The 72,089-nt window shown below is 37.5% G+C and overlaps 3 protein-coding genes and 1 pseudogene across 4 annotated transcripts; 2 read left to right on the top strand and 2 right to left on the bottom strand.

The window, feature by feature from the left end:
- Positions 1 to 22,653: 22,653 nt before the first annotated feature.
- On the top strand, positions 22,654 to 24,717 carry LOC143638750 (spindlin-2-like). The gene is given in 3 exon segments (XM_077106563.1): positions 22,654 to 22,960; positions 23,640 to 23,740; positions 23,742 to 24,717. Coding segments are annotated over 2 exon segments (777 nt in total). The 5' UTR covers positions 22,654 to 22,960; positions 23,640 to 23,641; the 3' UTR covers positions 24,420 to 24,717.
- Positions 24,718 to 40,688: 15,971 nt separating this feature from the next.
- LOC143639561 (U6 spliceosomal RNA) lies at positions 40,689 to 40,772 on the bottom strand (annotated as a pseudogene).
- A 6,070-nt stretch (positions 40,773 to 46,842) lies between these two features.
- On the bottom strand, positions 46,843 to 48,285 carry LOC143638517 (endogenous retrovirus group K member 7 Gag polyprotein-like). Its single transcript, XM_077106434.1, has one exon. The coding sequence runs from the start codon at positions 48,283 to 48,285 to the stop codon at positions 46,843 to 46,845; it is 1,443 nt and encodes a 480-aa protein (XP_076962549.1).
- Positions 48,286 to 54,217: 5,932 nt separating this feature from the next.
- On the top strand, positions 54,218 to 56,260 carry Spin2b (spindlin family member 2B). 2 transcript variants are annotated; one of them, XM_077106419.1, is made up of 2 exons: positions 54,218 to 54,512; positions 55,184 to 56,260. In XM_077106419.1, the coding sequence occupies exon 2, from the start codon at positions 55,186 to 55,188 to the stop codon at positions 55,960 to 55,962; it is 777 nt and encodes a 258-aa protein (XP_076962534.1). In that variant the 5' UTR covers positions 54,218 to 54,512; positions 55,184 to 55,185; the 3' UTR covers positions 55,963 to 56,260. The 2 variants fall into 2 exon arrangements, with proteins under 2 accessions (XP_076962534.1, XP_076962533.1); XM_077106418.1 differs by having other exon boundaries at positions 54,218 to 54,524.
- Positions 56,261 to 72,089: the final 15,829 nt, after the last annotated feature.

Here is a 72,089-nt window from a genome sequence, read left to right as displayed (position 1 = left end):
ACACATAAACAGACCCCCGATTCCAGGCAATCACTGGGTCAGGACCTTAGTTAATCTCTCTGGGATCCAAATCGGCTGTTGTTCTCCCTGTGGAAACACACAAACAGACCCCCGACTCCAGACAATTACTGGGTCAGGACCTTTCCATTGTCCTGTTAGAATATCCTTCCAAAGTACCTTGGGCTTATATACATTTTTTGGACACATATGCCTTTCCGCAGCACTAAGCCCTGATGAATCCAAATTTAAAAAGTTTAGAGTAAAAAGGGTTATTTTAAGTTTATCTTTGGGGAATATATACCCCTTCCCAATTCCTTCTTTTTGCTTTAATAAGTACATTTTAATAGTTTGATGAGCTCTTTCAACTATGCCTTGTCCCTGTGGATTGTATGGGATTCCTGTTATATGAGTAATGCCAAATGATGAGCAAAATTGTTTAAAAGAGTTAGAAGTATAACCAGGGGCATTATCTGTTTTTAACTGTTTTGGAACGCCCACAGTGGCAAAATTTTGTAAGCAATGAGCTATAACATCTTTAGTTTTTTCTCCGGCATGAAGGGAGCCCATCAAAAATCCAGAAGAAGTATCAACTGTAACATGCAAATATTTCAATTTTCCAAATTCTGGCAAGTGTGTGACTTCCATCTGCCAAATATGGTTAGGTATCAATCCTCTAGGATTGACTCCAAGATTAACTTGTGGTAAAAAGGTCACACAATTTTGACATTGTTTTATTATTTGTCTAGCTTGTTCCTTAGTTATTTTAAAACGCTTTTGTAAAGTATTAGCATTGACATGGAACATTTTATGAAAATTTATAGCTTCTTCTAGTGTAGAGAAAATATGTATGTCATGTGTAGTTTTATCTGCTAAATCATTGCCCAAACTAAGGGCTCCAGGCAATCCTGTATGTGCTCTGATATGTCCTATAAAGAACGGATCTTTTCTGTCCCAGATTAGACTTTGTATAGTGGAAAGCAAAAAGAAAATAGTAGAGGAAGGGGAAATCCTACCAGCATCTTCAAGGGATACTACAGCATTAACTATATACTGACTATCGGAAAATAAATTAAATACAGAATTTTTAAACATCACAAAAGCCTGTAATACTGCCTTAAGCTCTACCTTTTGAGCTGATTGTTTGGGTACTAAAAATGTAAAAGTTTGATCAGGTATAACTATTGCTGCTGTACCATTATTTGATCCATCAGTGAATATATTTGGAGCATTCCCGATAGGTGTTTTTCTTGTCATTTTTGGAAAAATTACAGGATGCGATTGTAGTAAGCCATTGTTGTAAATTGTGGCCGCCATTAGAAGATGGCGCCGGCTTCCACTGTGGCCTGTGATAAACAAATTCCTTTGTGGAGAGTTGGCACGCTATCTCTTGCCACCCTATAAGAAAGATCCACGCGGCGGTTTAAGATTGGTACGTGGGAGGCTTTATTAGGCTGTGCTTGGGCCCTCGAGAGAGAGAAGAAGAAGAAAGAAAGGGAGTCACTAAAAGATACTTAAATCAAGGCCTGAATAAACTGCTGAAAGAAGATTCCTGAGTTGCGTCGTCCTTGCGGGCAAGGGGTCGCGACATGCGATGACCAAAAAGACAATAAAGGATTAGATGGTAAGTGGTTATCAAATGAAACATTAGATTTGCACATGATTATTGCCCAAGTATTTAACTCATTAGCTAACTCATCAATTTGATTCATAGTATATGGAGTAATAATTTTATTGGGAGAAATTCCAAACACTCCTTTTGCTGCTTTTATTCCTTTGAGTATTAATTGTCCTACAGCCTCAGGATACCTAGTAAGAATAGTGTTAGGAGAATAAGATAAATGTATCCATAATAATGGGCCTTCTTGCCAAAATACTCCTGTAGGAATATTTTTTGTTGGTAGTACAATAAATAATAAAGGCGAACTTATATCAATTCTATCCAAACGCATATTTTCCATATATGTTTCAATGATTTTTAATGCCTTTCTTGCTTCAGGCGTTAACATTCGGGGTGAATTTGGATCTGATGGACCTTTTAGGATATCAAATAAAGGTCCCAACTCTCCTGTTGGTATACCTAGATAAGGCCTTATCCAATTTATGTCTCCTAATAACTTTTGAAAGTCATTAAGTGATTTGAGTTGATCTACTCGTATTTGAATTTTTGGTGGACGGACCATGGTTGAGGATAATAGAACTCCTAAATAATTAATTGGAAAATTTAATTGTACTTTATCTATTGCTATCTCTAGATTATAATTTTTTAATAAGTTTGTAAGTGTGGCATAACAGTCTAGCAATGTGTTTTTAGCTTTGTGTGCTAATAATACATCATCCATATAGTGAAATATTTGTAGTTCAGGATTTTGATTTCTAAGTGGCTGGATTGCTTTGTTAACATAAATTTGACACATAGTTGGGCTGTTAGCCATCCCTTGAGGGAGTACTTTCCATTCATATCTCTGATCAGGACCTTCATGATTCAGTGCAGGGATAGTAAATGCAAAACGTGGACTATCCTCAGGATGAATTGGAATTGAAAAAAAACAATCTTTAATATCTATAACTAAAACATACCAAGTTTTTGGCAAAGCAGACAATTGAGGAATCCCCGATTGAGCAGGTCCCATAATAACCATCTCATTATTAATGGCTCTTAAATCTTGCAATAATCTCCATTTACCAGATTTCTTTTTGATGACAAAAATGGGAGTATTATGGGGAGATACAGAAGGTTGTATATGTCCTTCTGCTAATTGTTGTTTGACCAGATCATGGGCTGCTAGTATCTTTTCTTTAGTCAGGGGCCACTGAGGAACCCATACTGGTCTTTCTGATTTCCAAGTAATTTTTATTGTCTCAGTGGCTCTTTCTGAAAATCCAACCCATGTCTGTCTGTTCCTTGATCTATTTGTATTGGTGCTGCTATACCTTGTTCTTGTTTTCCTAATCTTTTTCCTTTCCTAAAACCTTGTCTAGTCATAATAGTGGGTGCACTTTGGTTGATGTTATTTGTTAATGTCAAACCTAATTGATCTAGGACATCTCGTCCCCATAAACTTATAGGAAGATGATCCAATACATATGGCTGTATAGTTCCTTCACATCCTTCAGGATCCTTCCAATCTAATACCATTGCACTTCTATGGGGATTAGTCGCCACTCCTAGGCCTCGAAGTGTTTGAGTGGCTTGTTGTAATGGCCAATGTTTTGGCCATTCTTGACGAGAGATGATGCTAAGGTCTGCACCTGTATCCAGTAGCCCATTAAATTCATGTCCTTGAATATTTAGTTTTAGCATGGGGCGAGAATCTAAATTTAAAGACAGCATAGCCCAATCTACACCTGTGGAGCCTAATCCCTTGGAACCTCTTTCTATAGCACGACTGGAAAATTTATCATGTAGGCTTGGTATTATTAGTAACTGTGCTATTCTATCTCCTGGTGAAATTACTGATATACCATTTGGAGAACTGGCTATAATTTTTATTTCACCTTCATAATCGGGATCAATTACCCCAGGACTTATCATAAGTCCTTTTAGAGTAGAAGAGCTGCGTCCCAATAATAAGCCTACTGTTCCTTTGGGAAGAGGTCCTTTCACCCCTGTGGGAATGATTTGAATTCCCATCTCTGGAGTTAGTACTGATCTGGCGGAGGCGCAGATGTCCAACCCTGCGCTCCCTCTGGTTTGTCTGATGAGGGATCTGATGGACAATGTGTCCTGGGCACTACCCTGATGGGGTTGCTGGGTTCCTCCAGTGCTCCGTATATTTGTGGTTTTGGGCCCCGGAGCATTGGGCCCCCCTGTCCATTTTTTGGCAATGGAGCCCAATGCCTTTCTCCACGATATCGTGGATAAACACTTGATCCTTGTTCGTTTTTTGATAATGGAGTACCCTCTATGGTGGTTTGAGAACGGCATTCATTAGCCCAATGTCTCCCTCTATGGCATCGTGGGCAAATACCCGGTATTCTACTCCTTTGATACCTAGTTTTGTTAAACCCTCCTCCTATGGGGCAATTCCTTTTAAAATGTCCTGCTTGTTCACAATTATAGCATGTTCTTGGCCTGGAATCTAAAGCCTGTTTTACTGCAGCTGCCACAATTTGCCCTTGTTCATTAATGTCTCTGGCATCTAAAGCCTGTTTTACTGCAGCTGCCACAATTTTCCCTTGTTCATTAATGTCTCTGGCATCTAAAGCCTGTTTTACTGCAGCTGCCATGACTTGCTCTTGTTCATTAATGTCTCTACATAATTTAATATATGTGTTTAAATCTTCATGTTTCCATGGTCTAATGATATCTCTGCACCAACGATTCGCTTGGTCATAAGCCAGTTGTTTTATTAATGGCATTGCTTGTTCTGTATTCCCAAAAACTCTGGTAGCTGTTTGAATAAGCCTATCTACAAATTCAGCATAAGATTCATTAGTTCCTTGTATTATCTTAGATAATTGACCTTGTAAACCTCCATGTCCTTGTAAAGTCTTCCATGCCTTAACTGCATCTACAGCAATTTGTAAATATACACCAGGATCATATGCAATTTGTTGCTGCTGATCCTCATAAGGTCCCTTTCCTAACAACATATCTAGATTTCTCTGAGGATAACCAGCTGCTGCATTTCGCCTAGCCGTCTCCTTGCAAAATTCCTCATTGGCAACCTTCCATAACAGGTATTGTCCTCCATTTAGCACAGCTTTACACATATTAGCCCAATCTGCTGGCGTCATGTTCAAGTTGGTAATGGATTCGACCAAGCTTACAGTGAAGGGTGCTTGAGGACCATAGGTTGTTACAGCCTCTTTTAGCTGCTTCACTGTTTTGAAATTTAAAGTATGGTAAATTCGCTGCCCTCCTACCTCAAATACAGGGCATGTTAATACTTGAGATCCTGTCTCAGGATCTGAACTATCCACTGCGGGGGTTGGGGGCCTCTCAGCATATGAAGGTGGCCTTGTCAGTTGGACACTTACGTCCTCTGGTGATAGAAAGGTGTTAGTAGCAGTCTCCTGTAGAGGTGGTGCTGTTGGTTGGACACTTAAGCCCTCTGGTGATAGAAAGGTGTTAGTAGCAGTCTCCTGTAGAGGTGGTGCTGTTGGTTGGACACTTAAGCCCTCTGGTGATAGAAAGGTTTTAGTAGCAGTCTCCTTTTGTAACTTTCCCCCTGATGGCTTTTTCTGCTCTAAACTTTCTTTCTCTGTCTGATTAGCTCGAAAGACCTTCTCTTTTACTTGAATCTTTTCCTCTTTCTGACTAACTTGAGAGACCTCCTCATTTACTTGAATCAATATGTCTTCTCCTTCCTCTACCTTTGTCTGAATTGAAGGTTTTGGACTAAGAAAACCAGATACCAACGCCCACAATGCCAATGTGCCAGCTGGCAGAGTTCCTGGGCTGTTCTTCTCTATTCTTTTTAAATCTTCACCATGATGGTTCCATTGTGATATATTTAATAACTCCTCCTTAAAAAGCCATGGGCTACATTTTTGCATTGTATCAACGTATGCCCTGACTGTTCTTGATTTTACTGAGATGCCTTCTTCCTCTAACAATTTACTTAACACTCTTTCAGTTTGTTTTTTACTAGTTTCTGATCCCGTATTTCTACTATAATACAACCCAACAAGATGACGCCAAAAAAAACCGAGACAGAATGAAATAAAAATGGAACAACAAAAATTCATTATAGCCTTTCTATCCTCCTTACATGTGCATCTGTCCTTTCTCCCTATCTGTTCCTCAGACGTAAATAGTTTTTCCTCAGAAGTGAGCGGTTTTTCTTCCGTCTCACTCATCTCCAGGGACAGGCAACTTAAAACAAAAATGAAGCAAAACAAAAGAGGAATCTTAAAAGGGCTCCCCATCCTCTCACCCTGCCCTCAGGGGCAAGCGGTTTACTTACCCTCAGTCGCTCCCCGTGTGAGCCACCAAATGCCACAGTCTGGCTGGGCACAATTCAGGAGCCACTTATCAAAAGAAACTAACTTTATTTTTAGAACCACACAAGATAAACAAAACAGCTCCTCAGGAAAAAACCCTCAGAGCCCAACTGCCACCACCGGCTTCCCACAAGCCACACACCCCAACAACCTCTTCCTCCCACAATCCTCCTGCTCTTGAGGCCGATTGGCTGGGTCGCATGGGGGGGAGCCAAAAAAGTCCCCCAATGAGCAGCTCCGTGGTCTGAAAGGGCAGGGAAACAGCCCAATGAGCATCACCGCAGAGGAGCCAATCAGCTAGATGTTGCTAGATGTTGCTGGGGCTGCTGTGAGCCAATCATCAGCTGGTAGTCTGAAAGGGCAGGGAAACAGCTCAATGAGCATCTCCACAGAGGAGCCAATCAGCTAGGTGTTGCTGGGGCCGCTGTGAGCCAATCATCAGCTGGCAGTCTGAAAGTTTGCTGGAGCCCCTTCGGCTGTGGCTCTCAACAATGTATGAGTGTACCTTTTTCCCCACACCCTCGCTAACACTTATTGTTTGTTTTCATAATAGCTGCCATTCTGACTGGAGTGAGATGATATCTTAGAGTGGTTTTGATTTGCATTTCTCTGATTGCTAGAGATGATGAGCATTTTTTCATATATTTGTTGATTGATTGTATATCCTCTTCTGAGAAGTGTCTGTTCAGGTCCTTGGCCCATTTATTGACTGGGTTATTTGTTTTTTCAGTGTTTAGCTTTTTGAGTTCTTTATATACCCTAAAGATTAGTGCTCTATCTAATGTATGAGAGGTAAAAATTTGTTCCTAGGATGTAGGCACGCTGTTGACCTCACAGATTGTTTCTTTTGCTGAAAAAAAAAACTTTTTAGTTTGATTCCATCCCATTTATTGATTCTTGGTTTTAATTCTTGTGCTATAGGAGTCTTATTAAGGAAGTTGGGGCCTAATACTACATGATGAAGATTAGGGCCTACTTTTTCTTCTATTAGACACAGAGTCTCTGGTTTGATTCCTAGGTCCTTCATCCATCTTGAGTTAAATTTTGTACACGGTGAGAGATAGGTGTTTAATTTCATTTTGTTGCATATGGATTTCCAGTTTTCCCAGAACCATTAGTTGAAGATGCTAACACAGTGCATGTTTTTGGCAACTGTGTCTAATATAAGATAATTGTAATTTTGTGGGTTAGCCTCTGTGTACTCTATTCTGTACCATTGGTATACCAGCCTGTTTTGGTGCTAATACCATGCTGTTTTTGTTACTATTGCTCTGTAGTATAGTTTAAGGTCTGGTATAGCGATACCACCTGCTTCACTCTTCCTGCTTAGGATTGCTTTAGCTATTCTGGGTCTCTCATCTTTCCAGATGAATTTCATGATTCCTTTTACCTATTTCTATGAGGAATGCCATTGGGATTTTTATTGGAATTGCATTAAGTCTGTATAGTACTTTTGGTAATATGGTCATTTTGATAATATCAATTCTGCCTATTCAAAAGCAAGATATATCCTTCCATCTTCTAAGGTCTTTTTTGATTTTTTTCTTTAGAGTTCTGTAGTTTTTATTATATAGATTTTTTACCTCTTTTATTAAGTTGGTTCCCAAGTATCTTTTTTTTTTTTGAGGATATTGAGAATAAAGTAGTTTTCCTCATTTCCTTCTCAGAGGATTTGTCACTGATATACAGAAATGCCTTTGACATATGGGTGTTGATTTTATATCCTGCTACTTTGCTGAATTCATTTACTAGTTCTAGAAGTTTTATGGTGGAGTTTTTGGGGTCTTTTAGGTATAGAATCATATCGTCAGCAAATAGAGCTAATTTAGGTTCTTCTTTTCCTATACATATCCTTTTAATTTTTTTAGACTGTCTAATTGCTCTGGCCAGTGTTTCAAGAACTATGTTGAATAGAAGTGGTAAAAGAGTGCATTCCTGTCTTGTTCCAGTTTTTAGGGGGGATGCCTTCAATTTTTCTCCATTTAGAATGATGTTGGCTTGAGGCTTAGCGTAGATAGCCTTTATGATGTTGAGATATGTTCCTGTTATCCCTAGTTTTTCTAGTGTTTTGAAAAAGGGGTGCTGTATTTTGTCAAATGTTTTTTCTGTGTCAATCAAGATGATAATTTGTTCTTATCTTTAAATCTATTGATGTGATGAATTACATTTTTGATTTCTGTATGTTGAACCAACCTTGCATCCCTGGGATGAATCCCACTTGATCATGGTGCACAATATTTTTGATATGTTTTTGTATTCGATTTGCCAGAATTTTATTGAGAATTTTTGCATCTATGTTCATTTGAGATATTAGTTTGAAGTTTTCTTTCTCCCAGTACATTAATAATAGATGATTTCAATGAACCTCTTCACCATGAAAGACATTGAACATACATAAACTCACTAATGCCTATATGAGCCGGAAAGATATTATGAATCAAAAGGACTTAATAGACATCTATAAAATAATTCATCCAACAATATATGAATATATTTTCTTCTCTGCATTTCATGGAATATTCTCCAAAATAGGCCATATTTTAGGTTATAAATGAACTCTTAGCAAATACAAAAAAGAAGTTTATATAATTTCATGCATCCTATATAATAATGGAATAAAATTATAAATCAACACAACAAAACACTACAGAAACTATATAAACACAAGGAGAATGAATAATAAACATTTTATTTATTCATTTTAGATATACATGACAGAATAATGTATTTTGACATATTCTAAAAGCATGGAGTATAACCTATTTTAATGAGGATACCATTCTTATGCTTAAACATGATGTGGAGTTACATTGGTTGTGTTCATATATAAACATGGTAAAGCTATGCCTGATTCATTCTACTGTCTTTCCTATTTTCATTCTCTTTCCTCCCCTTCATTTCCATTTGTATATCCAATGAACTCCTATTCTTCCATACCCAACCTTATTTTGTTTTAGCATCCACATATCAGAGAGAACATTCAACCTTTGATTTGGGGGGACTGGCTTATTTCACTTAGCATGATAGTCTCCAATTCCATCCATTTATTGGCAGATGCCATAATTTCATTTTCCTTTATGGATGACTAATATTCCATTGTGTATATATAGAACATTTTCTTTATCCATTCATCTGTTGAAGGGCACCTAGGTTGGTTCCATAGCTTATCTATTGTTAATTGAGCTGCTATAAATATTGATGTGGCTGTGTCACTATACTATGCTTATTTTAAGTCCTTTGGTTATGTATCAAGGAGTGGGATAACTGGGTTAAAGATGATTCCATTCCAAGTTTTCTAAGGAATCTCAATACTGCTTTTCAGAGTGGTTGCACCAATTTGCAGTCCCACCAGCAATGTTTCAGTGTACCTTTTCCCCTACATCCTCACCAACATTTATGTTTACTTGTATTCTTGATAATTGCCATTCTGTCTGGAGTGAGAAGGAATCTCAGTGTGGTTTTAATTTGCATTTCTCTAATTGCTAGACAGGTTGAACATTTTTTCATACATTTGTTGACCATTCATATTTATTCTGTGAAGTGCTGTTCACTTCCTTTGTCCATATATTGATCAAGCTATTTTCTTTTGTGGTGTTGAGGTTTTTGAGTTCTTTATATATTGCTGGGAGCCATCAGCCAAGTAGGTATGACAAATTCCTTGCCAGCTTACTCCCATGCTGTCTAGTGGAAGGACTTCTGAAAGGTGACCTTGCTCAAGGACCAGGGCAGGATCCGTGTTTAGGGTGTTCCCCCTTTAGAATAGGGCAGTTTAGCATAATAGGAGATTAGGGTGTTCCCCCTTTAGAATAGGGCAGTTTAGCATAATAGGAGATTAGGGTGTTCCCCCTTTAGAATAGGGCGTATCCTGCTGCTGAGTTCCTCTTGAGTGCTTAGGGTCAGACAGTATATTTTGGGAGACAGAAGCCCATGCGGAGTGGATTTGGGCAGAGTAGTGGATTTGGGAGAAGTGGATTTGGGCAGAGAACGTGGATTCCCCCAGAACGTGTTTGTAGACGGCCGGTGTGAGTTCGGGAATAAAGAATTGCTGTTTGAATCTACAAGCTGTGTGGAGACTTGTGATTTGTGCCCAGCCAGAGACTGCGGCAATATATCCTGGAGATCAATGCTCTGTTTGAGGTTCAGGTGTCAAAGATTTTCTCTCATTCTGTAGGCCCTCTCTTCATGCTCTTGATTGTTTCCTTTACTGTTAAATAGCTTTTGGGTTTAATACTATCACATTTATTGATTCTTCATTTTACTTCTTGTGCTTTAGGAGTCTTATTAAGGAAGTTGGTTCCTAAACCAACATGTTGGAGAGTTGGGCCTACTTTTTCTTCTAGTAGGTGCAGGGTCTCTGTTCTAATGTCTAGTTCCTTGATTTACTTTGAGCTGTTTTGTGCAGAGTGAGTGATGGGGAATCAATTTCATCCTACTACATATGGATTTCCAGTTTTCACAGCACCCATTTATTGAAGAGGCTATCTTTTCTCTAATTCATGTTTATCGCACCTTTGTCTAGTTTGAGATAACTATATTTTAGTGGGTTTGTCACTTTTGTCTTCTATTATGTAACATTGGTCTACATGTCTCTGGTGGAGTTTTGGGAGTCTTCTAAATACAGAATCATGTCATCAGCAAATAGGATAGTTTGAGCTCTTCTTTTCCTATTAATATACCTTTAATTTCTTTCTTTTGCCTAATTATTCTGGTTAGAGTTTCAAGGACCATGCTGATGAGAAGTGGTGAAAGAGGGCACACTTGTCTTAAACAATTCAACTCTTGAATGGGTTAAAGAAGAAATCAGGGGAGAAACTTATATTCTTAGACCCAAAAGAGAATAGTTCAGGATACCAGAACCTCTGGTATATTACTAAAGCAGTTGCAAGAGGAAAGTTTGTAGCTATGAGTGCCTACATAAGAAAATCAGAAACATCCCAAATAAACTAACTAATGTTACATTTCAATGTTCTTGAAAAAGAAGAAACCAATTCCAAAAGCAGTAGAAGGGAGGCAATAATAGTGAACTAAGCCAAAATCAATGAAATTAAGACTAAAAAATCAATTAAAAGGACCAATAAAACAAAGAGTTAGTTCCTTGAAAAGTTAAAGAAAATTTTAAAAAGAATCCCTTAATCAAACTAACCAAAACAAAAGAGAAAACATCCAAATTGATAATGTTAATGAAGAAAAAGGAGAAATTACCACAGAGAGCCCAGTCTTTAGGGACTATTTTGAAAACTTATACTCCAATCGATTGGAAAACAAAACAATGGCTACATTTCTTGATATATACACTATGAAAAAAATGAATTAATAGGACATAGAAGACCTAAATAAATCAATAACTTGTAATGAGAAGTGGTAATGAAAAGGAAGAGTCCAAGACTAGAGGCATTAAGAGATGAATTCTACCAGACTAACAAAAAGTAATGTCAATACTCCTCAAATTATTCCTTAATATATAAAGGGATGGAGCACTTCTAAATTCATTATATGAAGCCAGTATTGCACTCATAGAAAAACTAGATAAGGACATATCAAGGAAAGAAAACTACAGACCAATTTCCCTTATGAAAGTAGATGCAAAAAAATCTTTTAAAGAATTAGCAAATCATGTTTAACAGCACATTAAGATGACCAAGTTGGTTTTATCCCAGAGACGCAAGGGGATGTTTTAACATAAACAAATCAATAACTTTAATTAATCAGAAATAAAATTAAAAACAAAAATCACTTAATCATTTCAATAGTCCTCAACACAGGACTTGAGCAAAATTCAGCACCCATTCATGATATTTAAAAAAAAAACTGAAGAAACTAGGGCTAGAAGAAAACTATCTCAATATCATAAAGTCAAATTATGAAAAGTGCAAAAGCAACCACATGGTAAATGGGAAAAACTGAAAACATTTTTTTCAAAATCTGAAATAAGACAAGGATGCCCCGTCTTACTACTCCTATTTAATATAGTTATAGAAAGTGTAGGCAAAGCAATTAGGCAAAAGAAGAAAATAAAATAGGCAAAAACAGAAAAAAAGAAGTCAAATTATCACTGTTTGGAGATGATATAGTCCTATTTAGAAGATGAAAAAAAAAAAACTCCACCAAAAGACTGTGAAAGCTAATAAACAAATTCAACAAAGTATCTGATTATAAAGTCAACATACAAAAATCAATAGTTTTCCTATATACCATCAATGAATCTGCTGAAAGGAAAACCAGGAAAATAATTTCATTCACAATAGCCTTATAAAAATTAAAATACTTAGGAATATATTTAACCAAAAGATAAAAGGCAGCTACAAGGAAACATATAGCACATTGAAGAAGATCTCTGAAGATTGAAAGATCTCCATGTTAACAAATAGGTAGAATTAATATTGTTAAAATGGCCATACTACTAAAAGCAATTTACAGATTCAATGCAATCACCATCAAAATACCAATGCCATTCTTCACAGAACTAGAATAAACAGTCATAAAATTCATTTGGAACAATAGAAGACCTAGACTAGCCAAAAATCAACACTGGAGGCATCACAATACCTTACTTCAAGCTGTTAATACAGAATTATAGCAACAAAAACCGCATGGTACTGGCATAAAACAAACACACAGATAAATGGTACAGAAGAAAAGACACAATGACCAATTCACATACCTATAGCTATATACTCCTTGACAAAGGTACTGAAAACATACATTGGAGAGAAATCAGACTTCTAACAAATGATCCTGGGAAAACTGGATATACATAAGTAGAAGAATGAAACTAGACCCTATTTCTCACCCTGCACAAAACTCAACCCAAAATGGATCAAAGACCTGGGAATTAGACCAGAACCTATGCAACTACTAAAAGAAAACATAGGGTCAACATTCCAGTATATAGACACAGGCAACAACTTTCTCAATAGGAACCCTAAAATTCAGAAAATAATGCCAAGGGTTAATAAATGAGGTGGCATCAAATTAGAAAGCTTCTGCATAGCAAAATAAACAATTAATAATGTGAAGAGAGAATCTAAGAATGAGAGAAAATATTTGCTACCCTCTCTTCTGACAAAGGAATTAATATCTGGAGTATATAAGGAACTCAAAAAACAGCACAAAAATTAAAAAACTCAATTGAAAAACAGGCAAATTAATTATACAGATAACTTCTCAAAAGAAGAAATACAAATGGCTATCAAATATTTAAAAACTGTTCAGCATCATTATCAATTGAAGAAATGCATTCATAACTACACTGAGATTTCGTCTTGCGCAAGTCAGAATGACAGTCATCAAAAATAGAAACAATAATAAATACTGGCTTTCCTTTAAAGACAGGAACAAGAAAAGGATGCCCACTTTTGCCACTCCTATTCAAGATAGTACTTAAAACTGTAGCCAGAGCAATTAAACAAGAGAAGAAAATTAAAGGGATACAAAGTAGTGAAGGTGTTCCTGCCCTCGCTATCTGACAGGGTCACAACATGGGGAATGTTGTGGCAGGGCCAGCACATCTGGAAACCAAAACCATGGGGTGCTATGGCTGTTCTGATCCTGGGAATATTAATGTGGTTAACAGGAAGCATGTCAATCCAAACTAAAAACATATGTTGCTACAATGTATGGGAAATTTCCCAGAATGAGATTAAGAATATGACAAAAAAAGTCCTGAGATTTGTTTCAAGACTAACAATACCAAGAACATAAGTAAAAGTGAATACATAGTCCCAGACCAGGATTTCTGGGAAAAACCTAGATTATAAGAACTCTTTGCTCCACAATTGACATTTTCTACTAGGTCTCCTGATCCAAAAGTGCAACCTGTGCATAAGACTAATTACAAGAAAAGAATTGCTGTGACAACAGTGCAAGGCCTACCATTTATAGCTTATTTAATTAAAGGAAGACTGTGGTACCCTCCTAGGGTTAGGGAAGCTAATAAGAATATGTTCCCCTCACCGACAAACCCTCTCTTGCCATTTACAGAGATATATGATGAAAATGGAAGACATAGAGTTAATGGAAATGGAAAATGGACTGACATGCAGAATCTGCCCTTTAGTCAGAGGTTACAAAGGTTCAAAAACTGGTATACCTTGACCAAGGAACAAAGAAACTCTTTAGCAGTTTAAAAGGTTAATCAGGAACTGGGGTTGTGGCTCAGAGACAGAATGCTCGCCTACCATGCGTGAGGCACCGGTTCGAGCCTCAGTACCATATAAAAATAAAGATATTTTGTCCACCTATAACTAAATAATAAATATTTAATGAAAAAAAGGTTAATCATAGCTTAGTAAAAGATCAAAAGGGAAAGCAAAAATAGAAGCATGGTCTATGTTCCATGTAAAAGTAGAATGCATGCTAAAAGGTTGTGTAACTCATAAGGAAAATATGTAAATCCCGAAAATCAGGCCATAAGGCCACCTGTTAACCATCTGAAAAAGTGTATTTAAGAATAAAAGGCTCCAGAGGGAGCAGCAGATCTTTCTGAAGACTGCTTGAAGTTGCAACCAGGTGTTTTTGTCTTGCTTATTTGGCCAACACCACTCTTCCTTCAGGACTCCTTGAATCTTGCTGGGGCAGGATGCTGGCAACAAAGAAGAAAAGAAGAGTTCAAATTATCTCTGTTGCAGGTAACATGATGTTATACTTAGAATACCAAAAAAACCACCACCAGAAGACTTTTAAAGCTGATAAATGAATTCAGCAAAGGATAGAAGATCAACACTCATAAATCAGTCATGTTCCTATACTCCAATAATGAATCAGCTAAAGAAAGAAATAGAAAAACTATCCCATTCAGATTCCCTTTCATAAAATTACTGGGAAATCAGTCTAACTAAAGTAGTGAAGGACTTCTACAATGCAAACTTCAGAACACTAAAGAAAGAAATTGAAAAAAAGACCTTAGAAGATAGAAAGATCTCACATGTTCTTGGATAAGAATTAATACTGTCAAAATGGTCAGACTACCCAAAGTGCTATACAAATTCAACACAGTCCCAATCAACATACCAATGACATTCTTTACAGAACTAGAAAATGCAGTGCTGAAATTCATTTGGAAAAAGAAGAAAACCCGAATATACAAAAAAAAAAAAAAAAAAAAAAAAGTTCTTAAGATCAAAACTAAAGTCATCACAGTACCAGACCTTAAAATACACTATAGAGCTATAGTAACAAAAACAGCCTGATACTGGCACCAGACATGAAAACCAGTGGAATAGAATCGAAGATACAGAGACAACCCTACATAAATACAGTAATCTCATACTAGATAAAGGTACCAAAAACTCACATTGGAGAAAAGATAACCGTTTTAACAAATGGTGATGGGAAAACTGGAAATCCACATGTTAGAAGAATGAAATTTGACCCCTATCTCTCAATCTGCACAAAAGTCAACTCAAAGTGGTTCAAAGAACAAGGAATTTAACAAGAAACTCTGCCAGCGCTAGAAGAAAATGTGGGCCCAATACTCCAGCATATTGGCACAGGAACTAACTTCTTTAACAAGATTCCTAAAGCAAAAAATGAACAGTGTAATGATTCTGAGCAAAATTTCATATATACATACATAAATATAGCACAGTAAAACCCAACATCGAGTATATATACAAGTCATTAATTTTTAAAAAAACTATAAATAAATTGCTGAATGAGCAGTATACTAAAGGGAGGAGAGCAGGGGGAGGGAAGGGGAGGAAGTACTGAGGATTGAATTAAAGCAAATTATATTTCATCCTTTTGTGATTGCATCAAAATATATCCCAAGGTTTTATGTAACTAAAAATAATCAATAAAAATGAAAAATAATAATAAATACTGATGAGAATGTGGAGAAAAAGGAACAATTTTACTCTGTTGCTGGGATTATAAATTATTACAACCATATGGAAATAAGTATGGAGGTTCTTCAAAAGACTAGGAATGGATCTACCATATGACCCAGCTATAACACCACTCTGTATTTATCCTAAAGAATTAAAATCATCTTACTATAGTGATACATACATAGCTATGTTTACAGCACCACAATTCATAATAGCCAACTATGGAACCAGGCTAGCTGTCAATCAATGCATGGATAAATAAAAATAATATGATATATATGTACAAAGGAGTTTTATTCAGTCGTAAAGAAAAGTGAAAATGTCACTTGCAGGAAAATGGATGGAACTTGATAGTTATACTAAGTAAAATAGGCCAAACTCAAAAAGTCAAGATTTATATGTTTTCTCTCACATATGGAAGTCATATAAGAAAAAGATAAATAAGGGTGAGGGTGCGGAATCTCCTAAAAATCAAAAGGAGATTAATAGAGGAAAGGGACCAGAGGGTGGGGAGAGGGGAGGGGGTCAAGTGCTGGGAAGTGATACTGGCCAAAATATGTTGTTGTGTTGTGTGCATATATGTATATATAACAACTCCCTTTAGTATATACAACTATAATACTCCAATAAAAATATAAAAGTTTAAAATTTGAACTATATATGAGAAATCCAACTTCTATGTTTGTATCCAAAGGAAATGAAATGCATAAGCTGAAGAGCCATGTGCAGTCACATGTTTATTTCAGCTCTGTTCATAATATCGAAGACATGGAAACAACCTATGTTCATCAACTGATAAGTACATAGAAAATGTGGTATGTATGAACAAAGGATTGCTATTTATCCTTTAAAAGGATGGAATTGTGTCATTCACAATATCTTGAATGAAACTGGAAGACATTATATTAAGAGAAGTAAGCAAGACACTGAGAGACAAATACTGCATGATTTTACTCCTATGAGGAATCTGAAAAATACATTCTCAGAGAAACTAAAAGTAAACTAGTCATTACCATAGGCTGGAGTGAATATAGGAGAGGGAGGATGAGAAAAGATAGTTCAATTAGTACAATATTGATTAAAGAGGAAAAAATAAGACCGGGTGTTCTATTGAACAATAAAGGAGCTATAGTTAACAATAATTTATTGTATACAGTCATGTACAGCATAATATTTTGGGTCAACAATGAACTACATATACAACAACACTGCCATAAAATTAAGATGGAGCTGAAAAATTCCTATCCTCTAGTGACATCATAGTTGTTGTGAAGCTTCAATGCATTGCCTTACATGTTTTGGTGAGTGATACAAGAATTTTAAAAAACCTACTATGATACTAGTTGTAGAAGATTATGTATCAACAAATAATTAGGTACACAACATAAAACATTATATATACATATAATAAATGACTGTTTACTAATGTATGTATTTACTACACTATACTATTATTTTTACTTTAGAGTTTCATCCTACATAATAAAAAAGTTAACTATGAAAAATCCTCAGGAAAGTCCTTCTGGAGGTATTCCAGATGGAAGTGCTAAGAGATGACAACTCTGCATTTTATTGGCTTTGAAGACCGTCCAGTGGGACCAGATGTGGAGGTATAAGATAGGTATATTGATGATCGTGACTCTGTGTAGGCTTAGGCTAATATAGGTATCTGTGTCCTAGTTTTTAAACAAAAATTTAAACTTCAAGATATCAAAAATTTAAAACTAAAAAAGCTTATAGAATAAGGATATCAACAATATTTTGTATAGTTGTACAATATGATTGCATTTTAAGCTATTTATAAAAGTTAAAATTTTTTAAAGTTTTTAAACTAAAAAAGTTACAATACGATGATTTGTAATTAATTTAAAAATTTTATTAATTTAGTGTAGCCTAAGTGTACAGTGTTTATATAGTTTACAGTAGTCCTGGGTCTTTACCTTAACTCACCACTAGCTGTTTCACACAGAGTAATTGCCAGTTCTATAAACTCCATTCATGGTAAGCAACCTAAACAGGTGTACTATTTTTTATGCTTTATTGTTTTGTTTTGTTTTGTTTTGTTTTGTTTTTGAGGTAATGTCTCACTATATTGCCAGGCTAATGTCAAACTCCTGGGCTCAAGTGATCATCCTGTCTTAGCCTCCCATGTACTTGGGACTATAGGCTTACATCAGTGTAACTGGCTCCCACTAGTAATTTTTATACCATAGTACTGTTTCAATTTTTTATATACAGATACTAGCCATTTTGTTATAATTATCTATGATATGCAGCACAATAACATACTGCACAATTTGAATCCTAGGAGTAATAAACTATACTGTATACCCTACATGTAGTAGGCTATACCATCTATATTTATGTAAGCATACTCTGTTATGATTACCTAATGATGTTTTTCTCAATATAAACCTCCAATGTTAAGTAACACAAGACTTTATTTCACAATTGCTAGAGAAAGACTGGTGTGGTGGCACACATCTATAATCCCAGCAGCTCCAGAGGATGAGGTAGGAAGATCTTGAGTACAAAGCCAGCCTCAACAACTTATGAAGGTCCTAAGCAACTAGTGAGACCCTGTCTCTAAATAAAATATATAAAAGGATTGGGGATGTGGCTCAGTGGTTAAGCACCCTTTGGTTCAATCCCCAGTACCCCCACCCCAAAAATAGCTAGGAAAAAAAGGATATAAGTGTTATCACCACAAAAAAAATAAAAAAATATTTAAGTTGATGGATATAATAAATACCCTGATTAGATCATAATACAATGATTAGAGCATGATACATGTATATGCCTATTGAAACATCACAGTGTACTCCATAGGTGCAATTATTATGTGTCAATCAAAAATAAAGTAAAAGCAATATAACCATTTTATTTTAAATTTTGAGTATTAAGTACAAAAGAAATTTTACAATTTGTATTACAAATTTTACAATTTGTAATATTTTGAAGCCAATCACAAAATGTGCAAGGGATAATTGTTCCATGTTCATATGTCAAGGTTGCAATACATTTCCCACTACACACTCCTATGGTCCTATATAAATTAGAATGGGAACAGGTGATAGATGCAGCTAGGAAAAGGGGGCCTGTCAACTATTTTGTTCTTACATTATAGTTCGAGAAGTGTTGCCAAAAGGAGACAACATTTTCCCCATTTTTAAAACTAGAGACATTGGAAATCAAAGTTTAGAATGCCCTGATTTTTGTGGTCCTTTGATAATTCTACATGATTGGGTCACTGATTCCAACAAAATGCTGTGGCATCGTAGCTGTGACTTATGTAGTGCCTGCCACATGCATAAATATAAAAGATTAAATACATACTGACATGGAGAGTCCGGCACATAAGTTTCATGGTAAGAACTTACTTTTTAAGGAACATACACATGAATCTTCAAAACGCATGTCAATTGGTTATACTGTCCACCAGTTGGGCATCTGAATTAACTTCATGTTTTTTTAACCACTCCCAGGCCAGTGATCCCAGCTCAAGTTTAGACAGACAATTCCACCAGGGTTCAGTCATGGTAAGAAGCTGCTCTTATTTTGAAGTACAGTAAACAAAGGAAAGTAAGGAATTCAGTATGGAGTGATAGGTCAATGATAACTATAGTTATGACTAACTCCCCTTTCTTTAAAATCACTGAAGATATATCCCCTAATAACCTGTTCTGGGGAAGGGGGTTTCTAATCCAATGATCAAGGAAACCGATGTGAAATACTTCCATGCATACTTGCAGATTGAGATTGTACCACAACTCCACACAATGCCATCAGACATGCTCACCCTGAGAAACTTAATTGGAATTCATCAACAAATGTACTGTCAAGTTAACAAATGAGAAATGAAGCAAATACTGTAGAATTCGGGGGATTTCTGAGTGAATCTGAGATGCATTAACTGTTTTAAAGGAGAACAGGAAACATGTAATTATGGGCAATGAGAGCTCAAAGGACAGTAATGGCAAGATTCAGTTTGAGAAAGAGATAAATAAAGCCCAGAGAAAAGAACATAAAAACAAAAATCTGCCCTTAGATTTATATGGTTTGGAAAGCAACAAGGTAGAAAAAATGAAAAGAGTTGTGAAACATAGAACCTCAGTGGTCAGTGTCCCAGAGGCCAACCCTGGGTACTGAATAGTTTCTAGCTGTCGTGGGAAATAAAAGAAATAAAATGCTTTCTAACTTAAAAATCAGCTGGTGCAATGGCACATGCCTGTAATTCCAGCGGCTCTGGAGACTGAGGCAGGACAATCAAGAGTTCAAAGCCAGCCTCAGCAAAAGCGAGTTCCTAAGCATCTTAATGAGACCCTGTCTATAAATAAAATACATAATAGGGCTGAGGATGTGGCTCAGTGGTAAAGTGTCCCTGAGTTCAATCCCTTGTACCAAAAAATAAAATAAAATCAAAGACCTTCCCATAGGCGCCCAATGGAACTATTATCAAAAACTCTGCATTACCTTATTTGCCAAAAAAGTATTCATTAGTTATTCCAGATTCTGTTTGAAGATGGTGACGTTAACAAAAAGAGATCAGAAAACTGTTTAAGTAGAGAAGATAGCTATGAGTTTCTAGATATGAATTGAGTTTCAAAGTCATGAACAGTTAATGTGCTAATTTAACTCTAGTGGTTATGCATATGGAGTCAGACATTTCAAAATTATGAATATTAAAGGATAACTGAAAAAGGAATTGATCCAATACTCTGGAGAAGACATTTTAAGTGAACCTCAAAGACAGGACATGTCACGGGAAATGGTATAAATACAATAATAAGTTAAAACATTAGAAATAAAAACTTAAAAAGTTAATTATTATAACCTAGTCAAAAATATGAACAAATATGCAATTGACAATGGTGTAACTGGGAATAGTATCAAAGAAACAAATTTTGTAAGAATAACAAAAACTTTTATTATTTTCAAAATAATAACTTTGAATTGCTGTGAACATTATTGGTTATTAGACAACATGTATATCTTCCCTGATGGTATAGTACCCATATCATTTTGGTGGAATTGACCTTATCTACAAATTTATTATGGGCCTTTATTATAATAAACATATTAGCCAAATGGACTGGCTGTGTTAATGTGGTTGGTTCTGAGTTGAGTGTATAAAGTGGATCTAAAATAATTGGGCACAACATTTTCTTCGGCCATAGTATGAGGAAAGGGAAAAATAACCTATGATGCAATCAGAACAAAACAAAACAATTTTGATCAAAATTTGCATAAAGTGATTGCCACATATAAGAATAAGAAAGCATTTGCCTCCCAAACTTGTTAAGCATCATATTGCAATATAAATGTTAGGATAAAACTGACAATAGAAATAGAAGACAGAATAAAACTAGGTTTTTAGTGACATCACTCAGTGTATTTGTTTACTAGGGCTGCCATAACAAAGTAGTACAAAATAAGGGGATTAAATAAAACATTTATGTTTTTTGTATTTCTGAAGGCTTCAGTCCAAATCATGGTATCAGCAGCGGTGACATTTTTTATTGTTTTTAGTTGTAGATGGACACAATACCTTATTTTATTTATTTATTTTTTATGTGGTGTTGAGGATTGAACACAGGGCCTCACACATGCTAGTCAAGTGCTCTCCCACTGAGGCACAGCCCCAGCCCCAGCAGTTGTCATTTTTAACTAAATCATCTAACCTTGGCTAGTAAATGCCCATCTCCCCCTTCTGATTCACTTGCTTCTCCCCATCTGTTTATTTAACCTAAATTCCTCTGAAAAAAAAAAAAAACACACTTCTATCAATTAAGACATAAACATGCCACCATTAAATTACCTTAATTTCTTCTTAAAGGCCCTATTATCATAAACTATCACATTTTGAGGTAGTATAGCTAGAAATTTCAACATATTAATTTTGGAAAATTTAATTCAGTCCACAATATTAACGATCTGAATAAAGACTAATACATTAGCCAATAAATGGCTTTCGCTGTAAATCAATTTTAGTTTGCTTCCTTTTTAAAAATATATATTATTAATTTATATTTATATATATAAATTAATTATATATTAATTATAGATGGACACAATATCTTTATTTTGCTTATTTTTATGTGATGCCAGGATCGAACCCAGTGCCTCATGCATTCTTGGCAAGTGCTCTACCCCTGAGCCACAACCTTAGCCCAGTTTGCTTTCTCATTATATGTAACTGGAAACATTTTAAAGTATAAAACTTTCTAAAATTATTTTCAAAATTATAAACTACTGTGCGAACATTATTTTAAAAACAGAAAAGGATACATAAAGGATTCAAAATACCAATTTGTGAAAAATTAAACTTTTGTAGAAATTGGAATCATACTCAAGAAGTTCTTAAGCATAAGCTACTACTGCAAAAGTAGATCTTTAAAACTTGCACTGAAGAAAATACTAAAGTGAAATCAGTAAGTATTTAAATAAAGAAAACTGTGTCTGGGAATGATGGATATGGTGGAAGTGTATCTTTAAGACATATCTTTGTAATCACTATCTATAAAACAGAATGTATATCAACAAATATGTGTGCAGAAATGTATGAAAAGAAAAGATTTAAGTCTCAATATAAGTGTGAATATTTTATTTCTGGGTAAATTCGTATGTGTGCAAAAAATGTGAAGAATGTTAGAAAGATAGAAAGCAGATGGAGCAAGAGAGCTGAGGGGTGGAGCTAAACAGCTTAGGGGGTCCAGTAAGAGAGCCTTAAAGAAGGAAAGGGCCACCTACAGGTCCAACTATTCTGAATTTGGGGGCCAAAAGGAGCCCAAGGGATTAAATATTTACCAAGACAGTGGGCGAAAATATTGACAGGAAAATAAGATAAATATTCTATAAAGAAAGAGGGAGGAGACTGCGGCGGCGGCAGCAGCTGGTGGAAGCCCAAGGTGGCAGAGGGGCCGCCACCACCAAGGGGAAGGCAGAGGGCCCACGAACCCAGCACCAGCAACGCCGCCGCCGCCCTCTTCGCCTGCCCCGCCGCCCTCGTAATACTCTCTTCGCCTGCGGATCCTCCCCTCGCAGCTCTGGCAAGCACTCACTCGACTGGTCGCCCGCGGATCCTCCTTCTCCACGGGCTCTTAGCAGAGGCAGCAGCGAGGTGTCCGATTTGGGCACGTGAGGCCCGCGATCTCCGGCGGTGGACGCCAGGCAGGGCAAGGCCATTGGTGGGCGCCAGAAAGGAGGGAGGGGGATGGGATGGAATCTTGCAGGAGATAAGGGTAGAGGTGGGCGCCAGGCTGGCGTAGGGGAGTGTGCGGCGGGCAACAGGAAAAAGGGGGTGGGTGCCTTAAGAGCCAAGCAAGGGTTTGGAAGTGAGCACGGGAAAGCAAGGAAGGTGGATACAAGGGAAGCGGTTAGGATAGGCAGGGGGGCGTGTGGCCAGCAGTCTGGGGCGCTCAGTGCAGGCGGGCACCGGGTGCCAGACAAGGTAGTGGAAAGACAGACGCTTTGCAGGGGATCTGGAGTGGGCACCAGTGGCAGGTGGGGGCGGGGGAACTGGACGCTGAACCAGGAGGAGGTAGCCCTTTCCCTTCTGCAGAGTTCCTAATCCCAGGCAGCACTCCAGCCACTCCAGCCCTTCCCCTCAGCCTAAAGGAACCTCAGAGAGAGAGAGGAAGAGGGAGAGAGAGAAAGAGAGAGAGAGAGAGAGAGAGAGAGAGAGAGAGAGAGAGAGAGAGAGAGAGAGAAGCACTGCAGGCACGCAGCCAGGATTCCCAGCATTGCTGCCAGGCTCCTGGGGAAATTTTAGGCGCCTGTGCAGGGTACATAGAGACATCGCTATGGGAGAAGTTCACCTTATGGCATATTGGGTATCTGTCTCTATTCTCTGTCCTTTCCCTGCAGGCATGAAGACTCCCAATGTACAGGAGGCCGAAGGGCAACAAACCAGGGCAGCTGCAGGAAGGGCCACTGGGTCTGCAAACGTGTCCAAGAAGAAAGCTTCCCCAGAAGAAGCACAGGGGCAGACCCTCATCCCAGCCCCGCAGGAACATCGTGGGCTGCAGAATTTCCCATGGATGGAAGGAAGGCGATGAGCCCATCACCCAGTGGAAGGGAACTGTTCTGGATCAGGTGCCTATAAACCCCTCTCTTTATCTGGTGAAATATGATGGAATTGACTGTGTCTATGGCCTGGAACTTCACAGAGATGAAAGAGTTTTGTCTCTTAAAATTCTTTCCGACAGGGTGGCATCATCCCAAGTTAGTGATGCCAACCTTGCAAATACCATAATTGGCAAAGCAGTGGAACACATGTTTGAGGGTGAGCATGGTTCTAAGGATGAATGGAGGGGGATGGTCCTAGCCCAAGCACCTATCATGAAAGCCTGGTTTTATATTACCTATGAGAAAGATCCTGTCCTGTACATGTACCAGCTTCTAGATGATTATAAAGAAGGTGACCTCCGTATCATGCCAGAGTCCAGTGAGTCTCCTCCAGCAGAGAGGGAGCCTGGAGGAGTTGTAGATGGCCTGATAGGTAAACATGTGGAATATACCAAAGAAGATGGCTCCAAAAGAATCGGAATGGTCATTCACCAAGTGGAAGCCAAACCCTCTGTGTATTTCATCAAGTTTGATGATGATTTCCACATCTATGTCTATGATTTGGTGAAAAAGTCCTAACTCTTAGGGTAAAATGTGCCACAGCTTTGGAAATAAACGTATAATTTGTAGACACTCTAAAAAAATGCTGCTTTTCAGTGTATTGAAAGTTTAAGGGTCCCTGAAAACCCAACGTCTTTGCCAGCATAACTGTTGTTTTGTGCTGAAAAATACAAGTTTATGTGGACATGACATGCTGTGTGTAAGCACTTTGTCTTGTTGAAAAGATTGAGTGTGTTTGGTGGATGGGGCACGAAAGGAAGGAACAGCTGTCAATTCAGGCTGTGAATAAGTGCAGCTAGTATCATAATCACTCATCTAAAAATGGAACAAGACTTAGCTGGTCTGATCTGGTGGGGAGGGGAAAGGACTAATGATGGGCTGTGGGGGATGGGAGAGGAGGAGTTGTCTGCTTAGGAAGAGGTACAGAGGGGCCAAAACATTGGGAAGCTCCCTGCGGGAGGGATAGGCTACTGGAAGGGAGTGAAGGATGTCCAAGAGTGAGATCTTGGGGCTTAGAGTAGATCACTCAAAGTAAATTGTGTAGAGAGGGACCCAAAGAAGCTTAGAAGTAGTCCAGAGTAAGGCAGATCGGAGGAGGCCAAAGGACACACAAAAGGAGGGTCTCTGCATGGGTTGCATGACCAAAAATGGAGGGGACATTGAGGAAGGAGCAATGCGAAGAGGAAAGAATGACTGAGGAAATGAAAATTGGCGGGTGGGGGGCATGAGCAGGTCCTATGAGGGATGGAAAAGGCCAGGAAATGTTAGATCCCTGGCTATATCCATTTTGCCCTCCCTGGCTCTCTGCACAAAGAAAGTGGCAACTGTCAAAGAAAGCAGATGCATTGGAGATTCCCTAGAAGGGCATTATGACAGGGATGGATGACTCAGACAACTTAAGGGGAGCCAAGTTTATAACTATAAAGCTTTTCTTGTTTCAGGGAGTTTGTGCCACAAATGTCCAGCAGAACCTCAGCCCTCAGCCTAGACACACTAACATGGTGCTCCATAAACCTGGGCAGTGAGAAAGTATTTTATCCAGAAAAATGGAACCTTGCTGAAGCCAGGTACAGCAGTCCCACCACTGTTCTTCCTCCTACAGGAATGTTCCTTGCCTCCCTAGAGAGGAGGAGCATCAGAGGATTGAACCTAATGTCTCTCCAGGGCATGGCGAGTACTTCACTATCCATGCTTCTTTCAACAGCTGTCTGAAACCACACAGGTGGCAGCAGCCCATGCTCCACCCAAGGGAGGCCCTCTTCCCCTAGGAGCCCCATTCTGGCTATACTCCACACAAAGCCTGTGGCTACTGACACTACATTGGTGCTTCCTGGCCATCTTGTCCCCTTTAAACTCATGGGGAGCTGTGATGGAAGTGTATGCAGCTCTCCTTTTGTTTCCAGGTGATATTGATGCCATGGTTGGTTGGGCTGGAAGTTGTGATTTTGTACAACTAATTGCTTGGACTGTATAATGCCGCATGGAAGGGTTGTGGTTGGTGGAGGAAAAAAAGGAGTGACAACCGCAATAAAATCCCTCACAACTGTGGTGTCCAGCTCATGGGTCTGTGTCCTTTTCTTCTTCTTTGTCTTGTCTTTACCTAGTCCTCCTGAAGTCCCCCTCAAAAGTCTTTCTTTGGCTTCTGCACTCCTGCCCCTCACTGGAGTGTATGGTGTCCCTCAAGAAAGAGTGATGGTCTATCACTGCTACCCAGGCTTTCTTAACTCCATGCATCCTGGGGTGGAGTGGAGCTTCCAGGAGTTGAAAGAAGGTGGCAAACCCAGCTCATTCTCCACCCAAAATTGACCTGAAGCTGAGTGCCTCAAGAATTGCACAAGGCAAGCCCACCTCGCCTTAGCAGGGATGAGCTTTCTTTCATACAGTTTCATCCAGCCAACACCAGCAGGCTGCCCAGGGAACAATGTCAGCCTGCTGTCTCATTTCGCTTGATCTTTGTGTTTGTATTATTTTCTTCTCCTTTAAATCACATACTTTGGACATTTGAGGACTTTGCATAATGTAAAGCTATTTCTGGCCTCTCCTGAAAACCCAGACAAACAAACAAAAAATAACTTATTGGGGTCTACATTCCAACAAGGATACTAGGAGCCAGGTGTGAGGTAGCACTCAACCCGTTTTAAGCTCAGAGTCCCTCTCCTGATGACCATCCCACACTGGCCTGTGTCTCTCTAGCAAAATGCTCAGGGGACACCTGGAGACATTTTCATTTATGATGGGGCTTGACCCGTTGAGGCTAGACCCAGGGAAATCTATCCTTTTTTTTTTTTTTTTTTTAAATTTGTTTTGCTCCCATTTGCTTTTTAATTCTCTGCCAGGCCCTCTTCTATGCACAGATACTGATACAATAGAAGCAAATAAAAACTCTTACTCTCACAGAGTTTTCATTTTAGTCTAGGAGGGAGGCAGTCGCCAAGATAAATTAGTGTAAATATAAAACATTTTCATAGTTACCAGTGCAAAGAAGGAAATATATAGCAGGGAACAGGAAAATGAAATTGAAGGCAGGAGGCTGAGTTTACAGACTCCCTGACAGCTTGACTTTCTTTAAAAAAATATTATTTTTTAGTTGTAGTTGAACACAATGCCTTTATTTTATTAATTTTTATATGGTGCTGAGAATGAAACTGAGCGCCCCCAAACATGCTAGGCAAGCACTGTACTGCTGAGCCACAACCGCAGCCCTGGAGCTTGAATTTTAAATGAAGATCTGGAGGTAATTGGAGAACTATCCCTTAGATATCTGGGGGAAGTACCATTTCAGGTTGATGGACAGCAAATGTTATGGTGCTATAGTAGTAGAAGGCCTGGTTATTTGATGGCATCTGTTTTAGTCTGCTACATATCACTGTAACAAAAAATTCAACAGGAACTTCTTAGAGGGGGAAATTTTTATTTTGATTTACACTTTTGGTGTTTCAGTACATTTTGCCTGACTCCATTACTCTGGGCCCAATGTAAGGCAAAACATCATGCTGCAGAAAAGCAATTCAGGATATGATACCTAGGAATTAGAGAGATCTCTCCACTCACCAAGGACAAAACATAAACCCCCAAAGTCACACCCCAATGATCAATTCTTGCAGCTATAGCCTACCTGCCTACAGTTAATACCCAGTTAATCCAATCAGTGGTTTAATCTACTCATTATATTACACCTCTGAAAATTCTTGCATTGTCTCACATGTGAGCTTTTCAGAGATACCTCATATCTAAATCGTCATAGTATCATAGCTGTAGCTAATTGAGCAAGGTAGAGAATAGTAGAAAGCAAATTCAGAGAGGTTATGGATAGCAGTAGTCAGACTATCAGCTATTTTTATCATAAGAGTGACATAATTTGTTTTATATTTTAAAATGAGATCATGCTGGCAGTTCTAGAGTGGTCAGTATTATGTGAGTTTGAAAACATGGAGGTTAATTAAGCATGCTCTTTCATTTATGTAAGTTGCTGATAATGATAGTGTGTATCAGTTTTTCTAGTGCTTTTGTAAAAATTGGTTGAATTCTTGCTATATTCTGAAAGTATTTCATCCCAGTTCTCTATTATTGTGTTCAATGTAAGAGAAATACAATTGGACTCAAGACAACACCATGTTTTCTGGCCTTCTTTCAGGTTTCCTTAAGACAGATAAAGTCCCAAGGAAAAACATGTATAATACATGTGGGGCCCTGATTGGTTATATAATGCTGATGAAGTGACCTCTAGACAAAGAGAAACTAACCCAAAGTAATCTTAAAAAATTGTTGTTAGCCAAGTGCAATGGTGCATGACGGTAATGCCAACAATTCGGGAGGCTGAGGCAGTAGGATCACAAGTTCAAGGCCAGGCTCAACAAATTAGTAAGGCTTTAAGCAACTTAGTAAAACTCTATCTCTAAATAAAATACAAAAAGTGGGCTTGGGATGTAGTTCAGTGGTTAAGCAGCCCTGGGTTCAATCCCTGGTAAAAAAAAATAAATAAAGTTTTTATCAGCTTCATCCCCTTGGAATCCTCCATGAACCTTTATGTTATAATCTTTTGATAACTAATACATGCTGTTTTGGTAATGTGCCAGCAGAGAGCCCATAGTTTCTCATGACGTTAAATACAATTGATTGTCCAAAAGGTGGTAGGAATTAAATGAGATTTGCACTAGTACCCTATCTGATTAAGGGACAGATGTCTATACTAAAGAATTGTTTAGAGTGTATTACCTAGATCACATCCCACTCTTCATTATCCAAGCCCAAGTAATATTCTAATTTTAATATGATTTGAAATGAAAAATAGTGTTGTATTAATGACTATTGATAGGATCACATTATCTATCTTACTTTATACATTCATTTCTGTTAAAGATATATATGCTCAGAATCGCCTAACTCTTTCCCTATGTCACTACTAAAAGAGATGCAAGTTGTTACTGTGGAATGTCAAATTTTCTCTTCCTTCTTAGAGATCACAGTGTATCCTCTAAGAACCAATGTCTTATATTTACCTTAGAGAAACAGTGTGAGGCCCAGGCATACCTGTTAATGGTTATAATAGTGAAAGCTCAGTCCTTGTCCCCAAGACTGATCCAATAATAAGAACAAAGTGATGAGGAAAATAATAGTTTTATTGCTTTGCTTAGCAAAAGAGAAATGCAACAGACTCATGTCACAGAGGCTGCCCTTCTGATTGTTAGGGGGAATAGAGGACTTTAAAAAGAGAAATACAAGGTTGTTTTCCAGATATTACCAGTAGATGCCAATTAATATTCTACTATATCCTTAAAAGAGCTAGTTTCTTATTTTCATGTCCAGAGTTTCTTTATTCAGGTGGGTAGAAAACAGAAGGAAAAATAACTTGGCTCAGCAAAAGAATAATGGTAATAAATGGGAAAAAGTGTCAGTTTTTTAAAAAGCCACCTGTGATCAAGCAGCAAGGTTTATGTTCAAATCATAAAGTGGATCCCTGTCACATGAAAGAGACCCCTGTTACATTTTCCCCACTGTCAATTTCTACCTTCCATTTCTACGGAAAAAAAATGGGTAACAATATTTCCAAGCTGCTTCCTACTGAGAGTAGGAGACAAAAAAGCTCACTAGAATTGAAGGGTTTTACCTGTTATTTTCATTTTTTCTATCTGGACTTTTACTAGAAGGAATGGCAAGATGATTGCAACCTTTGTGGGGACCTAGAATGGACATGCACAGCAGTTAATATTTGACTGATTTGTTGTATGTACATATTGGTTTATGTTGTTGTTATTGTTTTGTTTTGGGTACCAGGGATTGAACTCAGGGGTGCTCAACCACTGAGCCAAGTCTCCAGCCCCTTTTTGTATTTTATTTAGAGACAGGGTATCACTGAGTTGCTTATAACCTCACTAAGGTGCTGAGACTGGCTTTGAACTCACAGTCCTCTGCCTCAGCCTCCTAAGTTGCTGGAATTACAGGCATGTACCACCACATCGAGCTGTATTGTTTTACTCTAGATTTTTTCTCTTATAGCCACATTTTCTCCCTCTCCCCCAGAGTACCAGAACAGTTTCCCATATACTATTTAATAAGGGCTCAATTCAAACCCACTTATGGGTTCACTGGCATCCAGAGAGCAATTGGCCATGCCTTATCCCATTGTAGGTGGGTTTCTTGGCAGAATTTAGCCACTGATTTTTTAAGGTACTATTTATTTTATTCCATTTTCCCTATAGGTTGGGTTCTCCAGGATGCATGTAACATCTGTTGGATATTCAACACTTCGCTCACTTGTTGGGAGCATGTATCTTGGGATTAGCTTCTTTAAGAGGACTTAAGTTGTTTCCAAAGTGTTTTCTCTTCTAATGGGATAAGCTTCAACACACCCTGAGAAGCTATCTACTAATACAAGAAAAATTCTGAAGTTTTCCGTGACTGAGGGCATCTGGATAAAATCTATTCTTCAATCATCAAAAACTACATTCCTACTTATTATGTTTCTTCTATAATTGACTGTCTTTCAGTCTTCAGATTATTTGGGGTGCATATTACACAGTTCTGAGTCACCAAATGAATAGCCTGTTGGAAGCAAGGCCCTTGTAAGTGGGGATTGATGAAATTTATCAAGGCAGCCCTCCTATAGTGAGTACTCTCATGCAGGGTCAGACCAATGCTTCATGCAGGAAGATGAACCCATGGGAATTTCATCTCCACTTTGCAGAGCTATTCCAGGAGTCAAAACTTTACTTTAGGCCCTATTTTTCACCATTCTCAGTACAAAGAGGTTTGTATTCGCCTAATTCAAGCTGAGATATAAGGGCCCTAATAAACACTTTGTTGTTCATGGCCCTTTTGGCTGCCCTACCAGAGGCCTGATTTTCCCTGGCCACATAAGTGTCAGTCTTCTAATGACTGAACAGTGCATGATTGTTTCAGTCACAGCCTTTATTAATGTCAGGATTTCAATGGTATGTTTAATAACCTTCTTTTCATTGGTGAGGAGCCCTCTTTTTTTCTATGTTTACGTACTACCATGGAAGGATATTTTGAGCCAGTGTAAATATTTACCTTTTTTCCTTTGGACAGTCTGAGAGCTTTTGTCATAGCAATTAGCTCGGCTTTCTGGGCTGATGTTCCCAGTGGCAAAGCCTCAGCTTCCAGTAGCTGTTGCTTTGTGACCATATGTACCCAGCTATCTACTTGCACATTGTCCATGAAACTAGTGAAAAGGTTCCAGTCTGGACTCTTTCATAGTCTAATCAAACAAATCCAACCTGGTGGAGAAAACAGTCTCCAAGATCTCTAAGCAATCATGTCGTATTGGCCCATTATCATCTGCTGGCAACAGGATTGTTGGACTTAAGGCAGACATGGTTTTAAGATTGACATTTGGGTTGTAAAGTAGAATGGCATGTATCTCCCCACCTTTTCAGCAGTCAAACAGTAGTTACCTTTCTTTTTTAGTAGGACCAGGACTTAGTGGGGAACAGCAATGGGTTATTCTAGAATAAACTTCTCAGCCTCTTATAGTAAATCACAAGTGACAGTCATTGCCTAAAGGCAGGGTAAGGGCCATTCTTTTGCTGTGTGGTCAAGATATTTTTACAAATAAGTTACAGGTCAAAATATGTTTTTCAGTGTCTGTAAGAGAACTCCAAAGGCTGTAACTTGCTTCTCATGTATATGTACTCTGAACTCCTTTTGTAAAACAGGCAGTCCTGGAGTAGGGGGCTGCTATGAGGCTTTGTTTTAATCTCTCAAAGGCAGTTTGGCACTCTGGGATCCAAAGCAAAGACTCAATTTCTGTTTCTATTAAGATCTCATACAAGGGTTTAACTATTAGTCCAAAAGTAGTGATCCAGATACAGCAGAATCCTGTCATTCCCAGGTATCCATACAACTGCTTCTTCTTCCTGGATTGTCTAAGGCTCAAGATAGCCTGCTTCCAATTTGATATCAAACTGCAGATTCTGTGGCTAACCTGTAATCACAGATAGATGACTTGTTATTTAAAAATCTGAGCATCATTAGTGACACCTTATATCCACAAGAGGTGAGGTGGTTCAATACAGTAAGAGGGTTGGAAAGGCAGTGTTCATAGTCAGGGCTGGATGTAAACAGGCCATTCACATACTGCAAAATGATTCCTTGATTCAACCATAATCTTTGTAAGTTTTTTACTAGACTCTCATTATACATAGTAGTAGAGTTTTTAAATTCCTGAGGTAGGACCATACAGTAATACTGGATGGTTGCTTTGGTACTGGAGTCCTTCCACTTAAAAGCAAACAGTAACTTTCTGGTGGGATGCAAAAGACCTCCTGGAGTCTCTGATTGTGCAGGCACCTGTCTCTTGGCTTTGACAGTCCAGCACTGTAAGTCCAGCACTGTGAAACATCCATAGTTACCTGGCATCTCTATCAGAAGGGTGTAGAGATTTGATATTGTAGGATGAATATCCTAGACAAGATTATTTGTAATTCTCAAGTCGTGAACAAATCAGTACTCATCAATGTGAGGTTTTGTTTAAATTAATGTATAATTTAATGAATTATGATAATGTTTACCACCTCCCATATCATCACGAAAGCATAACTCTGAAGGCTATTCATAATATAGAGATTTCTTGAAATTTAAGCTACACTTCTGCCTTTTTTTTAGTTTTTTCCATATTTATTATTGGAACATAATAGTTGTACATAATAATGGGATTTGTTGTTACATATTCATACATGCACACAATATAACAATTTGGCCAGTATCACTTTCTAGCATTTATCTCCTCCCACCCATTCTCCCACCCCCTAGTCCTTTTCCTCTACTCATCTCCCTCGGATTATTTATGAGAATCCCCGCCACCTTTTCCTTTTTTCTCTAGCTTCCACATAGGAGAAAACATAATGACCCTTGACCTTCTGAGTTTGACTTGTTTTGCATAGTACAATGGTCTCAAGTTCTATCTATTTTCCTGTAAATGACATATTTCATTTTTATTTATGGCTGAATAAAACTCCATTATGTGTATATACCCCATTTTCTTTTTTTTTAAAGAGAGAGAGAGAATTTTTTAATATTTATTTTTTAGTTATCGGCGGACACAACATCTTTGTTTTGTATGTGGTGCTGAGGATCGAACCCGGCCGCACACATGCTAGGCGAGCGCGCTACCGCTTGAGCCACATCCCCAGCCCCTACCACATTTTCTTTATGTGTCCATTCATTGATGGCCACCTAGGCTGGTTCCATAGTTTGACTGTTGTGACTTGTGCAGCTATAAACATGGGTAATCATGTATCTCTATAGTGTGATGACTTTAATTCTTCAGGATAAATGCTGAGAAATGGTATAGCTGGGTCCTATGACGGTTCCATTCTTAGCCTTTTGAGGAACTGGTGCTTTATAGTGGTTGCACCAATTTACATTCCCATCAACAATGTAAAGTCTTTCTTTTTCTCCACATCTTCTCCAGCATTTATTATTATTTGTATTCTTGATTACTGCCATTCTGACTGGTATGAGATTAAACCTCTGTAGTTTTTATTTGCATTTCCCTAATTGCTAATGATGTTGAAAATTTTTTCATACATTTGTTGGCCATTTGTATTTCTTTTGAGAACTGTCTATTCATTTGCCCATTTATTTTATTTGAGCAACCAATGTGAGGTTTCTTTAACAGGTAGGATTGTACTATAAGAAATCTGACAAAAACAATTCAATCTGTGTTTAAGTTTTTTTTTCTTTCCTAGAAGAGGCTGTATCCCTACTAATGTCTCACTCTTAGTGGTTATTGTTTCTTCTTGAGGCAGTCTAACCAATCCTGAGTAAAATCTTGATTGCAGTATCATTAACCACCTTTCCTGCTGTCCCCTGGAATAGGGTGCATTTTCCAGTGGCATTTACAAATGGAATCATTTCTTTTGGGGGCAAAAAGTTTATCTGTACATTTAATTTACACAACAAATCTCATCCCAGGAGAGGGATTGGACAATTTGACATATACAAAAAGCTATGCCTTAGTTTTTGTTCTCCCAGTTTGCATTTAAGTGTTTGCAGCAACAGATGTGGCTGAATCTCACTTGTCATTCCTATTATTGCTATGGTGCTATTAATTTTTAATTAGGTCCCCACTGTCAACTATATCCATGGCTTCTGTGGGAACTTCTTTTTACAATAGGCATACATTTTTTAAATGGAGGGTGACCTTTTCCAGCCTTTTACCTTTGCAGGGGATCCCTTTGCAGGGTCTGCCAACAAAATATGCATTGACTTTTGGTTTCTGCTCCTCCCACACATTATATACATTATATACCTTAAAGGCAACATTAACTAGCTCTGAAGTGCTCATGACAATTTCGCCCCTTCACCTGCTGAAGTTTCCTCCTTATGTCTAGTGTACTCTGTTCATTGTAGATTATTGAGCATATGGGACTTTTCAGGGGCCTCTCTCTGCAGAAACTGTCAAAGCCAAGAGACAGGTGCCTACACAATCAGACTCCAGGAGGTCTTTGCATCTGCTCAGTCTGGTGTGTGGAAGACAGGACTCCACCCAAAAGTGTCTACTGGTTGGCAGGAGAAAAGAGCACAGCAGTACAGAGCCAGTGAGATGAGGGAACAGAGAGCACTGGAGGAGAGCTGTGGAAGGTTTTGGATCTCTTTCCCTGGAATCTCCAGTTACAGATAGGGTCCAGGGGGCTTTGAATCCCTAGTACAGAGGCCAGAGTTGGACTCCCACAGAAGTGGCTCCTTTTTGTTCTCATGCAGGAATGGCTCTGGCTGCTCCCAATGCAGCTGAAGCTAAGGCTGTTTGACTCATACTTTTGGTCCCGCCTTTTGCAAAGTCTCACTGAAGAGAATGGAATTTATATGCTTTAGCTATGGGTTCTCTAGCCACAGACAGGTGTTGTCATTGTTGTTGTTTTGCTCACATAATTGCTCATGCTGTGGGTCCTCCTGTACGTTTATGACAATAGACTATTGCCATAGCAGGAATTGCTTGCCCAGTGACAGATATATGAGTGCTCTGTCCAGTTTTAAAAGGGGAGGACCTTCCCATTCCAAGGTCATTATCTCTCAGCGCCAGTAACAAAATAGCTACCTCCATATTCTCTTTGTATGGTGGATCCTCTGTGGACAGAGAAGTGTCTGCCAGAACAAGAGGCAGACTCAAAGGCAAAGCAGAGTTTGAGTCCTCAGAGTTCTCAACTCCCCCATTTCCAAATATTTTTCTATGGATTAAGCAGTTTCCCACAATTCTTCCTTCAGCCTTGGTGGAATTCCTGACCCTCAGTGACACTCTGCTTGTAGGAGGATGAAAGGCACCTGGTACCAGGATCAAGCCAGAGGCAGGGTTGAGAGATAGCAGTGGTCAGCAGATCTAGGTTGAAAGGATTATAATTTGTCCCAAATTTTCTTTTGATGTTCTGCTATCTTTACACACTGGAGGCTGTGTCTTTGTTTCCATCATTCACTAAGTTCCTGGAAATTCAGATTCCTTATCAAGTAACTGTATAAGTGCCTGAACATACAAAATCTTCCTCGTTTACCTAACCTGACAGACCAACCCCAATTGTAAGATTTAATAAATTCAGACTACTATATAGTGACCAACTTTCCTCGCCTTCCAAAACATGCATCAGCCAGACTTTGTTATAGTAAAAACACTATCTTTTTTTTCTTAATTATAGGCTTATAACCTTAGGTGAGTTCATTTAACCAAAATCTTTCCCAAGAGATTATTGGTGGGAACTGACACAGTATTGCCCATATCTTAAAAGGCCAGTGTCAGATACAAATGAAAGCACAAGACAGATAACTGGAGGAGAGATCCCCAAAACCAGAATCAACAGATGGGGACCTTTAAAACACACCAGGTTGGGGAAAATCACCTGGGTTCCCTATTCCCACTTAACCAGGATTCCTACCTCAGATGTTCCCACAAAGAGGGGCTAGAGGGACCAGATGTTTCCATGAAGGAGAAGCAGATCAGATGCATAGAATGAAGGGTCATAGCATACACACCAGGGGAATTTGCTAGATGGCCAAGGTGTCACAACTTTACTGCATTCATATTCCTTTTTTATCAAATAGACCATATGGGGGAGAGCGTTATACCCAGAGAAAGAGGAAGAAAGAGTTCTTGAGACAAAAGGAACCTTGGGCAGTTGCTGGAATGATCCCTCAGTCCCTCCCTTTACCTACAGAAACACTCCTCCTGTCTAATCCAAGGTGAATTCACCCAGCTTCCTAATTATCCAGCAGGTTGCTGTCAACAAGCTCACACTTGGAGCACCAGACCTGCCCAAGAAGTCTGGAGTGGGGTAGCTGTCTCAGGCCCAATACAGGTTACCCAGTTTGATACTGAAAGCTCAATCCTTTGTCCCCACTGCCAATCCAATAATAAAAACGAGGTTTTGATGAAAAAGAAAGTTTTATTGCTTTGCTGGCAAGGAGAAAGGCAATGGACTTACATCACAGAGGTTGCCTTTCTAACTGCTAGAGGGAAAGAGGGCTTTAAAAAGTGAAATACATGGACTCTTTTCCAGATATTATCAACAGATGTAACTGATGTTTAGCTTTAAGACAGTTATTTTCCAATTTACAGGTCTGGAGTTTATTTGTTTAGGTGAGCAGTAATCCAAAGGACAGATAACTTAGCCCAACAGGAAGAATGGTAATCTTGCTTTCTCTGCAGTTAGGGTTGGGGAAGGAGAAAAGGAAAGAAAAATAACATGTCATTTTAAAAATAAGCCACAAGTGACCAAGCAGAGAGGTTTATACTCGAATCATAAAGTGAAACCCTGTTACATGAAGGGGAGCCTTATTAAAATTATGTCTTCACTTTCATATTGAAACCATGCCACAACTCAATGTATTCTTACAGTCAAGGTTTCAGAGGACTAATAATTTTTTTCTCTTTTCAAGTTTATAATGTGAGAAACACTCACAATAATTACACAAATGCAGCTCAAAATATCCTTTTTTATAAGTGTTAAAAGCTGAATTGAAGGACATGCCCAGATGTAGGGCCATGGGGACTTCCTCATACTTTACCACTAAAAGGAAGAGTTGGATAACTGTAGACCTCCCTTATAGGGATAAGAACAAAAAGGTTTAACACATGTCCAAATCCTCTCAAACTCACCAATTAAGAGAAATCATTGGAAGATATGCTGTTGGGGGAATGAGGATCCATCCTACTGGGCAAACACTAAACATAGTCCTTAGTGGGAGAAACAACATATTAATGCAATTAATATGTTGCACAATATATCTGAGCAATATTTTCAATGGATTATAGCTTAATGGATAAATATTTTTGTGAGTTTGAATTGTCTTTTTAAAAATTTGTTACAAATAGGGGCTGGGGCTGTACTCAGTGGTAGAGCACTTGCTTAGCACGTGTGAGGCCCTGGGTTTGATCCTCAGCACCACATAAAAATAAATAAATAAAATAAAGGTGTTGTGGCCATCTACAACTAAAAAAACATTTTTTTAATTATTTACAAATACATCCAAGTTTTTTTGTGTGTATATCAATACTTGTTCCTGTTTATTGCTGAATAGCATTCCATGCTATGCATATGCCAAAGTTACTTAACTTTTCATCCAAGTGAATCCTAAAGATTTTATGATTCTACTTGAATATTTTATTATTCAATTTACAGTATATAATATTCTTAACATGACAAAATTGCAGGAATGAGGAACAGGTTCATGGCTACTAGGAGGAGTTGATGGCAGAGATGGGGCAGGGAAGACAGCAGGAGGTATATGGCTGTAAAAGGGAAAAAGAGTATCCCTATTTCATGAACTATTCTTTATCTTGACAGGTCAACATCGATATGCTGGTTGTGATGTTTGTACTACAGTTTGCAAGATGTTACCACTGTGGAAATTCAGGCAAAAGGTACCAAAATCTCTGCATTATTTTTTACAACTGCATATCTACCTATAATTATCTAAAAATAAAATGTTCAATTAAATTTTTAAAATCAGTTACAGAGTCTTCTCAGATAAACTATGAACTATTCAGCTCTTTCACTTAAAAAGGGAATAGTATATATTCAAGGAAGATCATCACCAAATGGGAGCATGAGTCTACTGACTACTTTATAATCTTTCTGTCTAATTATGAAGGAATGAAGCTACACCATGGGAGTGGATAAAGAAATCCATTAGTTCAAAAGAGATTGAAAATGAATAAATGAAAACTCATTCACCAAAAAGCACTACACTGTAAAATGTTAGATAAAACGAAAGACCTCCTTTTAAACACATATTTGTGCTCTAAAGATTGTGAAGAAAATCCCCAGAGATCAACAATTAAGAAAAAACTGAGCAGTGAACCCATGACCCAATGCTTTGGCAGCATGGGGGAAGAGGGATGTTGTCTCAGTAAATAAAGGATTTGAAAAAAGAAGATAAAGCCTTAAGTCTGGTTAAATCAGGTTGTTAGGAACTAGGATCTTCTCACCTTCCTTTTTGTTCTTCACATAATAGAATTATCTTTTTAAAAATGGAAACCAGATTATGTCACCCTCGTGCATAAAATACCCCAAACATTTACTCTTACAGTTGATACACAATCCAATCTTTATGTCCTAAAAGCCCTAGATCATACATTCTCAGCAAGAATGGCATTACCTCAAGGAGGAGAAATTTGATCCTTGTCATGGGAAGTAAAAAAAGTTTTAGACAAAGCAATGGTTGGTAGCTGTCCAAAGCTCAGCAGTATCTGACAAAACCTTATTCCATAGAATTTAATTACTCTCATTAAATTTTCTTAATATGAGTAGAATTGCCATTAAGCTCATGTAATATACACAAAATATCACAAAACTAGTGCTACAAAATCATGAGAAATAAATGGTTGTGATTGGAGAACTCATGCTTGAAGACATATATCAAGAAGTGGCCTATGTGTACCCATTGACAGTTACTGACTGACTGTATGTTTGATCCTCAGTGTCCTTTTATGTGACTTGGACTTTCAGAATTAAATACAAATAATTTATATTTAATTACATGGATGTTATTTAACTTATTATTATAAATAATACTATAAATGTAAAGTACTGCAAAGAAAAACGAAGTTGATAATATATGAATGAATATCTATCAGTGAGTTAAAACTTATCTTCTCATATCAAGCAAGAGTTAAGTACATTCACTAAAACTAATTTTTGAGACTTTAGTAAAATTTTTCAGTTTTTTATTTTTGCTAAAAAATAATTTGAGTGATTTTTAAAATTGATTACATTGCTATTCTATACTTTTATAAATTGCTAATTATAGATAATTTGATATGCTATAATTTATGTAAGTAAATAAATTTCATTAAAAGCCACTCAGGAGGGCTGGGCTGTAGCTCAGAGGCAGAGTGCTTGTCTTGCACGTGTGAGGCACTGGGTTCAATCCTCAGCACCACATAAAAATAAACAAATTAAATAAAGCCATGCTGTCCATCTACAACTACAAAAAACAATTTTTAAATCCACTCAGGAAATATATGAAATTAGACATCAATAGTTTTTAAATTTATAACTTCTATCTTCATGTTTTACTCATTTTTATTCCTTGCTGTTTCATGTGAAAAAACACAGACACACATGCATTTTTTAAATAGGTATATAGCACATCGGTGGTATTAAAATTTCATGAGAAAAATATTTTAATGACTCTCTAGTGGGGAGAGGATGATAATAAAAATAGAGTTGTAAAGCACTGCTCTAGATGATCTTACTTTTTTTTCTGAGTGAAATAAACATGGTCTGCTTTTCACTATGTACTACAGTCACAGTAACATTCTTTGTTCTCAAAAGCAAAAAGTTTTTTTGTACCTCAAAGTCTTTGCACTAGAATTATTTCTTAATCCCAGAGATTATTATAAACCTTTCATAACTGGTAGATTTCAAGTCTTGCCTCAAATGTCACCTATTCAAAGATTTCTTTCCCTCTAATCTATAACCTGGTTTTCTTCCACATAGTACTTATCACTAAGTGAACCTGTTTGTAGTAAAGATTATTTCTTTATTTTCTGTTTTACTCAGCTAGAATATAAACTCTGAATGTAGGAACACTCTCTGTCTCATTCATTTTGTTACCTTAGTACCTAGAAAAGAATCTAGAATATAAGAGGTACTCAATTAATATTTGATAAATAAATAAATGATTGCATGAAAACTTTATATTTTCAAATAAATGTTTATAGATCCATTTTGAACTTTTTATTTCTGTATTTGCCAGAGGTTTTGTTTCCAGTTGTTTAGTATTTTTTCATAAAGCTTAGGTTTGGACATATCTCCTACTAATCTGTTTTCTACTTCATCAGTCTCTGCAAATGTTAGTTATTTTATTTAATATTCCTAGGTGTCTGTAATAACAATTTCTTGTTCATTTTTAATGAAAATAGTCATTACTATAAATTTGTCTTTGAGTAGAGTGCTGGCTGTAATCAACACAGTTTAACATGTTGTATTTTCATTGCTGTCATTTTTCAAATTTTCTGGGGTTTTAATTCTTTTTTTGATCCAAGAGCTTTTTAGACGTGTGCTAAAATATATGAATATTGGGTGGGGGACCAGACAAAGAAACACATATATATTCTTAAATGAAAGACAGTCCACTTCAATTTATAAAGATATTTTATGTCAGCACAGATAGCTTTGAGAAGGATGAATGTAGCAGAATTGGGTGAATACAGTGATATCTACCATGTAAGCTAAATAAGCAACATCAACCTTGTAATCAATGAAGTGAAAAGTGTCAAAACTTGATTTCATTCATGTTTTTAGCTGAAGCATGTTTTTTTAATTTGTTCTTTTAAAAAATATGGAATACTTCACAAATTTGTGTGTAATCCTTCTCTGTATCATTCCAATTTTAGTACATGTGCGCTGAAGCAAGCACTGCAACATTGTTTGTAATAGCAAGATAAATAGAAAAGGCTCTAAATAGAATACTTGACTATATTGTGTTATATGTAGAATATATTATGTAATTACAAAAAGAATGTTTTAGAGCTATAAGATTGACTTGTTGCAAATGTGTATAACGATCCCACTTACGTTCAAAAGTGAAAAAGACTTCTAAAATCATATATTTATGTTTATATTTATATATTATTTTTTAATATCATAGAAGAAGGTTTAGAAGAATACATACTGTGAACGTCTAGCGTTCGGGTCCCTGGGTAAGGGTCGCGAAATATCCAGGACACAGGGGATGCAGAGCAAAGGCAGCAATTGCAACTGCATGCTGAGGTTTATTTGCAAGTTCCTTTTATATTCTTCTTCTAACAAAGCAAGCAATTCTTCAATAACACTTTACCCACATTGCCCAAATATCATGCCTCAGCAGATACACAGAGCTAAATTCAGATCGTTCCTGTTTATTTGATAAGTACCCTCTTAAAGTTCTTTGTAGACATTATCTAATCCCCTGAGGATGCATTTGTTTCTTTAGAATGTACTGTTCCCAGGACAAGTATGCAGGAAGCTTCTTCCTCTTGGCCAAACCATGCAGAACTTGTGACTTGCGATAAGGGGAAGAGAACTTTTCCTCCTCCTAACTGAGGTTTGCCTCAGCTGACCTAAATCACAGCCATAGCTCTTGCAAAATGTCAGGCCTGAGGGAGCTAAACTCTGCACACTCAAACCCCAACAATTCCTTCTTTTTTCTTTTGTTTTTCTAAAACAGTTTTCCACAAAGTTAATATAGAGTTTTGAGATGGTTTTATGCACATGCAATATATAATTACAAAAAGGATAATAACTAAGCATAACACTATTCCCACTCCTCCAGCCGTATGGGTAAGACTTTGAGCAATTCCTTTGGGATCTAATCCCTCTAACTGTTTTAAAAACAATTCAGCGATTTGTGCAGCATCATCATGTTGAAACCCTTTTCCAAAAATTTCAAATATATCCTTTTGTAAAGAATTAATCATTAATTGAGCTGTTTCATTACCATCAAGATAATTTTGTATGATACTCCATTCGTGTAAGCTTTGATTATATTGTATATTAGTTATACAGAAAGAAGTTGAATTCCAGTCACATTTTAATCTAATTTCTTGTTCTAAGGTGAGTATCTTTTTTCCTAACCAATTAACTGTTTGTTTTAAAATATCTATTTGAGTTTGAAGTCTAGAATCAATTTGAGCCTGGGATAGCCATAACTCATGCGAATCTTTATGCCATTCTTCAATAAAATGTTTTGTTTGTAAAGAAGTATGTAAAGCTATCCCTGAAACTGTAGCAACTGTAGCCACTGCAATAAGACTTAGAATTACAGCAACAACAACTCCCACAAACCGTTTAGTACGTTTTAACAATTGTCTAAAAAATTCCAGAACCAAAGTATTTACAGGATCTTGGGACCATGATCTTTGTAAGTTCACGGGAAGCCAAATGTGAGAGTGCTGTTGTAACAGCACAATGGAATAACCAGAAGGAATAGAAACAGATGTATTAATACAGGTATACAATTTACAATTAAAGCATAAAATTCCCTCATCAAAAGTAACATTTCCAATTAAGAACAGGTATGGCATGGGCGCACATGTGGTTATACTATATTCTTTAAATACAGTAAAATTATAAGAAGCAGCAGATTGACTAGTCCCAGAGAAAGAGCCATTAGACAAAATTACAGGTTTAGTTGCAGCAGCAATTTTCCATAAATGTGTTTGTAAATGATGAGGGTACTGCACTGAAGCCAAGTGTGGGTCAGCAATTCCGCCATCACCCCAGGCCATCAATTTGTCGTTCCGAATGGTTTCATTCCATTTCTCTTTCGGCGGGATTCTGTATGTAGAAGATAAATCACAAGCAGTAATATTCCATTCTGAACAATTTTTTAAGAACATCCCATAAGGACCCCACATGATAATATCCTGAAATATCTTCCCAAATTTGCCTAAACATTCCTGCCATATGAAAGGGGAGTATCTTAAGTCCTGATAAGTAAAATCGGGGCACTCGGGGAACATAGGGTATTTTTGTTCAGTTATATTATCCCAGGTCATATTGACGGACCATGCAGACAACCGTTGTAAACGGGTTCGAGAACCATTACTCCAATTTCCAACTAGTATCCAATGTTGACAATCTAATTGTAAGCAAGGAGGAACGCCCAAGCATATAGGTTTGCTGTTATTATTCTTATAAGTAAAATTAAATGGTGTTCCATCATTAATATTCATATACGTTAAATTGTTCCAAGGGGGAGATAAAAGAGCAGGAGAAGTATATAAGGTAATATCCATGTCACCCCAAGTAACAGGTTCCAGCAAAGGTGGATTGGGAATATAGGCCCAATAGTGAGTATTATTATTTTGTACCTCAGAAGCAGAAGACACTGTCAATAATGCACACATGGCCAGAAATAAATTTTCTGGGGTGCAACTCTTCCCCGTTCGTTGCAGCACCTTTTGCCCTTCCCCACTCAGCTTTTTAATTTGACCCCACGTAGGTAAGGGAGAGAAATTAGGACATCGACGACGTCGGGCCCCAAGATGAAGACGCGCCATTGCTGCCACCGGAACATCAAGCTCAGGATCTTGATTCCTCGGCTGGGGTAGTGGATAGGGTGCCCCCCTTGGTGCCGTTCTGATTGTGACGGGCCTGGATCCACCGCCCTGGGAGCCACTGCCGGTGTCCATTTTCTGTTGAAACATAAACATAGCCCTTTCCTCTATAAAGTAAAATCCCTGGCTGCCATTCAGCATCTGCCACAATTTTTATCCAAATTGGTTCATGAACTATTTCTAAGGTTTTTTGCTCAAAATGTCGTTCTGCTCTTGTCAATATTTCTCCTTGTGGAAGATTAAGGAAATTTAAAATAAATAAGGCTTGATGTAACAATGCTTTAGGTTGATTTTGTAAATGTCTAAACAAGTGCATATTTAAATCTGTCATTTTCCTCCTTTTTAATTTTTTAATTTGTGTTTTAAGCGTAGCATGTACACGTTCTACTAAAGCTTGTCCTTGTGGATTATATTCTATTCCAGTTAGATGAACAATATCATATAATTTGCAAAAATCTTTAAAATTTTTACTAGTATAAGCCGGACCATTATCAGTTTTAATCATAGCGGGAATTTCCATAATAGCAAATGTTTCCACTAAGTGTTGAATAACATGATGGGTGGTTTCTCCAATTTGAGCAGTAGCCCACAAAAATTTAGAGTATGTGTCAATAGTAACATGAACACAAGAATAACGTCCAAACAAGGGAACATGTGTAACATCCATTTGCCATAATTCATTAGGTTGAATCCCTCTAGGATTTACTCCTGAAGGTACAATCCTAAGATGTAAAGGTCGACAAACTGGGCAATTTTTAATAATTTGTTTTGCTTGTTTATATGGAATCTTATATTTAATGTGTAAATGTCCGGCATTAGAATGAAACAGATTATGTTCTTCTTGAGGAGTTTTGAACATCACTAATTTGTCTACCTGAGCATTACCATATGTCAAAAATCCTGGTAATTTAGAGTGTGATCTAATATGATCTATAAATATGCGAGCATTACGAGCTTGTAAAAGTTTTTGTAAGGTAAGAAAAAGATTTTGTAGAGCAGGTTTATTAGAATAGGCTACTGCAATAAACATATATTTTAACTACTCCCATCGTGTATGCAGAGTCAGTAAGAATGTTAATGTCTTGATTATCAAAATCATTTAAAACTTGAATGACTGCAAATAATTCATTTTGTTGGACAGATTGATAGTTTGTTATTTGAACCCAATATTGATTCTCTGTCCAATAAGCACTTTTAGTTTTTGATCCATCAGTAAACACAGTAACAACATTGTCTAAAGGATATTCACTAATAATATTATTAATTACAAATCGTTGACGTTTTAGCATGTCCCATAATTTGCCCTTGGGGAAATGATAGGAAATACCTCCAGTATATTCAGCCAACGCTATTTGTAGCATTTCAGTCATTTGTACCAAGTAAGTCCATTGGTCTTTAGGTAATGGGGTAATTATGTGAGAAATGTCATTGCCCGTCAAGGTTATACTTCTCTGTCTTCCTTGTTCAATTAATAATGCGATCTGGTTAGCATATGGCATAATATTTTTGGAGAATCTATGTTTTGTACAAATCCATTCTAAAGGAAGCTCATGCTGTCCCAGAACTGCAGTAGGATATTGAAATGTATTTAAGATATAAAGAGAAATAGGGGCTTGTAAATCTATTCTCTGAAGGAATGCATTTTTAATGCGTTGTTCTACAAAGGTCAATTCATCAGAGGCTTCTTTAGTAATTATATGAGAGCTATTAAGTGCAGGATCTCCTTGTAACAATGAAAACAGATGACTTAATTGATAAGTAGGTATCCCCAAAGAAGGTGGTAACCAATTAATATTCCCTAATAATTTTTGAAAATCATTAAGTGTTTTTAAATTATCTCTCCTGATTGATAATTTTTGAGGAATTATCTTTTGTCTAGTAACTGTATATCCCAAGTAATTAATGACATCCTCCTTCTGTATCTTTTCAGGGGCAATTATTAACCCATAATGTTGAAAATAAATTGGCAATTTTTGTAATAGGTCATCAAGTTCCTGTTTATCAGGTCCTGAAAAGAGAATATCATCCATATAATGAGAAATATATAACTGAGGCCAATTTTTACGGATAGGTTTTAATGCTGCATCGACATAAATTTGACACATCATAGGGGAATTCATCATTCCTTGGGGTAATACTTTCCATTGATACCGAAGATGAGGTCCTTTATGATTAATTTGCAGTAAAGAAAAAGCAAAATGCTTACGATCAACAGGATGAACAGGAATGGTAAAGAAACAATCCTGTAAATCAATAACTACAATATGCCAATCTTTTGGTAACATAGCGGGAGAGGGGATTCCAGGTTGTAAAGCCCCCATGGGGTACATGGAATTATTCACTTCCCTTAAATCAGTTAATAATCTCCATTTACCAGACTTCTTTTTTATGACAAATATAGGTGAGTTCCATGGGGATGTAGAGAATTCGATATGGCCTTGTTGCAATTGTTCCTTGACCAACAGGTGAGCAGCATCTAACTTTTCTTTTGTTAAGAGCCATTGTTCAATCCATAAAGGGTCCTCAGATTTCCACATAATTTTCAGTGGCTCCATCTAGAATTAGTTAAAATTGAATATAAGCTCCCCATTGTTCTAAAATATCCCTTCCGATTATATTAAGAGGAACTTCTAGAATGTAGGGTTTTAATACAGCTATTTGTCCGTCCTCTGATTTAAGCCACAGTTATATGGCTTAAAGCTTGGCCAATACTTTGGACGGGAGCCGAGCTAACTCCCTTAATCTGACAGGGTATAATTTGATACTGAAGATTAGACAGCCAATCTTGAGTTTTTATTATAGTAATATCAGATCCTGTATCAATTAAAGCACTAATCATTTTAGTCCCTAGCTTTACTTTTATAAGGGGTTGCATTTTAGTAATTTGTGTGGCCCAAAAAACACTTTGTGTGTCACTACTGCCAAATCCGCCCTGCCTCTGATTAGAGGAATCCCCTATAGGGAGGTAAGGTAATAAGAGAAGTTGGGCAATTCTTTCTCCTTTGGAAAAATGAACATCAGCAAGAGAAGACATTAAAATCTGAATTTCTCCTTCATAGTCTGCATCGATAATGCCTAAATGGACAGTAATACCTTTAGCATTAAGGCTGGAGCGTCCTGTGAGCAAAGCGAAAGTCCCTGGAGGTAGTGGCCCAAATATTCCTGTAGGTATTCTTTTAGGCATAGCACCACCCTGGAAATCAAAATCACTTAAGGCTGGGATGTCCACGGTGGCACTATGTTGGGTTGCAGGTTGTAGGGAAAAGATTGTGGGTTGCCCCCGTTTATTTGTCCAGGGCCTGGGGTCCGGCCTGATGGGCCGTTTCCCTGAACTGCAAGAGTGGCTGCATTTTTCGTTCTACATTCTCGAGCCCAATGTTTACCTTTTTTTCATTTAGGACATATTCCGGGTCCCCTAGTTTCCTTATCATTCTTTTGTTTACAATTTTTCCTCAGATGTCCAGTCTGGCCACACCCAAAACACTTCATGTTAGCCAAATTTCGATTTGTATTCTGCAAAGCATGCCATGTAGAGGCCATGGTTTCAGCAAATAATTGCATCTTTCTCGATTCTGATGTTATATCTTTGCACACCTTTAAGTATGTATGAATATCTCCTATATCTTTAATCGGTAAAATGGCTCGTTTACAATCTTCATTAGCATTTTCATAAGCCAGCAAATGTAGTAATTGTTGCCTGGCAGCCTTTCCTACCACGGTTCGTTCAATTGTCAATTTTAATCTAGACAAAAATTCTACATAAGGTTCATTGGGTTTTTGTGAAACTTTTGTCCATGAGCCATAATGTTCTCCAGTAGGTTTAATTTTGTCCCAAGCTTCTAAAGCTATTTCCTTCAATTGCTCATGAATCTCAGGAAGAATATTAATTTGATGTTGAATGTCATCATACATACCAGTGCCAGATAACATAGGGTATCCTATGGCACGAATAACAGGGTTTTGACTGTTACCATTTTCTCTAGCCTTAGTGGCACATCCTTCTAAAAACCACATGTGCCATTGAAGATATTTAGGTTCCCGTAGAAGAGCACGGACCACAATCTTCCAATCCTCAGGAGCAAAATTATTGTACTGAGTAGCAAAAGCATTAAGCAATTCTTTTACATAATGGGATTGAGGTCCGTACATTGTCACTGCCTTTTTTAATCTGCCAATATGATCAATATCAATCCCCTCATACCGAGGTGGCTGTGTCATTCCATTAGCTGGATCAGGCCTGATTATAGGAAAAGCAAAGAAGGGAGTTTCGTCCTCATCGTCAGAAGGTTCTGAGTCCATTTCCTGGACAGCCTTTAAAGAAGCTGACAAAAAAGGGTTGGTGGCCAGAGGGGTAGAGGGCCTGGTTCCCGATAAAGGCCTAGGGTCCATTTTAGCTTCTAATTTATTAAGACGTCCCAGAACCTCCTCCATAACAAGCTTGAATTGCTCCAAAACGGAGCGATCGTCGATCGTCGTTTTTACTTTCGTTTTCTTTTCCGTATCATTACCAATTAAATCAGCAGAATTTTGTGAAGAATTATGAGTCAATTGTTGCGTATCTTTTACTACCTCTTCTTTTTCACTAATATCCAGAGGTAGATCTAGAATAGAGGGAGCTTGCTCCTTTTGTAAATTGCCAATCAACCTTTCTTCCTCCATAGCTTTAAACATTGTATATAAAATAGACCAGATAGACCAAAACCGAATCGGAATTTTTTCGCCTTGCCTCATGGCCTTTTCAACATTGTGACGGACCCGTTTCCAATTATCCACATCCATAGATCCTTCCTTCAGGAACCAGGGATTCCATTCCCTGACCACCTTAAGACACATCTCTATATCAGAATGGGAAATGTTAATACCATAGACGGCAAGTGAATGCCTAAGAATACGTAAAAAAGGAGAAGATGAAGATTGTCCCATCACCCTGTAATATAAAGAAAAAGAACTTACCCTTCCTGCCAATCCAGTAGGGTCCCTGTTCGGGCGCCAATTGTGAACGTCTAGAGCGTTCGGGTCCCTGGGTAAGGGTCGCGAAATAACCAGGACACAGGGGATGCAGAGCAAAGGCAGCAATTGCAACTGCATGCTGAGGTTTATTTGCAAGTTCCTTTTATATTCTTCTTCTAACAAAGCAAGCAATTCTTCAATAACACTTTACCCACATTGCCCAAATATCATGCCTCAGCAGATACACAGAGCTAAATTCAGATCGTTCCTGTTTATTTGATAAGTACCCTCTTAAAGTTCTTTGTAGACATTATCTAATCCCCTGAGGATGCACTTGTTTCTTTAGAATGTACTGTTCCCAGGACAAGTATGCAGGAAGCTTCTTCCTCTTGGCCAAACCATGCAGAACTTGTGACTTGCGATAAGGGGAAGAGAACTTTTCCTCCTCCTAACTGAGGTTTGCCTCAGCTGACCTAAATCACAGCCATAGCTCTTGCAAAATGTCAGGCCTGAGGGAGCTAAACTCTGCACACTCAAACCCCAACACATACCAGAAACTTAATATTGGTTAAGTGTGGAAGTCTTGGGAAGTTGCAAAGAGAAAAAGGAAAAGGAATAGAAGGAATAGAAGATTATTAGTCTATTTTTTTCATCATACATATTTTACTGTTATGAAATTTATAGTAGCCATATACAGTGGCACAAGCCTGTAAACCCAGCTACTCAGGAGACAGGAGAATCCCAAGTTCAAGATCAGATTGGGCAAGTTACTGAAACCCTGTCTCAAAATAAAAAATAAAAAGGGCTGGAGATGTAACAAAGTGGTAAAACATTTGCCTAGCAAGTGTGAGGCCCTGGATTCAATCCCCAGTACCACAAAAAAATTGCATAAATAAATAAAAACGTAAAAATGAATATTAAAGTAAGCTGTATTAACTTTTGATAATTGGTAAGACAAATCTAATTAATGCATAAATTTTGTAAATGAATGATTAGAATTTAATTTTTTCTCATGAGAATAAATATCAGGGTAATTTATTTTTCTATGACATAAATCTAAAGTATATAGAAAACATAGTTGAAGTAGAGAGAGACTGGAGTCAGAATGCTTACCTCTTCCTCTGAAGGGAATATAAGAAGCTCAACATTTGTTGACAACATTTGTTTAAGGAGTTATTTGCTAATCTTATTGCATTTTTCCTCATAGATTAAAATTGTTTCCTCATGCTTATTTTTCAGCTAACTCTTTATACCTCATCTACAATGGAACGTGGAATTGTTTTATGCCTTAAGGCAATGCTCCATGTCCTGACCTTGTGAGTCTCTGAGAATGTTTTGTTCTGTATAACTTAAAAGTCTAATGGTATGATCTGGGAATACTGTGCCTTTTCAGTCTGGAGATATTTCACCATTTAAGATGCTTCTAATTCCATGTAACAGAAAACCCAGACTATAACTACTTTAACTATAAAGAAACCTGTTACCTCATAACTAGGAGTCAAAAGTAGAACTCCAGAAATATTATAAGTAGCAGCTAAATGATATGATCAAAGGTCTCAAAGTATTCCTATTCTATCCTCAGCCATTTTCATTATGTAAGTTTTTTCTCAGGCTGGTTACAGTAATTCCAGAGGAAAAAGACATATATACTGTCGTTATAAACAGGAAAAGTAAACAAAATTTCCTGTTGGCTCTTTCTTAGAAATAAATTTTTTCACAGAAGTCCTCCAGCAGACATTTTTTATAAGTCATGTTTAATTGGCAAGTATTAGATCACATGTCTGATGCTTAACCAATCACTTGTGGGGGAAGTAACATCACCATAATTAGCTTGGAAAAACCTTGGAGTGGAAGAAATATTGGAAAATCAGCAGTCAAGACCACCTATAGTAAAAAATTTCATTAATACGGATTCCCACTTTTGCTTAGCTTGGCTCTATTCTCTTCTCTGTGATGCTTTCAGTTTCAGTCTCCAGAAGATGGTAAAGGTGAATAGAGCAGGGCCTCATATCTTTTCAGGTTCACTCACATCAATAGAAAAGATCATCTGTCTCATGCAGAGTTCATGCAAAATATCATCGTGCCTCATTGCCTCTAAGTCGGGTGCTTCTTTTTAAACCAATCAGGCTAACAGTAATGCCGTGGTCTAACAGGTCAGGCCTAGTTTGTTTCTCAGAGGAAAACTGTGACACTATTAAATGAAATATGATTGGATGCTACAATACAAACTGACATCTATTACAATTCATACATTTTGCAGCTCAGCATCTATATAAATTTTTCTTGCCATATATACAATTTTAAAATGTCTCCAGTATTTACTTTTATCAACTGTTGATAATATGAATTGTTACTGACTGGTTGGGAAATATCCTTGCAAGAATAACTGCTATTTTTTAAACTTTCAGAGCAACAGATTAATTAGACTGTTGTTAACTTTAAATAAATTCAATATTATAGTGTGTGCCAGTGAACATACCATAACATATCCAACATACTGTTGATGGAAATTTGGGTGATTTTCAGTTTGAAGGTATTGCAAATAGTTGAAGAAGCTTTTTTAAAAAACTTTATACCACTTTCTTAAAGCATGATTGACATATGAAAAGCTTTCATTCCACAAAGTTACTAAAAAGTTACTGTATACAACGTGATGATAGACACATATTTTATCATGAACAATGGTGTTTGGAATGTTAGTACTAGGAGACTAAACAATTCAAAATTGTTTTCCTTTTATGAAAACTATTGAATATGGACAAAACTATTTTTTTATTTTAACCAAGCTTTTATTTTTTATTCCTCTAACTTTATTACATGGGATTATTACTTCATGATCTATACACACATGTATATTAGTATGTACTTCATTAATCTTTCACAACATGAATTCTGATCATCTTTTGTTTCTCATAAAACATTTCAAATGTATTTCAAAATTTCAACTGACTTGTTGAATATTACATAATTTTCTATAATGCTGTGGACAAAACTAACAAAGGGTGTATATTCATAAGAGAACACAAAACATCTACATTAATTTTCTTTCAGTAGACATTAAAGGTACTTGAAAGCAGAGCCAATTTTACAGAGTAAGAAAAGGAAATTCCGACAGAGTCTCTGGAAAGTGTTCTAGTACCATTTAGAAATCAGAGAGACTTTCTAATTGCTCTGTCCATGTGTTAGGTAATCCTTGATTTAAAAGAACAAATAAGCAGTTTGAGAACATTTCAACAGTGGAATAATTTTTCGATATCAGGGTTTATTTTCTGTGTCCAGTCATTTTTTGCAAGAAGTGGAGATCAATAGAATGTTTTAAGTAGTCAAACTACAGAAATATTCCTTAATTAGGGTGAGGAAAACTACAAGAAAGTAGTGCCTCCTTAAAAATATTTTAAAATCATAGATTTAGGACTGGGGTACTTATTTTAGTGATACTCATATAAACTAAAAATAAAAATTAAATTATACAATAGTTTTAAAACAATTACTTAATAAATTTATTTAATAAATAAATTATTTAAACCAGAATTTCTATAACCCATAGTAAATTGTATTATAGAAGTAAAACATATGTAATTGTTTTTTTCTAGCTTCACGAACCTTAAAAAATATATGAATAACTGCAAAAATATTCTTACTGACATTATCTTTTTTTAATTGAATTTATTTTTTAAATACACAACAGTGGAATGCATTACAATTCTTATTACACATAGAGAGTACAATTTTTCATATCTTTGTATGTTCATGCCAATTCATGTCTTTATACATGTACTTTGTTTTTTTGCATTACAATTCTTATTACACATATACATACCACCATTTTTCATATCTCTGTTTGTATATAAAGTAGGTTGACACCCAATTCATGTCTTCAAACATGTACTTTGGATAATGATGTCCATCACATTCCACCATCCTTGCTAATCCCCTGTCTCCTCCCTTTTTCTCCCACCCCTCTTCCCTATCTAGAATTCATCTATTCCCCCCATGCTTCCCCTTCCTACCCCACTAAACAATTCAAACTAGTTTTCCTTTTATAAAAACTATTGAATATGGACAAAAATATTTTTTTCAAAAACTCTTAAAACAATCTGCTCAAAGGCATCTAGAAATCAAAAACATGGGGAATAATAATTCAGATAAGATAGAGGAAAACAAGTCTAAGTAATGAACAGGGAATGTAGTGGATGATCCTTCAACCCTGGAAAAATTTACGCATTCTAGAGGGAACTGGTAAAAGACTTAGAAGCAAGGATTTTGACTGCTTTTTATACCTACTGATACAGTAATTGCAGTATAAGGCTTTGGTAAACCCCTTTCACTTTTTGTTAGGATTCAACAGTAGTATCCCCTGAGTAACTAAACCAGAACTAAACAAACTCTTACAGGATAAACAGTATATCACCCAATTGTTTGCAATAAAAATGACATGAATATTCATTTCCATTAGCACTAGATGTAACCCTCTTTTCTTATACCCCATGAAACTAAGTAATATTTTAAATTCTTTCATACTTTAGCTGTTGAAACAAAATTATTATTGATCTTATTTTTCATTTTAGGAATTATTTTATTGACTTAAGCCTAGATGTTTTCTTAATAGACAACCTTTCCTCTGATTCGGATGCTATAAGTAATTATTAAACATTCATATGATTACATGGTTTAGGGTTACTTTTCTTGTGTTCTGTTTTATCTTGCTGCATTTTACATTTAAAAAAATCAAATATTGAGGTGGGCCCCGCTGCCCTTGAGGTGGGCACAAATTTAGTATTCTTATTTTGCCTATTTAAAGACTCATTCCAACATTTCTTGAAGAACATCTAGTCTTTCTCCACTGATTTATAAAACTTTCATTTTTCCCTATTCTCATAGTTATTTTTCCAAAAACTTTCCATTACTATAAATAGATCTGATTAGTAGTTACTGTGAAAATACTCTCCCAAGTCAAGTAATGGAAGAAAAAACAAATTTTAGATCACAGTAAATTTCAGTTTAATGGATCCAAGGCAATAAAACAGGTAATAGATACTCAATAAATATTTGTAAAGTGAAAACAAAAGAATAGTTTTTAAAATATCTAACATCCAGAGAAAATGCTTATTAAATGTGGAAAAGGATGTGGCATGAAAATTCACAAACAAAATAATCCCAGTTTTGAAAAAGCTTAAGAAAAAGGAAACAGAAATAATGAATATTAATATACAGTGAGATAAGAGAATGAGAGTTAGGATTTATGTTGATTATGTTATTCTTCAAATCATTTTCCTGAAATTAAACATTGCTCACTTTATGCATGCAATTAGTTTTCAGTAGAAGAGGAAAAGATACAAAATTCCTCAAGAGTAAAGGCAAGGAAAGTTCAGTCGGGAAAAATTATGCACAGGCTACTCCAAAATGTCAGAATAAGCACTAGCTCATTTCTCTCCTCCAATCCGTTTTAAACAACAGGAAAGTTAAATTCTTGTATAAAGAATAACTTCAAAAGGGTACTGGGAAAAAAGAAAAGAGGGGAATTCCTGGAAGATGAAAAGCAGATGGGGAATGGACACGGATATAGTAGAAGAAGAGGTGGCAATAAGAACCAAGGGCTTTGAAATCGGAGGCTAGGGAGACCAGACAGTAGAAGGAAGGTTCAGGACCCAGAACCTCAAGCTTTGGCTAAGAGGAGCCCAGGCTAAATGCTCCCCTCTGGACACTAGGCAACGTCTGGCTTATGAGCTGCGGTGGGGGTGGGAGTGTTTGGCAGGAAGGGGAGGCCTCTCTCCTGGCAGGAAGCTGCGCTACGGAAAGAGGGAGGAGACTGCGGCGGCGGCAGCAGCTGGTGGAAGCCCAAGGTGGCAGAGGGGCCGCCACCACCAAGGGGAAGGCAGAGGGCCCACGAACCCAGCACCAGCAACGCCGCCGCCGCCCTCTTCGCCTGCCCCGCCGCCCTCGTAATACTCTCTTCGCCTGCGGATCCTCCCCTCGCAGCTCTGGCAAGCACTCACTCGACTGGTCGCCCGCGGATCCTCCTTCTCCACGGGCTCTTAGCAGAGGCAGCAGCGAGGTGTCCGATTTGGGCACGTGAGGCCCGCGATCTCCGGCGGTGGACGCCAGGCAGGGCAAGGCCATTGGTGGGCGCCAGAAAGGAGGGAGGGGGATGGGATGGAATCTTGCAGGAGATAAGGGTAGAGGTGGGCGCCAGGCTGGCGTAGGGGAGTGTGCGGCGGGCAACAGGAAAAAGGGGGTGGGTGCCTTAAGAGCCAAGCAAGGGTTTGGAAGTGAGCACGGGAAAGCAAGGAAGGTGGATACAAGGGAAGCGGTTAGGATAGGCAGGGGGGCGTGTGGCCAGCAGTCTGGGGCGCTCAGTGCAGGCGGGCACTGGGTGCCAGACAAGGTAGTGGAAAGACAGACGCTTTGCAGGGGATCTGGAGTGGGCACCAGTGGCAGGTGGGGGCGGGGGAACTGGACGCTGAACCAGGAGGAGGTAGCCCTTTCCCTTCTGCAGAGTTCCTAATCCCAGGCAGCACTCCAGCCACTCCAGCCCTTCCCCTCAGCCTAAAGAAACCTCAGAGAGAGAGAGGAAGAGGGAGAGAGAGAAAGAGAGAGAGAGAGAGAGAGAGAGAGAGAGAGAGAGAAGCACTGCAGGCACGCAGCCAGGATTCCCAGCATTGCTGCCAGGCTCCTGGGGAAATTTTAGGCGCCTGTGCAGGGTACATAGAGACATCGCTATGGGAGAAGTTCACCTTATGGCATATTGGGTATCTGTCTCTATTCTGTCCTTTCCCTGCAGGCATGAAGACTCCCAATGTACAGGAGGCCGAAGGGCAACAAACCAGGGCAGCTGCAGGAAGGGCCACTGGGTCTGCAAACGTGTCCAAGAAGAAAGCTTCCCAGAAGAAGCACAGGGGCAGACCCTCATCCCAGCCCCGCAGGAACATCGTGGGCTGCAGAATTTCCCATGGATGGAAGGAAGGCGATGAGCCCATCACCCAGTGGAAGGGAACTGTTCTGGATCAGGTGCCTATAAACCCCTCTCTTTATCTGGTGAAATATGATGGAATTGACTGTGTCTATGGCCTGGAACTTCACAGAGATGAAAGAGTTTTGTCTCTTAAAATTCTTTCCGACAGGGTGGCATCATCCCAAGTTAGTGATGCCAACCTTGCAAATACCATAATTGGCAAAGCAGTGGAACACATGTTTGAGGGTGAGCATGGTTCTAAGGATGAATGGAGGGGGATGGTCCTAGCCCAAGCACCTATCATGAAAGCCTGGTTTTATATTACCTATGAGAAAGATCCTGTCCTGTACATGTACCAGCTTCTAGATGATTATAAAGAAGGTGACCTCCGTATCATGCCAGAGTCCAGTGAGTCTCCTCCAGCAGAGAGGGAGCCTGGAGGAGTTGTAGATGGCCTGATAGGTAAACATGTGGAATATACCAAAGAAGATGGCTCCAAAAGAATCGGAATGGTCATTCACCAAGTGGAAGCCAAACCCTCTGTGTATTTCATCAAGTTTGATGATGATTTCCACATCTATGTCTATGATTTGGTGAAAAAGTCCTAACTCTTAGGGTAAAATGTGCCACAGCTTTGGAAATAAACGTATAATTTGTAGACACTCTAAAAAAATGCTGCTTTTCAGTGTATTGAAAGTTTAAGGGTCCCTGAAAACCCAACGTCTTTGCCAGCATAACTGTTGTTTTGTGCTGAAAAATACAAGTTTATGTGGACATGACATGCTGTGTGTAAGCACTTTGTCTTGTTGAAAAGATTGAGTGTGTTTGGTGGATGGGGCACGAAAGGAAGGAACAGCTGTCAATTCAGGCTGTGAATAAGTGCAGCTAGTATCATAATCACTCATCTAAAAATGGAACAAGACTTAGCTGGTCTGATCTGGTGGGGAGGGGAAAGGACTAATGATGGGCTGTGGGGGATGGGAGAGGAGGAGTTGTCTGCTTAGGAAGAGGTACAGAGGGGCCAAAACATTGGGAAGCTCCCTGCGGGAGGGATAGGCTACTGGAAGGGAGTGAAGGATGTCCAAGAGTGAGATCTTGGGGCTTAGAGTAGATCACTCAAAGTAAATTGTGTAGAGAGGGACCCAAAGAAGCTTAGAAGTAGTCCAGAGTAAGGCAGATCGGAGGAGGCCAAAGGACACACAAAAGGAGGGTCTCTGCATGGGTTGCATGACCAAAAATGGAGGGGACATTGAGGAAGGAGCAATGCGAAGAGGAAAGAATGACTGAGGAAATGAAAATTGGCGGGTGGGGGGCATGAGCAGGTCCTATGAGGGATGGAAAAGGCCAGGAAATGTTAGATCCCTGGCTATATCCATTTTGCCCTCCCTGGCTCTCTGCACAAAGAAAGTGGCAACTGTCAAAGAAAGCAGATGCATTGGAGATTCCCTAGAAGGGCATTATGACAGGGATGGATGACTCAGACAACTTAAGGGGAGCCAAGTTTATAACTATAAAGCTTTTCTTGTTTCAGGGAGTTTGTGCCACAAATGTCCAGCAGAACCTCAGCCCTCAGCCTAGACACACTAACATGGTGCTCCATAAACCTGGGCAGTGAGAAAGTATTTTATCCAGAAAAATGGAACCTTGCTGAAGCCAGGTACAGCAGTCCCACCACTGTTCTTCCTCCTACAGGAATGTTCCTTGCCTCCCTAGAGAGGAGGAGCATCAGAGGATTGAACCTAATGTCTCTCCAGGGCATGGCGAGTACTTCACTATCCATGCTTCTTTCAACAGCTGTCTGAAACCACACAGGTGGCAGCAGCCCATGCTCCACCCAAGGGAGGCCCTCTTCCCCTAGGAGCCCCATTCTGGCTATACTCCACACAAAGCCTGTGGCTACTGACACTACATTGGTGCTTCCTGGCCATCTTGTCCCCTTTAAACTCATGGGGAGCTGTGATGGAAGTGTATGCAGCTCTCCTTTTGTTTCCAGGTGATATTGATGCCATGGTTGGTTGGGCTGGAAGTTGTGATTTTGTACAACTAATTGCTTGGACTGTATAATGCCGCATGGAAGGGTTGTGGTTGGTGGAGGAAAAAAAGGAGTGACAACCGCAATAAAATCCCTCACAACTGTGGTGTCCAGCTCATGGGTCTGTGTCCTTTTCTTCTTCTTTGTCTTGTCTTTACCTAGTCCTCCTGAAGTCCCCCTCAAAAGTCTTTCTTTGGCTTCTGCACTCCTGCCCCTCACTGGAGTGTATGGTGTCCCTCAAGAAAGAGTGATGGTCTATCACTGCTACCCAGGCTTTCTTAACTCCATGCATCCTGGGGTGGAGTGGAGCTTCCAGGAGTTGAAAGAAGGTGGCAAACCCAGCTCATTCTCCACCCAAAATTGACCTGAAGCTGAGTGCCTCAAGAATTGCACAAGGCAAGCCCACCTCGCCTTAGCAGGGATGAGCTTTCTTTCATACAGTTTCATCCAGCCAACACCAGCAGGCTGCCCAGGGAACAATGTCAGCCTGCTGTCTCATTTCGCTTGATCTTTGTGTTTGTATTATTTTCTTCTCCTTTAAATCACATACTTTGGACATTTGAGGACTTTGCATAATGTAAAGCTATTTCTGGCCTCTCCTGAAAACCCAGACAAACAAACAAAAAATAACTTATTGGGGTCTACATTCCAACAAGGATACTAGGAGCCAGGTGTGAGGTAGCACTCAACCCGTTTTAAGCTCAGAGTCCCTCTCCTGATGACCATCCCACACTGGCCTGTGTCTCTCTAGCAAAATGCTCAGGGGACACCTGGAGACATTTTCATTTATGATGGGGCTTGACCCGTTGAGGCTAGACCCAGGGAAATCTATCCTTTTTTTTTTTTTTTTTTTTAAATTTGTTTTGCTCCCATTTGCTTTTTAATTCTCTGCCAGGCCCTCTTCTATGCACAGATACTGATACAATAGAAGCAAATAAAAACTCTTACTCTCACAGAGTTTTCATTTTAGTCTAGGAGGGAGGCAGTCGCCAAGATAAATTAGTGTAAATATAAAACATTTTCATAGTTACCAGTGCAAAGAAGGAAATATATAGCAGGGAACAGGGAAATGAAATTGAAGGCAGGAGGCTGAGTTTACAGACTCCCTGACAGCTTGACTTTTGAGTGAGGATCTGGAGGGTATTGGAGAATTAGCCCTGTAGTTTTCTGGAGGAAGTAGCTTTCAGACAGAAAGATTGACCACGTGTAGGCAGCTAGGGAAAGGGTCTGAGAGAAGAAAAAGAGAAAGAGATGAATCCTTATCCATAATGGTGTGGGGAGCATGGGAAGAATGGAGGAACTTTGGATTGGGCAAAGGGGAAGGTTGAGAGGGGAGGGGTCATGGAGATAGGATTCATGGTGGCATTAGGCAGACATCAGTACCCTAGGTAACATGTATGATTGTAGGGATGTTGCATGTCTACATCGTGTACAACCAGAGAATTGAAATGTTGTATTTCCTTTGTATGTGATGATTTGAAATGCATTCTGGTGTAATGTACAACTAATTTGTGTAACAAATAAGAAAAAGAGAAAGAGATTTGGGAAAACAAATTTCTGACCCTTTGTATTCCTAGCCGACAGTTTCTTAACTGCTCCTAGCAAAAATCAACTGCAAAATGTTCTTTAAAGCACTGCCTCTTGTTCTAAGAAACCTTCACCCCCACCCTTATATTAATGAAGCCTTACAAATTATTATCTCCAGGGTTTGCTAAAGAATACACAATGGAGAGTTGGTTGTCCCCTTTCTGAAATCTGTACTTAAATGCCATCTCACTAATCACCTATAGGTACAGATCAAGCCTATAGAAACCAGTAGACAGAAGAAATTCACCATTAGTCTCCCTTGGAATCCTGCCTCCTGCTGAAAAAGCCTTTTCTGCTTTAAATAAATCTTGCTACTCTGCCTCCACTTGTCTGTGGATCTGATTCTTTGAATTAGCTAGACAACCCACCTGTCATCACGTGTTACAGCATTCCAGGTAGAGGTATAACAAATTCTGTGGCCCAATTCAGAAGAAGACCTGGTTTATTTAAGGAAGAATAGGCAGAATCATTATAGCTGGAGCTAAGTGAGCAAGGTAGAGAATAGTAAGAGGTTATTTCAAAGGAGTAATGGAGATCTGAGAGTCAGATAGCTTAAACCCCTGCAGGGTGGAATGCAGAATGGGATTTGGCTTTTCCATTGAATGTAGTGGGGAGTCATTCAGCTATTTATAGCAGAAACTTGACATGATTTTTCTCATATTTTAAGGGGATTACTTTGGCAACTCTAATGATTGTCTATATGGCGTGTTTAGATGGAAAGTAGATATCAAATATATTGGTGGAATAGAAGAGTGACCTAGAAACAGATTTACATCTGAGAAACTTGAATTCTAATAGAGATGATATTTCAGATCAGTAATGAAAATAATTTTATTTTAAAAATGATTAATTGAATATACAACCAGAGATATGAAAAGTTGTGCTCTATATGTGTAGTATGAATTGCAATACATTCTGCTGTCATTTATTTTTTTAAAAAAAATCGATAAAAGAAGAAAATCTTAAAAAAAATGATTAATTGATCATCCACATTTACAATATAAATTTACTTAAACTTGTCATCATACTTTACACATGAAATAAATTTCAGATCAATGAATATATGGAAATATTACCATGGATCCTATTAATTTTTATAACTAATATATGTTAATATGTTTAAATTAATTTAAATTACACAAATTGTATAGCAACACATTTTTAAGCATTAATCACTAATAAAAATAATGTTGTTAAAAAACTTTTAATGCACCGTTATACAACATTTACTTTTAGAATACAATTGGAGCAAAGGTTTATTCTTTTTTTCCTTTAGAACTGAGAAAGATTATGCTTAAAGTCACAAAATGCAGAAACTGAATAAAATGTTGACAATATTTATTATATTAAAATATGCACCACCCTATTTGCAAAAGTTGACCTATATATAGTAGTAAAAGTAAGATTAGTATACTAACTTTGATGACTTAAATTAATAAAAAGAATAGCATAGGTTATGATTTAATGCAAATGACAAATACAAATTGGGCAAAAAAATGAAACAAGAAACCACATGGTTGAAAAAAGTTATTAATTTATTCTATTCCCCATTACTTACCCTGCATTTTCTGTATGTTATCTTCTAACACATATCATTTACTTAGTTCATTTATTGTTTTTTTTCTCTTTCAGAATGTCAGCTTTATAAGTACATGAATTTTCTTTCTTTATGTTTTCTTATGTATCCAAGTTCTTAAAATGGTACCTGGTATAAATATGTGCTCAGTAAGTATTTTACAATTTTATGAATCTCACAGTGTTCAGGAAAATGGAAATCAAAATGACATATGCAGCTAGGTTCAGTAGTGCACACCTGTAATTCCAGCAACTCAGGATCCTGAGGCATGCACTCCTGTACATGTTCAAGACCAGCCTCAGCAATGAAGAAGGCCTTAAGCAACTTAGCAACTTCCTGTCTCAAAATAATAAAAGGTCTAGGGGTTTAGCTCACTCTTGGGTTCAATCTCCAGTACCAAAATTTTAAATATGAAATATTTTTTCATATGAATCGAATCAACATGTATGAAGTTTGAAAATATGTATTGACAACCTGGTCAACAATTCAGAGATCCTATGCATGGGTGGGAGTTTAAGTTGGAGATAAATTAGTCATTATCTAGTGGGTTTGGAGGTTGACATTTTCCATCAATTTCACTCTTACATTGTTGAAACACAATTCTGCATGAGTCTCGTGTTTTTGTACATCTTATAAGCAAAGAACTGATTATTCTTTGTTTTTTACTATCTTTTAAAGGATATTTGAGTAACAAAAATCTTTGTAAAGGTCAAATGTTCTCTCTGATTTGTGTATGCTAACCCACAACAAGGGAGGGTGGGGAGGTGAAGAATAAAAAGTCCATTGGATTAGGCAAAGGGAAGGGAGCAGGGAGGGGAATTGGAAAGACAGTAGAATTAATTGCTCACAAATTTCCTAGCCTCGTATTTGAATACATGACCAGGGTAACTCCACCTCAAATATGACCACAACAGTGGGAACCTAAATAAAATAAGTTAATATGTACATATATTCTACTGTTATGTACAACTAAAAATTTTTAATTTAAAAACTGTAAAATAGAGATATTGATTCTAGAGCAAATGTAGAAACTCTTACTTCAATGTAACAAATATGTCTCTTTCTAGAGCAAAGAGAAGATTATTTATTGTTTAATATAAAATATAAAGTCCCTTAAACTGAAATTTCCTCTCCTCTAATGAAATCTACTACATATGTCAGCTGCCCATTTCACATCACTCTATGGCAAATAGGGCTCAGGAATCCAGGGTAGATGTTGATGTTCTAGCTATTGCTTTTGTCATGAATAATAAACTATTAATAAGGTAAAACTGAGGTTGTGGTTTTAGTGTATCAAAAAGTAGATTCAAAGAGGCTAGAACTTTACCTTGTTTCTTGCTTACTCAGTTCCAGGTGAGACCTATGCACCAAGCCATCGGTTAATCTCTGGCCCCACTATTTTGACAAATAGTACTGATATTCATCCTGAGTTGACATAAGTTTTTTGTCTCCTTTCAGGCAACAGTGACATAGACATACAACAACACTGAGAGTAAAAGGAGGGAAATAATAAGCACTATGATCAGAATACTAGTAAATCATTAGAACATATGCCTGCTCACTTGGGCAACAAGAGGACCAAGCAAATGATGCACATAATTATAGCAGCTCAATTCACAGTAGCTAAACTATAAAACCAACATAAGTGTCCGTCAATAGATGAATGGATAAAGAAAATGTGGTATATATAATTAGTGGAATATTACTCAGCTTTAAAAAAGAATGAAATTACGGCTCTTGCCAGTAAATGGATGGAGTTAGAAAATATCCTGCTAAGCAAAATAAGCCAATCCCAAAAAACCAAAGACTGAATGTTTTCTCTAATATGCAGATGTTAATTCACAATAAGAGGGGCAGGGAGCTAGAGAAGAATAGCGTTATGTTAGATTAGGTAGAAGGAAGTGAAGGGAGGAAAGAGGAGGGTATGTGGGGATAGGAAGGATAGTAGAACAAAACAGACATTACTACTTTATGTATATATGTGACTGCATGACCAATGTGACTCTACAACATATATACTCAGAAAAAAATGAGAAATTATATCCCATCTATGTATGATACATCAAAGTGCATAAATGCATTATACTGCCATGTATAACTAAGTAAAACAAATTTAAAAATTAAAAAGAATGTAAACAATGAGTCTGTTCATGACTCAACCCAATCTCAAATAATCATGTGAACCTTAGATATATTAGCTATATTAGGAGATAATTGTAAATAACTTAAAGGATTTTTTTTGCAGTGGTACTGGGTCCTTAAAGGAGTTTTGACACTCTTGGGTGATTTCTAAACTAATTAAAATCCTGTGTCCCCCACAGGTGAATCATTTCATGGTATATGGGCTCTTTCTGTCAGAGAATGGGTTTACAATGATGGCAAAGTCACCTGCTGATGAATGAGAAATTTACCCAAAGAAACTTAATTTTTTATGAGTAATATCACCATTTAAAAAACACTCCTAGCATGAATATCTAAATTGTGTGAGAAAACTGTTATCTTGTTCCACTAAATTATGATGAATTTCTCAAATAAGCTTTCTGCTATGTGAGTCAAGTTAACCAGACTTTGTAAAGCTTACCATTTTAAATATAAAGTATTTATCTATGACTGCTGAGGAAAACATTCTTTAAGGTTGAAACATTGTGTCCTCAATAGATGAGTCATTTCATATTATGTGGGCTCCTTCTGCCCCATCAGCAATTGGGTAATCTGAAAATGCTAGAAGTTCAATATGTTGAGAAACAACATAGCAAAGCCTTTCTAATGCTACTTTCTAATGCTACTCAACCATAGCTAATATAAGGATAAAAATGGTTAGAGATTAGGACCTAGGTCTCTCTGTCCCCCAAAAAGATCAAATTCCATGGGCACACATGTGAGCAGGCCAGGCAATTGCAGTGTGAAGAAAAAAATTATTACTTTGTTAGATATGGGTGTCAAAGTTATTGGACTCATATAAGGTAAAGTCATCCAGAATCATGAAACAGTTTGTCTGCATTTACAGTGGAAAAGGAAGTTAATATGATCTTGTGAGTAAACATTTTATGACAATTCTGCACTCGTTTTTTCTGGCTTTCTAAAGTAAATCTTTTTGATCCAATTAATGATAATAAAATTCCTATAAAATACATTCTTTTGAGTAATATTAACAGGCCCAACTTGTTTATTTCAGTGGCAGAACATCAGTTATTTTAATTTTTAAAAAATTTTTAATTTTTTCTTTTTAGTTATGCATGACAATAGAATCTATTTTGATATATTTATACAAACATGGAATATATCTTATTCTAACTAAGATTCCAGTCTTATGGATATATGTGATGTTGAGATTAACTGTGGTGTATTCATATATGTACATAGGAAAGTTATGTTTTTATTAGTGTATTAAAGTTATGCATAATAGTGAGATTAATTTTGACATGCATAACCATATATTCATGGAATATTATTTGCTCTCATTTCAGTCCCCTCTTTCCTTCCCTTTCTCCTGCCCCATACTCTCCTTCCTCTACTGGTCTTTGTTCTATTATTTGTTGTTTATAATTGGTGCTTTATAGATACTCATAAAGGTGAAATTCACTATGGTATATTCATATATGTACATGGCATTATTTGGTCATTTTCATTCCACAGCTCCTCCCTTTTCCCATCTTTCCTCCCTCCCCTTTATCCCCTTTCTCTACTCCACTATTCTCTCTGCTATTCTCATGGGATCTCCTCCTTTTGTTCTTTATTTTGCTCTAGTTTCCACATATTAGATAAAACATTGGACCCTTGACTTTCTAAGTCTGGTTTATTTCACTTGACATAATGTTCCCAGTTCCATCCATTTGTCAGCAAATGCCATAATTTCATTCTATTTTATGGATGAGTAAAACTCCTCTGTGTATATATACCAGATTTTCTTTATCCATTGATCTGTTGATGGGAAGCTGGGCTGATTCCATAACTTGGTATTTTTAATTGTGCTGCTATAAATATTGATATGCCTATATCAATATAGTATGCTGATTTTTGTATCTTTTGAATAAATACTAAGGAGTGGGATAACTGGGCCATATGGTGGTCCCATTCCCATTCTTTTGAAGGATCTCCATACTCCTTTCCAGAATGTTTGTACTAATTTTCAATCCCACTAGCAATATTTGAGGGTACGTTTTCTCCACATCTTTACCGGCATTTATTATTGTTTGTGATTGCCATTCTAATTCTGCACTCAGATGCCTTCAAATCTGAATATATTCAAAGATCTGATGCTTATATTTTCCTGTCTCAAAACTGCCAGATGAAATTTTACCCCATGCAGAGAAGTACTAGTAGGACACAAAAATTTCTTTCCCCTCAGCCTCCCTATTCTTTTCCTGAATGTTTCAACACAAACAGTATAGAATCCCAGGAGGAAAAATGTAAAGCAAAGTCCTTATTAAATACTTCAAGGAGGCACTGGTAATAAGAGTGGCAAAATCTCTAACAGAGTAGCTTTGTCTACACAGTGTAAATTTTAAAGGGAGCTGAAGAGTTGCACTGGATTGTTGTTAAATAAATTCAGTGTCATCCTAGGTGTTACAGACATTATGACTCTGAATCTATTCTAAAAACTGATGGCACATGGTACATGTTTGTTGAATACTGGCAACACCTTATTTCCCATACTACTGGAATATATACAGATTACAATCTGCTCACAGTTATATAACAAGTCTTCTATTATGGGACAACAAGGCTTGCTTATTAAATATAAATAGTATATTAAAATTGGCACAAAGGCTTTAAATGAAAGAGGGTCTGTTAGCCTTTGCATACAAACTCTACTTCCCACTCTGACATTTAAACTAAAGATTTTGTCTAAAATAAGGTCCTTACGGAAATTTGACTAAATGCAGGGCTTTGTTCACTGATAACCTGGAAACTGATGGTGTCCATTGGACTGCTTCATATATTTAATATGTGCCAGTATATGAAGACTGAAAACAGATATGAGAGCTCTCCTTAGTTGCCATGACTCAAAGGCCATTTTTATAAGTACAGGTCATAGTCCTCTAGAAGTCTGGTATACTTTATTGACTCATGGGATATTGGCAATGATCTACACATTTGACTTGCTATTTGGAAAACTACAATATTACAGATTAAAGATACCTCTCTTTGGGGATACAAACTACAGAACCAAATTGCTGCTGATGTTAGTCTAACAATCTGAGTCATTCATGTAAATGATAACCACAGCAAAAGAACATTTCCTGATGTGACTTAAATCAAGCTCCAGGCTGAGAATGTTCTACCTAAATTGCTGCAATTCCTGACTATTCATCACTATCCTGGACATGACAACATAATCACCTTCACAGACATGTTCAAAGTAAAGGAATCTGTCTCTAGTACATACCAAACATGAATTTTTTTCAAACTTTATTTCCAGTGAGAGTTTCCACATTGCATACTATTATGGTTTAGATGTGAGGTCCACCCCACCCTGGGCAAAAGCTCATGTTAGACAATGTAGCAATGTTCAGAGATGAAATGATTTGGTTTTGACAGTTTTAACCTAATAAGGGTTCATTAAAATTAAATTATCAGGAGACTGAGTCAGAAAGATCTCAAGTTCAAAGTCAGTCTCAGCAACATAGCAAGACCCTAAGCAACACAGCAAGACCCTCTCTCTAAATAAAATATTTAAAAAGGAAACTGGGGATATAGCCCAGCAGTTAAATGCCCCTGAGTTCAATTCCTAATACCAAAAATAAATTAATTAATTAAATTAATCAATGTGATAGATTAACAATTTGAAAGAACTATTGTACTAGGTGCTAACTGTGGGCAGGTGGGGTGTAACTGAAGGAAAGTAGATTACTGGGAGCATGACCTTGAGATTACATTTTGTTTCTGGCTTTCCTCTTCCTCTTCTTCTTATTCATCTTCATCATGGTCATCATTGTTGTCTTCATCTTCATCTTCCTGTTATTCCTCTCCATTTTTGTCTTCTTTGCCTTGGTCTTCTTCATCTTCATCTCCTCCTTTTTCTTGTCCTCCTTCTCTTCTCCTTTCTTCCTCTCCTCCTCTTCCCTCTCATTTTCTTTTTCCTTCTCTTCTTCTTTCTTCATATCCCCTCTCTCTCTCTCTCTCTCTCTCTCTCTCTCTCTCTCTCTCTCTCTCTCTCTTCTTCCTGCCTGTCATGAGCTTTACAGTTTTTCTCTGCCTTGTCCTTCCACCAACATGTTCTGCTTGGCACAGAGCAATAGAGTTGGTTGACCATGGACAGAGACCTCTGAAACTATGAGTCAAAATATACTTTTCCTCCTGTAAGTTATTCTTGTCAGGTATTTTGGTCATAGTGAGGAAAAGCTGATTAATACTTGTGTTGCTTTTCCACCCCCACTATGCCTAGCACATTAACTACAATAAGGTATTTATCTCCTCTAGGGTTTACTGGCTGCGACTCACCACTGTTGAAGATATTCTGGATTAATTGTGCTGCTGTTCCAATCCAGTGAGCCAACCCTGGATATAACATTATGGTCCTTGATACTAATATGGTCATGCTTTTATCACTGAAAATGATGTACTTTGGATCATATAAGTCAATCAATATGAGCTAATAATAAAGATGTTCATGAACAGACCATGTTATTTACCATATTTAAGCACTTGGCATTTCTTAAAGAGCTTCATTGACATATTATTCACACTATATAATTCAACAAAGTGTACAATTCAAAGTTTTTTAAATTAAATATATAAATAAGTGCAACTATCATCACAGCCAACTTAGATTATTTTCATTACCTCGAAAATCCTATCCTAAGAAACATCTAATTAATTCACTTTCTGTTTATTATATGTTTGCTATTCTCAATATTTCATATAAATAGAACCATAATAATTGGCCTTTTGTGACTGGTTTCTTTTGATTGATATGTTGTTTTTACATTTAGCCATGCATGGAGAACATTCCTCATTTATTTTCATACCTGAGCAGTAATCCATTGTATGTATGCTATAGTTTGGATCTTGAATATCCCCCAAAGACCCATGTATTAAAGATTTAGTACTCAGAGCTATTTGAACTAGTAGCCCATCTTATGTTATTGGGAGCATGTTCCTGAAGATGAAAATGGGATCCCAGTTTCTTCCTTCCTTCTTTTTCATCCACCATGCACTCTCACCATTTCCAAAACTGTGAGCTAAAGTAAAACTAGCATCTCTTTAAATTTCTCTATCTTAGACATTTGCTACAGTAGTAACAGAAAGGTGACTAACACCGTAGCTATATCATATCTCAATTGTCATTTAACTCTTGATGGATATTTGGGCTATTCTACATTGAGAGAATATGAGTAATGCTGCTACATGCATTTGGGAACATTTTTGGACTCCTATTCTTAGGACATATGTTTTATTTCTCTCAAGTATATATCTAGGGAGGAATTATTGGGTTATATGATACTTCTATGTTTAATTATTTGAGGAATTGCCATAAGGTCTTCCAAAGTGGCTGTGGAATTTTGCATTCCTTTTAGGGGCTTGTGAGAGTTCTGATTTCTCCGAATCCTGAGCCATTATTACCTGACTTTTTTTTTTTTTTAGAGAGAGAGAGAGAGAGAGAATTTTTTAATATTTATTTTTCAGTTTTCAGCAGACACAACATCTTTGTTTGTATGTGGTGCTGAGGATCAAACCCGGGCTGCACGCATGCCAGGCGAGCGCACTACTGCTTGAGCCACATCCCCAGCCCAATTACCTGACCTTTTAATTCTTGCTATTCCAGCATGCATGGTATGTTATCTCATTGTATTTTGATTTGAATTTCTCTGGTGACTAATGACAATAAGCACTTTTTGGGGATCCTATCTGCTATTTCTATATCTTTCTATATCTTGTCTATTTAGGATTTGTGCTAATTTTGGCTTGGTTGTCTTTTTGTTGTTGAGCTTTAATAGTTCTAGATACAAGTTTCTTATCAGCTATATGATAAGCAAATACCTTATCCTATTTGTAGGTATTCCTTTCACTTTATTGGTATTCTACTTTGAAATCTAAAAGCTTTTCATTTTTATAAACTCCATTAAATCTAGTTTTTAATAGCTGAGTATCCATTGACAAATCCAAGATCATTAGATATTTACACTGTTTTCTTCTGAGAGTTTTGCTGTTTTAACCCATACATATAGGTCCTTAATCCATTTTGAGTTCATATTATTTTGGGGAAGATAAGTTCAGACCTCATTGGGGTTTTTTTAAATTATCCTTAATAGTTATACATAACAGTAGAAAATGTTTTGAAACATTATACATATATGGAGTATAACTTTCCATTCTTCTGGTTGTATGTGATGTAGAATTACATTGGTAGTGTGTTCATATGCACATAGGAAAGTAATGTCCAATTCATTCTATCATTCTTATTCCCAACCCCCTCTCTTCCTTTCATTCCCCTTTGTCTAATACAAAGTACTTCTATTCTTTCCTACTTGCCCCCCCCCCATATGGTGAGTTAGTATCAGCTTATCAGAGAACATTCAGCTTTGGTTTGGGGGGATTGGCTTATTTCACTGAGCATGATAGTCTCCAGTTCAATTCATTTACCACCAAAGCCATAATTTCATTTCTCTTATGGCTGTGAGCATTCCATTGTGTATATATACCAGGTTTTCTTTATCTATTCATCTGTAAAGGGTATATACACTGGTTCCATAGTTTAGCTACTATAAATTGAGCTGCTATCTACATTGATGTGGATATGTCACTATAGAATGCTGATTTTAAGTCCTTTGGGTATAGATGGAGGAGTTCTATTCCCAGTTTTCTGAGGAATCTCCATACTGCTTTCCAGAGTGGCTGCACCAATTTGCAGTACCACCAGCAATGTATGGGTGTACCTTTTCCCCAACATCCTTGTCAACATTTGTTCTCATGGTATTCTTGATAATTGCCATTCTGACAGAAGTGAGATGGAAATTCAGTGTAGTTTTAATTTGCATTTCTCTAATTGCTAGAGATAGCGTGAACATTTTTTCATATGCTTGTTAACCAATTGTATTTCTTCTTCTGTGAAATTCCTGTTCAGTTGCTTTGCCATTTTAGCCAGAGTAATCAGACAGAAAAAAATAAATTAAAGGGATACAAATAGGAAAATAAGAATTCAAACTATGTCTATTTGCTGAAGACATGATTCAATATCTAGAAGACCCAAAAAATTCCAACCAGAAAACTTCTGGAACTCAAACAAATTCAGAAAAGTAGCAGTATATAAAATTAACACCTATAAATCAATTGCATTCCTGTACACTAATAATGAATCAACTGAAAGGGAAATTAGGAAAACTATCCCATTCACAATATCCTCTAAAAAAAAGTTGGGAATCAATAATAACAGAGGTGAAATATCTCTTTAATGAAAACTACAAAACACCAAAAAAAAAAGAAGTTAAAGAAGACTTTAGAAGATGGAAGGATCTCCCATATTCTTGGTTAGGCAGGATTAATATTGTCAAAATGGCCATACTACCAAAAGGACTATACAGATTTAATGCAATTTCTATTAAAATCCCAATGATATTCTTCATAGAAATAGAAAAAGCAGTCATGAAATTCATGATAAATATTAAAAAATTCTCTCTCTCTCTCTCTCTCTCTCTCTCTCTCTCTCTCTCTCTCTAAAAAAAATGGTAGAGATGAGAAAGAGAGGACAAAAAAGTAGTCTCAATGGAAAATTGAACAATTGTTTCCATTGGCTTTCAAAAGTTTCTCAGATTTTCTTCTTCATCAATAGTTGGGATGTCTGAAGTCGGATGGTAGCTCCAGGCTGGTGGGTGCCAGACTGGTTAGCTGGGTGAGCCAATAGCAAGATGTCAACACACCCTTTTCCAGTCTTCCCACTAATTGTAGCCAGCCCCTTCCGTGCCAGCACACTTCAGAATTCACTAAGCTAGAGAGAGTCTGGTTCTCTCCAGTATCTCCAACCTGTGCTTCCCAGTTTCTTTAACCTGTGCTCCTCCCCAGGAAAATGTTCCCAGTCTCTGTCTTTCCACAGCCATAATCTGATAGTTCTGAGCTTCAGTTTCCCTAGGGTCTGCCTTGCTGCAGTCCCAAGATCTTAATGACTGTCCAAGTTGTGGAAAGACCAGCACAGATGTGCCTGTACAAAGCAGTGACCCTGTAAAGAGGCAACAAGATCATAGCCACTATCACACCCAGCAGAAAGATCTCAGGAGCAACCAAACCTGCAGGTACCATGACAACAGATTTCCAGGACCTGGCCAGTGTCCCCAAATTGAGGTGGCCACACTTCAAGATGATGGTGATGGCAGCACCATACCTACAGGCCCCTTGACCCTTGAATCCCAGGTCCAGCCCAGTACCCCCGGATGCTGGAAGCCACATATAACCAAACCTGCAGGTACCCTGACAGTGGACCTCCAGATAGTAGTGGGTAGCAGGCAATCCACAGGCAAATTGTGGGTGGTTTGAAAAGGTGATCAAATGTGCAAATGGTAGTTGATGGGGGCGGTGATCAGCCAGGATCTGCAGGTAAATGGACTGTGATCTGCAAGTTAATCGTGGGTGATCTGATGGCAAATGGCAAGTGATCATGATGGGCAAATGAGGCACAAACAGCGGGAGATCAGCAGGGAGTGACAGCTTCCTCACAGAAAAACAGTATTGTATTTCCCCTTCTTGAATTCTGAGTTACAGAGTGACAAGGAATGCAGCCTCCCTCTAGTCCATCATCTAGGATCTTCCTTAGAAACTTTTGAACTCCAACAGACACACAATTCTTTAACATTTCATCAGAATTTTTTTTCATTTGTCTTTTCTGTTTAATCATGACCTTAATGGTTCATGGACTTTTATACATTTTTATATTTGCTTGTTTTCTCATTTCTAGCATTTTTGAACTATTTTTCATAGATCAATATTTTAAGGACTAGAATATTTGATTAGTATACTTCAATTTTGTTTGGTAATTTTTAAAAATTTTCTTTAGTTAGACATGATACCTTTATTTTTATTTATTTATTTTTATGTGGTGCAAACCCAGTGCCTCATGTGTGCTTGGCAAGTGCTCTACCACTATGCTACAAACCCAGCCCTTGTATTTTAAAATTTTTATTTTATATGTGTATATTTTTTCTCTCACTTATCTGTTTCTCTTGATTTTTTTAAGCTTTATTTATTTATTTATTTTTATGTGGTGCTGAGGATCAAACCCAGTGCCTCTTACATGTGAGGCAAGAGTTCCACCTCGGAGCCACAGCCTCAGCTCTGTTTCCTTTGATTAGTTTCTCTCTTGTCTTCTGATAACAGCCAATTTCTATTATTCTCTCTTTCTTTAATTTATTACTTCTATCTTCTCATCTCCTCCCTCATAATCATCACATCTTGCATCACTTCTGTTCTCTCTCAGTTGACCATTCAAAATGGTAAACCTTTTGGCAAACTAAACTATTTTACTGTGGGCAATAAATGACCATACCATTTCTGTTAATTGTGACAATTAGCATTGTAGATGTCACAATAGGTACTATTTGGTTTAATGC

Source organism: Callospermophilus lateralis, chromosome X (genome assembly GCF_048772815.1).
Source record: "Callospermophilus lateralis isolate mCalLat2 chromosome X, mCalLat2.hap1, whole genome shotgun sequence".
Classification (NCBI taxonomy): Eukaryota; Metazoa; Chordata; class Mammalia; order Rodentia; family Sciuridae; genus Callospermophilus; species Callospermophilus lateralis.
This window is presented reverse-complemented; position numbering and strand designations above follow the sequence as displayed.

Bases quoted from the DNA above. Each gene is read 5' to 3' on its own strand.
- LOC143638517 (XM_077106434.1), bottom strand. From the start codon at position 48,285: ATGTGTCTTAAGGTGGTCAGGGAATGGAATCCCTGGTTCCTGAAGGAA.
- Spin2b (XM_077106419.1), top strand. From the start codon at position 55,186: ATGAAGACTCCCAATGTACAGGAGGCCGAAGGGCAACAAACCAGGGCA.